General features: G+C 43.1%; 3 protein-coding genes across 3 annotated transcripts in view; 2 read left to right on the top strand and 1 right to left on the bottom strand.

The window, feature by feature from the left end:
• Window positions 1-23,394: 23,394 nt before the first annotated feature.
• On the top strand, window positions 23,395-29,031 carry chrna2b (cholinergic receptor, nicotinic, alpha 2b (neuronal)). Its single transcript, XM_068753975.1, has 6 exons — window positions 23,395-23,455; window positions 25,309-25,460; window positions 25,771-25,815; window positions 25,952-26,061; window positions 26,914-28,069; window positions 28,906-29,031. The coding sequence occupies exons 1-6, from the start codon at window positions 23,395-23,397 to the stop codon at window positions 29,029-29,031; spliced, it is 1,650 nt and encodes a 549-aa protein (XP_068610076.1).
• Window positions 29,032-30,529: 1,498 nt separating this feature from the next.
• On the bottom strand, window positions 30,530-44,011 carry ptk2bb (protein tyrosine kinase 2 beta, b). Its single transcript, XM_068753635.1, is given in 30 exon segments — window positions 30,530-31,827; window positions 32,474-32,554; window positions 33,000-33,134; window positions 33,204-33,238; window positions 33,334-33,358; window positions 33,602-33,637; window positions 33,833-33,985; window positions 34,080-34,202; window positions 34,321-34,380; window positions 34,481-34,589; window positions 34,848-35,052; window positions 35,201-35,290; window positions 35,424-35,524; window positions 36,048-36,163; window positions 36,280-36,380; window positions 36,473-36,554; window positions 37,336-37,433; window positions 37,883-37,952; window positions 38,282-38,325; window positions 38,435-38,552; window positions 38,681-38,782; window positions 39,455-39,529; window positions 39,739-39,879; window positions 40,010-40,064; window positions 40,189-40,251; window positions 40,368-40,447; window positions 40,619-40,706; window positions 40,791-40,969; window positions 41,289-41,524; window positions 43,994-44,011. Coding segments are annotated over 29 exon segments (2,979 nt in total). The 5' UTR covers window positions 41,487-41,524; window positions 43,994-44,011; the 3' UTR covers window positions 30,530-31,611.
• Window positions 44,012-67,070: 23,059 nt separating this feature from the next.
• Window positions 67,071-72,089, top strand: part of bmf2 (BCL2 modifying factor 2) — a 6,840-nt gene continuing 1,821 nt past the window's right edge. Inside the window, exons 1-3 of the mRNA XM_068754166.1 lie at window positions 67,071-67,221; window positions 69,899-70,130; window positions 71,560-71,777. Coding sequence (XP_068610267.1) covers window positions 69,914-70,130; window positions 71,560-71,777 — 435 coding nt within the window. The 5' untranslated portion in view covers window positions 67,071-67,221; window positions 69,899-69,913. The remainder of the gene's footprint in view (window positions 67,222-69,898; window positions 70,131-71,559; window positions 71,778-72,089) is intronic.

The following is a 72,089-nucleotide window of genomic DNA, read 5'->3' as shown; positions in this document are numbered from 1 at the left end:
GCTCTTCTAGCTGGCATCTCGCTACGACGCCAAAGCCAAGAGCGGCCATTTTCAGTAATGAACAAAGGTGAGGCCGAAACGAGCTCCCTCCTCCCCGTGCCAAGATGCGTCGGCACATTTGTTTGCAGTTCTCATGGCACTACTTTAAATTAAACGCAGACAGCTGAGTCAAACAACAGCTCACAGAGCCTTCAGAAAAAGAAAACGATTATCTTGCTGCTTCTTATAGCACTCTTACAGTAATTGGAAATAATCCATAGAGCATTTCCATTCAATGGCCTGTATCTGATTCAGACAGTATTAGACATGGAGGTGTCAATATTACTAATGTATTACTAATTACTCAAGAGGAGACAGAACAACCAGCGCTCACTACTTTTCTCATTTTCTCCCTTTCTCTTGACACTACATTTTTTCCCATCATGCATGCTGCTCCCTTCCATGACACAATTTTCACCCATCACTGCACGCAGCAGTCCTAACCTCGACCCCTGCACACCAAGAGCCAGGTGACCGGCCAGCATCGGTCTGAGGCGCTGACAGAACCGGACTGGACGCGTTGCAGCAGCTTTCTGCCACGTCTTTAATCTTTTCTTCACATTCGGTTCAGCGTACAAAAGCCAAAAGGTAGCGAAAAGGTAAAGTGCAATGAGCCAAATGCAACTTCAAGACTACAAAAGCACTCAGAGAGCGCAGACCTCCGCCAAGCAGCTCATTCCCCTCCTAATTGGATTTTACACCATCCTCATGGTGATCTGGATCATCATCATCAAAAGGTTCCAAGTTGTTATTGGTATTTTTATACACCAACCATATGAATCGGAGTTGTATATTTTGATCCAGAAATTGCTCCGTGTTATGTCTCTGAAATACTCAAATGTAAGCTGGAGAACGACAGATGGCACTAACATCTATAATAGCTAATTAGATAGCGAGCTATTCCTGATATTTAGCGTGAAAAAGCTGCAGTTTTTCAGCTGAAAATTAAAAAACCTGGTTGTGTCTGCTTCCAGATGAAATTTAGGACAAGCTGTCTCCAAACTTGCAGAGACATTTAGTCAGAAAATTGCAATCAGTAATACCAAAACAGTGTCCAAATGTTCTCAGAGGCCTGAGGCTGAACAAGCGTACATTTTCAGACGTCTTTCTGTTCGTTCTCTCAAAGAGACTAATTACATTATTTGTACGGGGCAGATACTTTATATTCAGTCCGGATAAATGCAGACAGAACTCAACTCAAATAAACTATTAGAATAATTGATATTGTCCAGCCAATGCTAATTAATTAAGCCGTCATGCTGTTTCTATAATTTAGTGCAGATACACAACACTGTTCTCCTTCTTATCAATACGTAAACGTAAGGTCTGCGTATATATCAGATCCACACCCACATCTACAACAACAATGTGTGTTTTTTTGCAGCACCATAATCCCCTTTGTGGGGAGTGCTGCTGTTTGCCCACATAGCTTTAAATCTCAGACACAGGCGGGTTTTACTCTGAGAAGGAAAGAATGATGTCTCATTCCCCCACGATTGCCTGGTGGGGCCAAACTAAAGCTGCACTGAAAGGGCACGGATCTAAAGAGCCTCTCTGATAAATACGCTCCGGCTTGTTTTCCGTCTGTCTTTACGCATCGATGCGGGTCTATGAGGAATTTTGTACACTGTCTGGGTTGATCCACCCTAACCCTGCACCCCAGATGGAAAAGATGGCGATGTCTTATTTGACCTTTTGAAAAGAGCACTGGAAATTCATAACTATAGAAGAGATTATTATTCATCAAATATAACCAAACAATACTATTTTAACATGCTTCCTCTTCTCATTCATATAGGCAGTATTCAGCCCCCCCCCCCCCCCCCCCCATTTGCTGGTTTCCTTCCACCAATTCAATCATAGCACTGACAGGGTCTTTTATGTCACGTCTATAAATCCGAGCAGCATTCAGATTAAACCACATCAACGCTGATGTATTGTGAGTGGAATCAATGGCAACACAATTGGTTTGATGGATTTCCTTGTGATGAAGTGTCCAGCACCTTATGCCCAGGAAGAGCTACGCTGCTTTAAAGAGATGACGGCACATACTTTGAGAAGATGATTATGCTAAGAGTTAGCCTTAATTTTTCACATTCCCTTCCTCCCCTTGAAACGTCACCATACGCTTCAGAGATTAAAAAGCCTCAATCATTGACTTTCATACAGAACAAACTCTGTGCTTGATTATAGCGTTGCTTTGTAATCATTTCAGTGGTTGGATGGGAAGTCACTACCGTCCTTCCCAAAACGCACGCACCACCAAAATAAACATGCACGACCTTTACATAAAGCTTATTGTAAAGAGAGAAACTGAAATGCAAATCTAGATAATGAATATTAATGAGGATAGCAAAAATACAGCAGGGTGTGTGTTGTGGTTTCAGTAGATCCTGTATTCTGTTTTCCTTATTATTATCATGATTCTGTCATTGTCTCCTGTTGGCCGTGTGTGTGTGTGTGTAACATGTACTCCACTCAAAAGTCCAGCGCTATGGCATGGACTTCCAGCAGGATTGTGCTGCACTGTGTTCATTTCTACACAGGGATTCGCTTTTATTGCAACCAATATGTTGCTAGATTAACTGACAAATAAGTACAAATAAATAAATAAATAATAAAATAAAATAAAACAAAATGTATTGCTTTGCTTTCCTTTGCTTCCCTTTCCTTTTAGCGGTTACCTGTCTGTACATCACACAGTACATAACAGCTGAATTGCATTATTCATCGCTGTATTTGTTCCTCTCTTACAAATATCCGCCTCCCAAAAAAACATTGTTGTTTGTGCTGTGTTTAATGAAGTTCTCCTTTTGTACATGCATTATTTAACAAATACCTTGTCTGTTTTGCATCCCTCTAGTTCACATCCTAGCAGTAGAAGCTAGAAAGAAACACAAAATCATTACCGGTAACTGAAAGGAAGGTTCAGGTGTCTGTTGAGGTTCTGGTCAATTTATGGGATTAGTGGAGCAGGTTGTAGGTTTCCTTATTAAGCAAGACATAATAATTGTCCGTCCATCCATCCATCCATTCATGTTCTTGTAGACAAGACGAGCTCAATCATTTACAGCCGCTTTATCCGACTTGCAGGTCACATTAATTACTGGAGCCTATCCCAGGCGACTACGGGCGAGAGACCGGGTACACCCCGGACGCATTGCCAGCGTATATCAGGGCCACACGGAGACAGACAACCATTCATGCACACACTCATACAAGTACGGACAATTTGGAGGAACCAAATCCCCTAAACTGCATGTTTCTTGGAGGTGGGAGGAAACCGGAGAGCACCAACGGGGAGAAAATACAAACTCTGCACAGAAAGGATTCAAACCTGGAACCTTGCTGTGAGGCAACAACACAACCCACCGAGCCAATTACAATTACAAAATCTGAAATGGGACTCAGATCCCAAAGCTCAAGTGATGGCATAAATCTCAAAATAGCTGTCAATGAAAAAGGGATTCAACCTTTCGACTGATCCTCCATTCATCATGCAGAATCTCAGCGTCCAGGCCAGCCCACTGCTCCATTCACCCCTAGACACTCAATGTGTCCGGGGGCGGGACAAAAGATTGCACTTTATTCAATAGCCACTGAGTTGCGAGGCAATAAAATAAAAAATAACTGTTCCATACAGTCCCTTTGAAGTGACAGGACGCTCGGCTTCTACGGGGAAATGCATGGAAGCCATGGAAATGTATGAGAAAACTAAATCGAGTCTGTCGACTTGTAGCTGATTCAGAACAAACCCTAACCCTCTTCAAGATGAAAATGTTCCAATGAAATGCTAACGCAACAGTACATATTTGAAAGAAATCACCTCTGATGAAGAGTGTCTCTTTCTTACTTTAGGACAGACATTGATGTTACTATGATAATGTTACAAAATCAATATTTCCTTCCTCCACAAAAACACTTGGTCACAGTGGAAATGTTGATAATGACAATCTGGCTTTCTAAATCAACATGCTGGTATAATTCTCAGCAGATGGTAATGCCGAACGTAGAGGCTGGTCTGTGGCACAACTGAGCTGCACTTTAAATTAACGTCTGGCTCCACCAGATGTCTGTGTCGGTTCTCATTCCTCCAGGTCATGGTAAATCACAGAGAGCAAAAAAAAAAAAAAGAAGAGTCAACTGGACTTCTTTAAGTTTAGTTGAAGACGTTTCACCGTTCAGCTCTTGAAAGGATTAGAAAAGCATCTCAAATTAATCCTTCATTTAAAACGCCTTTTTTTTTTTTTTTTTAAATCTTCAACGTTCTGCACGACAGTATTTAAAATGACAAATCCATGCGTATAAAATGTAATATTGTAACGGTATTTATGTCAAGGCAGTTGTTAGCGGTGCAACAGCAAATGAGGAGCTTCCAGAGCGGAGAGATGTCAAAGAGAGAGCTCTAGTGACCCTGCTCCCTAAAATAGCTGCAGAATGGGAAGCTCAGCCAACCCGTTCGGTACGCTGTGATAACCACGGCGGACGGGCGACACGCCGAATCGAGTTAATCTCTTTTGTTCATACTCGTGTCAATCTCCAAAGGCCTCCCCTCAAATAGACACACATTGGCATCGTCATTTTGGCAAATCTGTTAATTCCACACTGGATAATTCCCACTTCACAAAACATTCCCTTCATGGAACCCAATGTAAACTTAAATTTGTAATAATTAGATTGATCAGAATCATCGTAGTGTCATTCGCTCAAAGTCTGCTCGTTTGATTTATTTCCTCAGCTCAGATAAATTGCAGCATCAAACCTCGATCCAGCGGGTCCATCACACGACACAGAAACGACAACTTCAGTCTTTTTCCAGTTCTAACAACCGATTCAGTAAATGAACGACACGTTGTTGGAGTCGCTTAGCCGAATGTCATTATTGACCTTCAACAACGATGTATAAGCTTACAACATTCATTAAGTAGCATAGAGATCAATGGCTAGATCCCCGCCAGAGACGCTAACCTGCAAGGTCAAGCTATTAGAAGACAAACAGGAATAACCCAAAAGAGGATTTGAATGACTTAACTATCTATAAAGGTTTATCATACACACACGGTCTGTTTATTACGACCGTAATTACAGCTGAAGTGTTTATTCTATTTTATCTGAATATAAAATAGAAATGAACTGTAAATGGAAGTTAAGAAAATATGCTTAGAGGAAGAGAAGAGGAGGGGAAAAAAAATACAAAAATAGGCATCATTTTTAAACTCTTGTCCAATCAGGGGCCTCGGCTGCTTGAGTGCCAGTCTCATTTGCCAGTCGCCAAAATTCAATCCAAGCATGTCCGCTGGCTTCTGACACCGGCAAACAGGCTGTCACTTTAAATATGTTTATTTATTCACAGTCGAGGGAGTCGGCTGCAACATGCAGACAGCTGGTTCAAATTGATTCTCCCGTGAAAATAAGTTGGGGGGGGGGGGGGGGGGTGGCGACACACAGAAGGGATGAACCGTTGAGAATAAGCATGGCGGCTGTGTTCGCTGAACCGTCTGTGCGGCTACATAAAAAAAATGAACCTCTGTAATGTAAAACAGTTCAGCTTGTGAGGGTTTATGTTCCCAAATTTAGTAGGAAGAAAGATGCCAAGTAGGAAAGCATGACCAAGAGTGGATTTTTGAGGTTGATTCTGATTTCTGTTATTGACAATATATATTGGCTTTGAATTTAAAACATTTTGAGGTGGATTTATTAAATTAGCTGATGCTCTGAATGTACATAATAATAATCCCAGACAACATACGGAGACATGACAGCCATCAGCCAGTTTGCATGGTGTGTATGTGAATAGAGCGATGTTTATATTTATTATATGTGCTGATTTTCTTCTCATTGCACGTTTGGGGTTAACAGACAGGAGGGCATTTCATTTGTGAAATAACCTTCTCCGGTGTGTGTCTGTGTATTGACGACTGGCAACATGACCACAACCTTACTGACACCAGCAATTGATAATATTGACTCTGAGTCTGAATCAATCGTCAGTGCTGTGGTTTTTATTACTGAACAGTTTTCAGCAGAGATTAATGAGACATTATTTCTTTGAAATTGACATTTTAGGTTACTTTTTGCAGTCAATGGAACTTTAAAATCTGTTCCTCAATATCTCGGTTGGTTATTGACCAATGTTTCTGGAGTTTGACACAGTCATGTAGGTTGAAGACCTCTATCTCACCACCGAATTTCAGACGCACCTGTTGCACAGCTCACCTAATCAGCACCTGCCTCTCTGGACAGTTCTCTGTTAGAACATCCTCTCTGTTTCCTCTGTGTTTTCAGGCTCTCCCGTTCTGTGCCTTATTCCATAGTTCTATCTTTAATATCTGAGGAAACAGATACAGTTGAAATCGGGATACATTTTCACAACATAACGATTTTGTTTTTGGAAACATTCCCTAATATCTCTCTTATTTCGTCCACAAATGAGGTTCTGTTTTTTGCTGGCCTTTACTAAGACACTGTGGGCAAACTGATTTGTTATATCTTCAAAAGCTACGGATCTATGGATCCAGAAGAATCCAACATTACTGAAAGTGATGCTTTTTGTGAATAACTTCAAAACTAATAATGATATAAATGTGAATCCAATTGCTAAAGTTTTGTTTTCATGGTTAATGAATCTAAAAATAGAAATAAAATGTAGGGCCATTATTTTTGGTGTAAATCACAATATAGGGAGACTGACCAGGACCGAGTGCTTTTGTAGTTTGTATATGCATTAATCCTCCTCAAATTTTCACATTTAATTTGAGCATTTTACAATTAGTTAATGTTAAAATTACTATTTATTTGTAGGCATTCTATTTATACATCATATTCAGGAAGCATTTTGCGTTCAAATTATTTTACTGTATTCTTTGTTGTTGTTTTTTCATGCCGCTGACTGTAATACTGTGTTTGCCAATCAGGGATAATTAATTACTGAACTGGACTAAACCAATCACTTTGAAGAGGATGTAAATCAATTATAGTTATTGATGCAAAGCTCTGACATCAACCTTCAAATCTTCTTCCGTTACACTCCTTGTGCTCAGGAGGAGCTCCTGCAGCTGATCAATGATTGGAAAAGCCAAATCAGAGCCTGTCAATCAATCCAAACTAGCAAAGGGTGATGTGAGGGGTAAATCTGTGATGATATTGATTTTGATACTTAATCTTCTGCAAATTACCGTACATGCAAGGTACACACGGTGGATTTATAAGAAAATCCATATTTCTTATATTCATGTTTCCTGATATATAAACCAGAATATATGTTTTTTAGCAAATGCAGAATACTTAAGGCAAATATCGTGTTCCATGTCCTTCATGTTTTTCAAAATGAATTTGTGTTAAACTGAAATGTACAACTCTATGACCACACACTGTCTCTCCCTGTTCGGTATAATGTTAATTGATCTCCATAAATCTCCTCGGGCATTCGGGAATCCAACACACATCATCATCTTAGCTCAGTCCAGCACTAAGTTTGGCAATATACAGATTTTTGCACCTTGTTTACAACCTCTGAGCAAGTGTTGAGCAGGGTCATAACCACTTCCTGAATTGCAGTGACAGTCTGATCTAAAATCATGCCCCCTGGCAGTTGAATTATAAGTGTGTGTGTGTGTGTGGGGGGGGGGGGGGGCTCTGCAGAGATGAGGTGAGTCAAGGCTGAGAGCTGACCTTGGGACTAAGCAGCACTCTTGTGTTCGCGTCACCTCGACATTACTGATGAAGTGGCTTGTTGGGGGCGCTGGGTATGATGAGAGAAGACAGGTCATGACACCCATTTTTTAGCCTGGAATTCTTTAACTGTTTGCGATGCAGACTGTGCACGTAAAATGTAAAAAAAAAGTCATCCAAATTAGAAAAAACAAAACAAAAAGAAGATTTTTTTCCCCCTTCACAAAAGACACTCTTTTGAGAATGCATGAGATCAGAGAGATCTAACAAAAATCTGTTCCACTGAAAGAGACTTTTAAACTAGACAATATTGACTTTATTTTCCCATGTCCTGTTATTTGATTTGACATCATTCTGGAAACGTTCATAGCATAGTTCTATGCCCGTGGCCCCCGTGGCAAGGTTAGAGCTGCTCCATTGTCCCTGTACTAAATTACATACTGAGCAATGCTCCTGAAAGGGAAGTTGGGAAGACAGACGGCTACAGACGACGTCTCGCTCAGTCTACCCAGGCCTCTTTATACGTCGTATTTATTCTTGACTATTGCGACATTTAAAAAAAAAAATCCAATGATCTGCCGCTCTCCAAACCCCGAATACTGCCACAAATGTTAGCTCAGGCATCTGAGAGTTTAATAGATTTTGTTTATGCAGATTTATTTATTTGTGCTGATCTCATATTTTATCAGTTAGAAACAGAGCCCTGCTGTTTTCCAAGCACCATAATCACACTTGGGTTTTTACAGGTAGCCAATTATCAGCAGGTAGCCTCAAACACATCCATAACATAAGGTTAAACAGAGCCAGTGGTGCACATGCAATGAATATCAGTGGTCTGGCTTCTGCATTCATTTCCGAACTCATTGATTATGCCGTAATCTATGACTCCTCTGGTTAAGCCATTGATTACTGTCTCAGCAGCTCTGTGGGCGGAGGGGGGAAAAATGCAGTTATCAACATATTAATTAACCTAATCTCATAAACGCTCTCCATTTACTCAAGCAGTAAGTCACATTACAACCGTTTGGAATCACAAGATGGCAAACAGCATCTTCAGAGGTGAGGTAAAAACAAATTACAAATATGATCAAGGGGAGTTTTTCTATAGCGGTGAAAATAATTCTGGATTATACTACATACATTTCCTTTTTTGTGTGCGTGTGTAAAAGTCATTTCCTCTGAGCAACGATGACTTCAGTAGAAAAGAAAAATTATTAAGAGAGTCCAGAATGCGCTTCTCATCAGCAGCTTCGATAGCACAGCTTAAATTTATGTTGTAATTGCATTACAGTCGAATAAACGTCATGAGTCTTGTTTGGCAAGGCTGCGCGTGTGAAGGATTAAGTCATTCAATTTCTCCTTGCTGAATTCCATTACCCTCGTCAGCATTGAAAGCACAATAGCAGCTGAGCGTGACACAGAGCACCGGAAAACTGCAAATGGCAGCAACCTTTTTTTAAACGGCCTTCAGGAGCGGTTTTGATGTCGTGTGTTGCTATGGCACTGGGAACCTCATTGACTGTGATGAAACAGCTGCTGGTCATTATATTGACAGCCTCCCACATCCTTCTGAAGAAAAATACCTGTAATTGTAATCTCAGCTGACTGTAGGCATTTCGGTTTCGCTGCCAACGGAGCCTCAAAGCGAGGAAGAGTACAAACAGGTTTGGGTGCATTATTTAGATCAAGAGCAATTCCAGCCACAGGTGATGAGGAAAGGTGGACAAAGCATCAATCATGAGTCTCCCCAGTGATGAGTGATGCGCTTGGGTTGAGATTAAAGATGTCAGACATCACTGGTGGTTGGAGGTGTTTTTACATCAAGTATATCCACATATAAAATGGGTGGTGGTGGGAGGGAGGAATAATTGGCGTGTCACCCATGAGGTAGTGCCTCATTCTGCTTCTGCGCCCGAAGTTGAAAGATTTACGATGCAGAGGCTCACAGACGTTTACCGGTCTGCTCTCACCCACTTATCTTGCAGGAGGTAGCCTCAGTATTTGCAAGTTCAGAGAAGATAAAAAAAATAACCTGGTATTTAGGTGGGATGAAAACCCACATATGAAAAATAAATACAAATCAACATCAACAGCCAGTCACGTTCCTACCTCGGCCACAGCTCAAATCCCAATCCTGCAATGTGCAAGGACGTGAAAGAATAAATAGATCCAGCACTATTCAGATTCACTCGACTGATCTTCCTCAGTCAATAATAGAAAACACTTCCAAACATGAGACACAGAGAAGAGGATCAAACCAAGATTCTGGAAATAAAAATAAATTAAAAACACAGTGAAGAAGAACAAAGACTATTTCCCCTGAATTATTATTATTATGGTGGTTTTCCTGCATTTCCTTCCATCCCCCACCCCATTTACAGCGGGTCTTCCTGCATTACAATTTAGCATGCATCCTCACTGCAGCATTTGCATTACCCTGCATCATAAGAGGCCTTTCTCTGCATTTATTGATCCATTTATTAGCATTTTACCTACATTATCTGGACTGCTTCCCTGCATTTGATGCCCATAATTGGTCTTATGTGACTGCATAGTAATATTAAACTTCATAATGGTCAATGCACTAATAATGGAAAAAAAGAAATGTAAGCGCAAATATCACATATATATTAAAAAAAAACATCTCAACAACACATCTAAGACCTGTCTGTTTGTCTGTTATTTTGATCTGTGTGAAGATTTGTAATTTCCTTTGGGATTAATAAATTATCCATCCAGTTCTCTGTTTTTGTTACTCTGCACAAGCTCCTCCCATCCTAGCGGCAAAAGTTACTTTTAGCCGCGATAAAATCCCAACTTTTTGTATGCTCATGATGCACAGAAGATCTTAATTAATTCGCATTATAAAAAGTTTAATATGAAATAACTGAACAGGCTATTTTGATGTGAGACACACTTACCCTTTTTTTTTTTACTCCTAATTTAGCTTAGATTTCACGTGGTCGCTTTGAGCTCCAGCAGTGTGGTTAAATGATATTTCCTGTCTCTGTATCTGTGCCAAATGTGCGTTTTTTTTTTCTTCTTCCTTTCATAAATACTCCTGCTGCAGCTGCGTGCGCAGTGATGAGGCTCGCCCATCAGTGATTCTGCCTGCAGGAATTCATTATCTTGAAAGCAGGCATGGCAAAGATCCATGAGCAGGTGGTAAGGGCAATTTGACATTTCTCTTGTGCCCCATGAATGAAGGTGCCACTCCGTATTGCATCTCCGTGGTGGACGAGCATGCGACCTTCCCATTGAAAGGAGCCTGTTTGCACTGCATGATTGTGTTAGTTTTACTGGTGCTAATACACATCTGTGCCTGAAGCTGCCGTTTTTGTGATGTGTTCTGTACTTATGCTTTTTTGTAACTTAGTCTATTCTAGGGCGTACGCTACAGCGTAGAACTGTGGCTTGCATTTAATATTGTCATTACTGTTACATGTTGTACAACTTCACTGAGAAAAATTCCTCGTCTGTGAACCCTCATTGACAATAAACTGATTCTGATGAGAAATAATTTCTCTGGGGCTTTATGAAATGCCTCCACTGACGGGAAACTCAGCAGGCAATCAGAACTGTCAAATCACGAGTGAGACTTAAGGGCTAAAACCATTATTGGTCATGCCCCCCGTTTCTCCTCACAGTTGAAGTGCTCTGCCGTTGGTTTCCATCACTCTAATCTGGGCCTAATTACTAATGATGAGTATGATGAAATGATTCATGTTTTATGTGCCAGAATCTTCCAAAAAATATATCAATCAATCTACATACAGGAGGCTGAGCCACTACTTGGAGCTCCTGAATTCTGTCTCACAACGTACATTTTCCGGGTACAAGGACTCAGTTAAAAAGAACATTAAAAAAAAACAGCTTTCAAACAACGATCACTGCAGTTTCGGATGTTGCATTTCACATGTGTTGTCCACCTGCACAATGGGAGCTAAATTATACTTCTCTGCAGTCCACATGGAACTTGATATAATGAAATGCGTGCTTGACCCTCGCTTAAAGCCATGCCATCAGCTTGTTTTGTAACCAAGCAGAGTAATGTGAGAGGAGCAAGGCTGCGTTGTCCTCAACTGAGCCCTTGACCAAGAACAGACGGACGGGCAGTTGACCCCACAGTTCAGAAAACACACTGTATACTCTGCACTCTAGAGGCTTCTGTATGGACCGAACACCTTTTATCATGACAACAGGACAAAATATGGGAACTGTTGTTGTCCAAAGGATTTGTACAAGGCCAGTAGAGGTGCCTATTGCTTTGTCAATATTTGACAAGATTTTCATATGAATAATACATAAAATAATAATAATAAAATGCTCCACTGCAACATATTTACAATGAGCAGATCATCCAAAACCAGAGCTAATATTTAAATGGTCCAATCTGTTTATAGTGGCAGATCCACACTATTTAATCCTCTTCCCAGCTGGTCGGTGACAGAAGTATTTTTTTCTTCCCGTCAGTTTTCAAACGTGACCCAGACCCGTTTTCGGATCTCTGTAAATTGTGAAATTCAATTATGGCCTCAAAAGCACCTTTTCATGGAAATGTTATTCTCCCATATTTAGCATTCACCGAGTTTGCATTTAATGTAGGGAAATCTCATACTGAAGGACAGCCCAATTCCCCCACAGCTATCCTGAGGGCACTTATCACTGGCGTGATCTGACTGCCAATAGTAGGAAGCAGTTCACCTGTCTGAAAACCAACATCGAGACAGGATGAAGGAAGACAAGATTTCCCAATTGAAGGGACAAAAACAAATACTGCTATACTGAGGGCAATAAAAAAAATTAAGATAAAAAAAAGGCACAAACATTTTTTAAACCAATTTAATAACTTATTTTTTCTGACACATGAAACCAAATATTTTCAAGCTACAAGTAAAAAAAAAATGAAATGGATTTTATCCACTGGCTCTTGCACTGGCAGGTCAGTCCCCAAAGACCATCTGGAATCCCAATGTCCAATTTAGCACACAAGACTGACTTCCTATCTGTGACCTTGACCCTCACTATTTCTGCCTTCTTTGGCTGCCCGCTATTGATTAAGAGTTCGCGCATGAATGCGGACACACCTGGGGTCCCGATTCTCACTTTCCTCTCATTGGTTGATGCTGGGTGACAGAAGGAGGAGGGGGGGGTATAGACACCATTCACCTGCAGCTGACCTGTTAAATCGGCAGTTTTAGGATAATTAGAATTTTAATCAAATTATTTTTAATTAATTTTATTTTTCATCTGCCCTTCAACGACTAAAGATTTGACCTACACTGTTGTGAGAATAAGCTCTGTCTGTAATGACCTCAGAAAAGGAAATTATGTTAATATACAGCAGGATTAAGAAAGATCAAACATCTCCTGATCAATGAATCCATCCTTAATCAAACAATCTCTCACTGTGACTTCCATGGTATAACAGACTTTGGGTGTTTTTTAGGTCCTATAAGGAGTAAATTGTTGCCTGAGGACCTTTAGTGCTTTTATAACCATGGTCTTAACTTCATGGATATTTGAAAGGAAAGGGGGAGACAGTAAAATAAAAGGGTGATAAAAACTGGGGATTAGCATATCGGAGATGGCAGGAGAAGACAAAAAAAAAAAAAACAGTGGACAAAACTTTTAAGAACACTGCCTGCCGAAGATTTTTACTTTGCTGTTTGAGATTAGTTCTGTTCCACCGTGACAAATGGACACCAAAGAGTCTCCAGAGATTTTTTTTTTTTTTGTCCTTCTTTGATTTCTTCCATTTACTTTAAGGACAAAAGCAAGCCAAGTGACATGAAGAAATGCCAGACATCAAAGGTTAAGACATCAGGACTGTGCCCTCAACCTCTCCCAGCGGCTGGACTGGATGAGTTTCGATCTATAACGCTAATCTTTCTTTGTTAAAGGTGGAGGTTAGTTTAAAAGAAACATCTAACAGTAGCGCTTTGGGTCAGCAAACACGTAACACATCAGACGTTTGTTTACTTGGTTGAGCATGATCATTTAGACATCTTATTATCCTTGATCGGATTTTTTTGTTTGTTTCTTTCACCAAGAGACTATCTCTGAAGCTTGCTGGCGCGAGGTGACTTCTAGTTATATTTACAACATTATCATTTACTTCTAAATAAATTCAATAAAAACTCCATGGCATCTTACATGATCATCATTAAAAAAAGGAATGGCTGCCCAAACTATTATTCAGAATGTTCCTTTCCTCAGAACAATCCCTTTTAATGCCACAAACATACATGGTGTGTGTGTGTGTGTGTGTGTGTGTGTGTGTGTGTACGTGCTCAGTGTCTGACTTACAGCCGTACAGGGAGGTTTTTTTTTTTTTGCTGTACTTTTGGGTGTTGAACTACATTTATGTGGTGTGATTTTTGCTATATTTGGCTTCAGGCAACAATGAACATCCAAGCAGGACCAATATAACTGACACAGCAGGACAGTGAATGTTAGACGTTTTGGCAATATGGTCAGAGAGGACATACTTCGATGGTTTGGACATGTCCAGAGGAAAGACATTGACTAGAGCGGTAGAATGATGCTGGTGTTGGTGGGGGACGATGCGAAGGACAGGGTGAAGTGGAGAAGGTTGATTTGCTGTGGCGACCCCTCACGGGACAAGCCGAAAGAAAGCGAAGGGCAGTGCAAGCAATCTGACCAAATGCACACAATTGAGTGACGTTATGCAAACTGGAAAGTCATCGTCATCTGAGCGTGCTTCGTTGCACTTGCAGTGTGTTCTTTCATTTCCAACCGCTTTGTCCGTTATCGGGTCGCGGGCCAATCTGGAACCTATCCCAGCAATCAATGGGCAAGAGGCGGGGTACACCCTGGACAAGCCGGCAGTTCATCGCAGTGCAACACAGACACACACACACACGCAACAGCGCTTACCACTGCGCCACCGGCCCGCCCCAGTGTGGTCTTGTGTTTGGATAAATCACCAGAACATTCAGCCAACATGGCAGGAAAACCTGAAACTGAGACCACGATACGGTGGACACGAAACTACTCCATCTGTCAGACACTTACGACTAAACCCAGTTTATACTTCCTGACATGAACAGAGTAGATCCTTTTGAAATTAGTAACCTGTAACATCTGATGCGCCGTTTACTTTACAGCTCTCAGATTGTGGAGGTGATCAACGCTTCTCTTGGGGTCTAACCAGCGGCGTATTCCCCTCCTGCTGAAGCAACACTTCTATGCTAAGCTGCATAAATCAATAAAAGAGCCACAGCGAAACAGCGAGTGAAGACTTAACAGTGCGGCATCCCCCTTAAATTGAATGATCACGGTGGAAGACGGCCAAGCTTTTAGTGATGCTGCAGTCAGTCAACACCACTTCAGAATGTGAAACGATGTCCTGAAAAGGGGATCAAGTCCAATATTTAGAATATTGCTGCTAAATATGTAATAAATACATTTTAATACACTAAGAGCTTACATCTTTTATTATTCAATATCCATGTAAGTTCATTCGGTAGCCTTTTGTACCGAGTGAGATAACTGTAACAGGATGGAGTCGTGCAATTTCGTGGTCACCGTCTCTGTTTTCGTGGTCTCCGGGAAGCACACAGGCCAGCTAATTGTATTTGCCTGATTACATTTTGGCTCGCCATCCAGCCATATATCCGAGGACACCTGATTGCATTAAAACATAAGCCAACAGAACTGGGATGTAACACTCTGATAGGTGCAGACACTTGCATTTCCATTGGTCCAAATCAGTGCTGGTTCTGATGGATCAGCGCTCACAACATCCTCCGGCTGTCTCGCTTCCTGCTGGTAGATGCATATAATAACGTCTGGATGGAGGTCTGGGGTTTCCATTGTGAGGGTGGGGTCTGTCCTGGAACACAGAGCATAGCCCTGGAAGCCTGTGCAGAAGCCAAAGTGTACTTTGATTGCACCTTCAGCGCAGCTTTAATACCAATGAAGAGGTCCGTGTGAGGGTTGTTCTGTGTTGATTTCCTGATTCTGCACAGCTGCAGGAGGACTGATTGAACAGAACGAGGCCCACCGGTTCCACGTTCCTAATCACTGCCGGTTGTGTTTGGCTGTGATTTTTGTTTGTTTGTTATATTTTCCGGTCAATCCGCCAGTTTCTGTGTTTTATCTTTTGGATGCCTGCCCCATCGTAAGATCGGCGGGACGTCAGTGCTTTTGCTGAGTGTTTTGTGTTTGACTTTATTAAAGACTTTGAACTCTTTCCCGTCTCCGCATTTTGGGGTCCTCTTGCCTGCCAGTCCCTGTTTGAAAGCTGATAGCATGGATAAAGGCACGCTGGATCTGAGAACTGCGTGAAGAAGCCCGAATTGTTTTGTGCTCCCAAAGTGGCTTAGCAGAGTTTATCAGCAGCAGCCCACTGTGGCACTCATTGCTGTGGGCGAGTGGCTGCAGAGATCACTGAGTCCTTGGCTTTGGTCAACAACAGCCTTCAAGGTACACTAGATGACGGTCAATATATTCATGGTCACAGACTGATCTCTTATGTATTTCGTAAACACTCCAGTGCATCAGCTGAGTGCGTTCACATTCAAATTAAAATCTCATTAAAGGGTTGTAAAATGGAAGCAGTTTGACAAAACAGGAGCAGGAAGGGAACAAGCGCGATACTTAGGCATAGAAAAACTATGATCTATGTGTCACAAATATGCAGGAAAAAAAGTCCTCCGGCTTCTTCAGCCTCTTGGCTGAGAGCTGAAACGTCTTCAACCATTTTTGAACAAGTCCAGTTGATACTTTGTTTTCGTTCTTTGTGATTTACCCTGACCTGGTTGACTGAGAACCTGCACAGACTTCACCCTAGAGAAAATTAATATCAAATGATTAAAATATTAGAATTGTATCTCAATTAGAATGCTTTAGGTGTCAGAATGAATCATGTAACAAAATGCTGTATGCCTCAAACACTGCTGGGATGTGAAGCTCTTCATAAAACTGTCCACTGAGCGTCAGTCCATCCCAATGCAAGTAAAAACACCCTAATACTTTAAAATACCCAAGCAATCAGTCAATAAAGCAACAAACTCAACTTTAAATTATTAAACCCATCTCTAGTGTTTTTTGGAAGTCACGCTTTGGACATTTTAAAAAGACCATGTTTAGATTAAAATGGAAACGTGTCTCCTGCTTTGCATTAAAATACATTTTCCACTACACTTATGAACCGTGATGCTTCCTCTGTACCCCGGCAGAACCCACAAATGTGCAGTAGATTACCCCCACCCCCACCCCTCCTTCTGCCAACCCCTCTTTCCACTGTAAAGAAAGAAATCACGGCGTCTCAGCTTTTTCTACAAACACCCCCCCTCCCCTTCCTTCCCCGTCCAGCGGCAGACAGGGGCAAAACAGACGGCTGCACTCTCCAACCGAACCCTCATTGTGTCTGTGTGTGCCGGCTTCTTTCTCTGACACATGAAGACAGAATCCAAGTGAGTACATTTGTTCTGTGCCTTTGAACTGAGCTCCTGAGTATTTCCAGTTGTTCTGTTTGACTGGGAGAGTTGTGGGGAAAAAAGTGACGGGAATTAGGTAAGTTGTTTGTTTTTTTGCATTTCTAAGTCTGGCTGATAAAAGAGAAGCACTTTAATGACATTCTATTTTTTACAGTGTTTTATGTCCTGGAAATGGAATTATGTTTGGTTTGCAAAGAAAGAAAAGCGATGGTGGTATGTACTATACAGTACATGTATAATACGTGTCTATGTGCAAACATATCTCCACCTATCACTCATTTAATGCCTCCCCCCCCATGGGTGTTTCCATTTGACTTGATTACCTGCAGAGCCCTGTTAGCCTGAGAGGCCAGCCTATGGCTTAGTGCCAAGGCCCCCTGTTGTCATGGCAACATTAAAGCGGTTGAGTTGTCTATGAAGCGCACCTGTGCAGGTTTCTGACTAAAGGCCGCAGCAACGACAGAGGCGGATTGATTCCGACCCACAGAAGCTGGAAGATTGCAGTGAAAGAACCTCGTGGACTTTTCTCATTCAATGTGTAACTTTGCTGCCTTGCTCATGAGAAATAAATCTGAGAATAAATCTGTTAGTTCTGGACAGCATTTATAGAAGAAAATAAATAAATAATAACAGTTAGATTTAGTCAAGATGAGGGAACTATTCAAACACTGCACACTGTAAAGTCATTATACTGTACAGTCTACACTGCGCATACTGACTGGCAGTAAATCAAAGAATCGATCAATACTATCAATACTTCTGCTGCTGTCACAAGAGCCACACACAGTAAGGATTAGTTGGTAGTTTTGTGCGAACAAGAACTGGAATCACCTTCATGGTGTGAGCTGTTGGCAGTGAGCCGCTCCCCTCCTGCTATGCTATTTTAATCCAGAATAAAAGTCAGCCTTTAAAAGCCACTTCAAAATGACAGTGTTCCAAAAAAATATTAAAAAAAGTCACTACAGACAGCAGAGTCGAACACGAACGTTTTTTCGGGTAAACTTTAAGACGTCTGCGTCTGAAATGTGCAGACATTTGTGACAGTCAGAGGACACTGCTCCTGCCATGTGCTTCTCGCAGCAGGCCTTCAGAGATTTCATTCACTAAGTGTCCTTTGACTCCTGGACGTTTCTGCTGTAAAGCAACACAGAGACAAGGTTCGATTTTCAGAGGATATTACATTTACATTTGGCTCTATCGACGCTGTCCTTAGGCTGCCATGAGGTTTAGATTATTATTGTCTCAACAAGCGCAGTAAAAGTTCAAAGCAGTAAACATTATAGGAAGTGATTTTACTTAGGTTTCCTTATCTTTAAAGATGGGGACACAATTCAGACTTATGACAAGTTTCACCTGGAGGTGTTTGTCAGACTTCTTAAGCCATGTCGTAATCACTCTAGGTGTTCTTAAAGTGTGTTTCACACTGGACACGCTACACGAAGATGCCTTCCTAATAACAGATTTAATTCATTGTGACATGTGCCACATCTGGAAAAAGCACAATCAAATCAGTGCAATCCTGGCGGGTGTTAGCAGCCTGTCTGGCACAAAGCACGTGTCAATGAACAGAAATGTGTTTCTACTTGCAGTCCGGGCAGGTTTTGGGTCACACCACAGTCCATCTTCAAATAAAGAAGACCAATCACAACGTCTATACTCGAAGGCAAGAGCGTATCAGAGTCTGCGTTTCTTGCCAAAACTCACAACTCAAAGTTTTGCTGAAACAGTTTCAAAAGTCGCTGAAGTGAACTGGAGCTGAAAGCAACTGTGCTCACGTGCCTGCTTCGGGGATTTAGACATATTTCCATATGCCGGAATGGAAAGCATGCCAGTTTTCTTTTTTCTTTTTTTGCAAAAGCAGCTCAAGTGTTGGAATAATTTTTGAGGTGAATAGTAGCTATGAAAGATCTCCAGAAAACAGCTCACTACCAAACAACACAAACGCTGCTGGAAAGGGCCATGTCAGCCCTTATATGATTCTGTAGAGCGGTAAGCCACGGCCGACCAGACCGCTGCTCCAGTTTAACGATGAAGCACAATCAGCACATGGCCCCTCACAACACGTTTACAGGAAGCACGCTCAGATTGATACCTGGATTTCTATTTGTCATCTTGCAAGAAACCAAATAACTGTCTGCTTTGACCTTGCAAGATCTTTTTTTTTTTTACATTATCTAAACTATTCTGTTCAAAATATTTTCAAATATTTAGGCACCAATTACAGAAGAAGCAATCTCAATATTCTAGAACATTATAAAAATGTAAGTTGCTTAGTAGCCTGACGCTCAATTTCCATCTATATTAAAACATTTGCCGTATTCAGCCTGAGCGACTGATTTCAGATGTGAACTGAACTAAATGAATCTCAATTTTATTTCTAAGCACAAACATGTATTTGAAATCAGACATCAAAGCATGATTTAAAAAACGTTTTTTTTCTTAGAAAGACACCAGAAATGTCCTGTAAATTCCAGAGGTAAAATTTCAGATATATTGAGATTGGTCGATTACAAAGACAATACCTCAAAATTCTAATGTTATTATCACATAAGCATGTTCATCGTATTTCTAATGAGGTTTTTGGAAGAAAATAAAGTCAAACTCGTGTCTCCTGCGTGGCTGATAAAGTTCACCTTGATGCGAAGTGTCCCAGAACAATGACTGGGAAATGTACATAATTAATGTCTAAAGGTCAGGAGACAGATTAAGGTCCCCATTCTATGATTTAGCCTTTAAAGCCACCAGAGGCCCCGCCTTATGGCGTGATTACTCTTCATAATGTTTTTTTGTGATTTGAATAAAGCTTTATGCCTTATTGCCAACAGTTCCATGAGGAAGTGTGAGATTATGGCTTCAAGCCGTGTTAAGGTACCAAACAAACAGCTGGTGGGTCTGACTCGAGGTCAGGCAACAGTTTGGAGCAGGAAGAGGAGCTGATTAATCGACTGATCCCTCCTCAGAACAAATGAGAGGAAGACGAAGTTGGCTTCAATTAGAGACTGGACATCTGATGAGATGGATGCTCTAAACTCACCTGAGAGCTGTGTCATTTTTTTTTATTGTTTCATTGTTTTTGATTTATTCTTTTGTGTGGCTATTTATTTATTTACATAAAATACTCCTTTCATTCTATGCTATTCTGCTGTGAACTGGACATGACAGTGTAACCTAATGTAAAGCAGGGCATTTTAAGCTCTTTTTTTATGTGGGCTCTAAAAGGCACATCTTAATGAAATTAAAGCATAATTTTGACATTTTGGGAAATAACCTTTAGAGTTATACAGTACATGAAGATTCTGTTAAATATGACGCAGTCAGCAGCCAGTAAGGTCAGCACAGCATAAACAGTTAAACTGGCTGTAACTCAACCTGCCAAACACTCACTGATTGAAAATGTTTTAGATTTACTGTTTCATCTGCGCAGAAACAGATCCATTAAATGTCACGCAGCTTTTTCATTGCAGTCGGAACATGAAAAAGGACTCAGAATGTTGGACAGCTCCTTAAAGATGCCTCTTCCTCTGTCGGTCGAGTGAGTTGCCTCTGCCTTTTCTACCCAGGTTAAAATGTGGAGTTGGCTGCCATTCATCTGGGCCTGGATATCCATGGCAACCCCAACACTGGGTCAAAGTGGAGACTGGGGTTCAGGCTTTGACATCTACTCCAGCAACACAACACAGGCAGCGGGAGACGAGCCGGAGAGGACGGACTGGATCGCATCGACTGCACCATCGTTCTCACCAAAGCTGCAACATGAGCCTGAGCCGGACGAATGCTCCGTCCGTTTCAACACCAATGCGCTCGCAGCCCGAAGGCTGAAGGCCCAGAAAGAAGAGCTGGCCTATCTGCAAGCCATCCAGAGTGGAAACCTGGCAGTCATGGCGAACTTGGAACAGTTTGTGGGAGCAGAGCTGGGAGATCAGAGTTACAAAGATGTGATTAATGAAAATATCATTGGCATTCAGGAGGATCAGAAGAGTTGCCATGAAGTGGTGGAGAAAGCAGAAGCACATCTAGAAAAGCAGCTGGAGGGGGGAGCGTCAGACAGCCTCGCTGTGATGCAGAAGTGAGTGCAGCGTTTAATGGTGGAGACAGATACACAAATAAGAGTTCTGTGTCGCTTCTCAGAGGTGACGGCTTGTTTCATCCTGTCAATCAAAGGGAATGAGAAAACACATGACCTCCCTGCATCGTGCATCTTTAGACCTCGAAACTGACTATTTCCTATTATTATTATGCCTTCAAAATTGTTTTCTTGTTGTCTTTGTAATGCTTTGGTTGTAATTTTATTTGCACTTTATATGATTGCACGATATTGCCCATGAAACAATTAGCTTTAGCCGAAGCTGCATGCGGTACTTTATGTTTTCAGATCCTCTCTTACTTATCTCTCTATCCCCTCCACCCTTCCCTTCACTTGGTGACCTGGATCATCGGTCTTCCGGAGCAGAATCCAAAAGGAGTCCATGGCCTTTGAAGACATGCTCCGTGCTGCGGCAGACATCGCCAACAGGCTGGAGATCTCGTCGCAGGTCCTGCGTGCCTCATTCTCCAAGCAGCTGAAAGACAAAATTCATTGTTGAGGAGGTTTTGAAAATACTTTTTACACCGTTCATATCTTCTCTCATTGCGTTATTGATGTGTGCTATCCAGAGTGAGAAAGAGAGAGTCAAATGTTGTGTTTCGTATTTGCATAATTAATGTTACTGCTGTTTTTGATGATGCCTTTATCCTGTATCTCTGTTTATGTTACTGAGTGAGCAGACATAAGCATCGAGAGTTAATCAGGAGCACAATCCAGGTTGTTATTTTCATACGACACAAAATCACCACAGCAAATTTGCGGGTAACAGAGTGATATTTTTAAATAGCTTAAATCTAAAACAGGGTTGGGAATTAAGTAGAAATAAGACAATTAATGAATAAATTATAGAACAGAAATTGGGGCGCATTTTCATGAGATAAATATATCCAGGCTCCTGCCACAGCTGTACTCTGAATGTGTTCACTCATCATGTTGTTGAAGCAGCATCATAAATGAGCCATTCCTACCTGAGAGGAAAACTGATATCAATACTAAATCTAATATTAATTCACCTTTTCTATCCTCGAGCTGTTTATCCATTGGACATTTAATCACGAGTCCACTTTCATCTCACTTCCTGTAATGCTTTAAAAAATAACTAAAAAAACAAAACTAAACTTTGAAGTTATTGGTCAATAATTTCCCATGAATGACACTTACACCACATTTCTGGCAAATCCCAGAAGTGCGTGTGTGTGTGTGTGTGTGTGTGTGTGTGTGTGTGTGTGTGTGTGTGTGAGTGTGAAGAAAGAACTTCCCAGAGAGAGGAGGGGGGACAGTTGTTTCCACCAGAGCTCAGATGTAGCTGTTTGATCTCAGTGAATGACGCTGTTTGTGGATCAAATAGAGCAAAGTGGACATTATACCGGTAATCTGCTTCTGATCAATTTAAATAGATATAAAAGCACTCAGAGAGCGCAGACCTCCGCCAAGCAGCTCATTCCCCTCATAATTAAATTTACAGCATCCACAATATGATCTGGATCATCACCAAAAGGTTATAAACTGTTCTTGGTATCTTTATGCACCAGCCATGTGAAGTGACAGTGAATCTGAGTTGATGTGTATATTTGTAACTGATTTTTGAATCTGTAAATGGAGTTTTCAAAGTTACAATTAAATATTTTTTCCTGACTCGCATTGTGGATCCGATCCGGATGAAATTCGGCGGAGATGTAACTATACAATGAAACAGAAAACTCATATTAAAGCATCGCTTTCATCTGAGGCGTACATTTCTTGTTGAAGTTGAAACGCACTTGGGAATACATTTCCAGGCTTCTTCAAAGCCGTGAATTTCTTTTGTAAGCATCTTTGCGCATGAACACCTCCGTTCCAGACACAGTCAGGAGGACCATCACTCTCCTCCGGTCCAAACCGCGCTCAAGCGAGGCGAAGCGGAATATTCACCGGCGCTAATAATATTCTGGAGAAGTTCTCCAGTCCGGATGACGTCACGCCGAGTCCCCGCCCACTGAGAGATGCGCAGCTGTCGTGATTGTGGCGGAGAAGTTCTCCCGATATGCGTCCCAGCTGCGAAGATGACCGTCGTTGCGCCCGCATCCCGGTTTCAGGTTAACGCGTTCACGGAGCTCTCCGGAGAAGCCGGACTTCCTTTGAACAGAGCGCGCCATGGGCTCCAGCCTCCCCGTCAGCGCGGCTGCGATCTGCGCGCTCCTCTTGTTCCACTCAGGTAAGTGTCTAACAAATCATTTTTAAACGTAAAGCGCTCATTCTTTAAAACCCGACAACGTTTACTAAAATTATTTTCTTATTTATTTTTATTTTTAAAAAGTGATAAACTGCGGTAACTCGTTGTTTACTGAAATGGCATGCCACTATTCTTAAAAGTGCAAAAAAAAAAAACAAAAAAAAAAAACGACTTTATCTTTACCTGCGTGTGTTCACCCGGATCCCCCATAATGCATTTCTCACAAGAATCGTCTCAGGTATATAATTAAATAGTTATAAACGTGAACAGAAACACGGGTCGTAACTGCTTCACGGTGTTACAACATTAGGTCATAACATACAATCTAGAGTGAATAAAAATAAAATAATTACTGTCACAACAACGTCTATCATGAAATGATGAGATGTTATTTTGTTTTGACAAAATATCTTGTTTTAATACTTTTCATGCTATATTATATTATGTTTTTTTTTTGTTTTTTTAGCTTAAGAAAACAAATACTTATCATCTATTGTACATCTTAAGGTGGTGGGAATATGTTTGGAAACTAAGAGAGTTCATTTTGGACATTACATCCATCAAGCTTGGCAGTAATGTTTGACGTCCCAGTGTCCCGAGTGCCGTTGAGCCAATCCGCTCAGTTCACATCCACCTTCCTCTCTCTCTGCGGGGGATCGGCTTCCACTGTGCTGAATCACGTTCGGAGTGTCATCTGATTCAGCCCTGTGGTACCCATGAGCCTTTTTTTTTGTTCTCCTTCACGTGGTCCTTTCCTGATGCCACAGACAGATGAACGTGCACCACCCTGTGTGTCAGAAGAATAGATAAAGAGTCTATCAAGCCTGCTTGTTTGCCAGAATTACATGTGTAATGTCAGGAGTGTGGATTGCAAGAGATCCCCCCAGGAGTAAACTCTGAATTTGCTTCTATTCCCTCATCCCTCTTTTTGCTGCCGTTACCTGATATCGCCACTTTTGTGAGACAGTTGTGTTACACAGAGGCTTGTTGAGCATTGCAGGGTTACCTGTGTTTTCAGGTTAGCTCTGTGCAAAATGCCCCCTGTTCTGCAGACATGGGAGGGTTATCAGAATCACAACTCACCCTGGCACTAAATGACCGTGACTGCTGCTGCCCGATGCCCATCGGCCAAGGTTTCGGCTCCATGGCTGGAATCATACTTTACCTGGTTGTGCTATATGCTCCGCATGCAGAGAGGCGACGTTAAAGGATGAAAACTTCAGCAGATAGATAGTAAATAGTTTGCCAACCAAAGGGTTTACTTATTTTAACTTAAATACGTCTTTTTTTTTTCTATCAAGTCCTTGCTTAGCTCCATTTCAGCTAAATATCAAATTTAATCTGCTCCTCTTTGTTATCGCATCACTCTCTGTCTCTAACGTCAGTAAGACAGCCTGGTGGATCGGAACCCTTCAGGACTCAGTCTGCGCTTCTACGCCGATCTGTCCGGACGCCATGTTAATCAGCTTGATTAAGCCGCCTCTCATTGGGCAAGCGCATACATTATACAGTGATTAGTGATAAAGTGGCTGTCCAGACGAGGGTGTCCCTTTGATATGGATATGATTCCATCTCTTCTCGTGGGATTCCGACTGTCCACGGGAGCTTTACGTTAAAATAAGACATCAGTCACATTTGTATTAATGGCATAACAGAATATTCAGTTGCTGTTAAAGTATTTAATGCAGCTTGAAGATCAATAAATATTTCATGTTGCATATTTAAATGAAACGGTTAATTTAATCTGGATTTTTGCTTGTTCAATCTGGAGCAAAGCAGAACTTATTTAGCATTTATGGACCCGTTTACTAAAAACACGAATGATTGATTTCCAGTCCTCTGTCATGAGACGGCCCACTCGCACGCCGAGGAGGATCTCTTTAGAACGCTGTTTCATGGTTACAACAAGTGGTCCAGGCCCGTGCCCAACATTTCTGACGTGGTCATTGTCAAGTTTGGACTGTCCATCGCGCAGCTCATTGATGTGGTGAGTCCAAAGATATGAATGCACCTTTTTTGAAGTCAGACTAACAGACACATTGTTTACTTCCCACACTATCGAGGGTGTCGTTGGGTATCGTGTTCAGCTGCAGAAATGATTTTAGAAACTCTATCTCATGCTTCCTTTGCCCTGTTACTGAGGAAAGCTGTGGCAGAAAACTTTCACAGCCGTAAAGTCGCTGCTATATTTGGCACTGCTCTGACACGACCTCGAGACCCTTTCAGAGGGATGCCTCTGGCCTGAACCCGGAGCTGACAGCCTCATCTCAGTCGCTCTCCATCTGTCTTTCTGCTAGGATGAGAAGAACCAAATGATGACAACCAACGTGTGGCTTAAACAGGTCAGACGCGTCTCGGACCTATTGGGGATAAATGTTTGTTTATCCATGTTGCTGCAGTGCAGTGGCAAGAATATGTAAATGTCTTCATGACAATAAAGCACAGAATTAGGAACCGAAACATCTCCATTTTGTTTAGGAGTGGAACGACTACAAACTACGCTGGAGGCCATCTGACTATGACAATGTGACGTCCATAAGAGTGCCCTCAGAGCTCATATGGGTACCAGACATTGTCCTCTACAACAAGTAAGAGTGGTAATAAACAGTTATTAGTTTATTATTATTAGTTATGGACAGTGAAAATAACAATTTCCATGAGGCGAAGCTGATTTGTTCAAACTGTTTTAGTTTAGTGTCATAAAGATTACAGGAAATCATGACGTTTGAATTTTCAAGGTTGGCCAACAGACATTTAAGACATATTTACTCAAGAAAAAACATTTAAAAGATGAAATCAACTAACTGGATAGTAGCTAATAGGTGAGTCCTTTCATATGTACTGCTGTGGCTGTGGAGCAGAACACGGGAAGGTTCAAACTGAAACCCCCTTATTCAACGTTGTGAGAATACCGCCATCCAGTGGACGTAATAAAACATCTCCACTAGATGGATATAAAGTATTCAACCAAATCAGTGATATGACGCATTGACCAGTTCTTCCTTTCACTAACTGTAATCTATACTAAAGCTTTGTATGAACTTTGTTTTGGGAACATGCGTGATACAGATTTATGTATTTGAAAATCCTCAGAATATTGCTTTTGTGTGAATTTATTGTAAAAATTAAAACGTCTCCGTTCTCAAAGTCACCTCATGTAGCTTAAGCCGAGAAGGCTGACGGAGTTCTGCTCCATCGAGTCACTGTAATCACAATGCCTAAGTGAAATTAAAAGGTGTGAACTTGATGAAATGATAAAGGACTCATTATTTTCAGCAGATGCTATTAGACGTTACGTTAGAGCGTAGAATGGGAGGGGAGATTACCAGCAAAGATTGTTACTGGGGTGCACCCTTAATCAATTTGCTCAGCAAAAGAGAGCAATTAAAGTTCTCACAGTGCAGTAGATGTTTTCAGAGCGCTTCCTTCTGCTTTCCCAGCGCTGATGGCGAGTTCGCCGTGACCCACATGACGAAGGCTCACCTTTTCCACACCGGCAAAATCCGCTGGGTTCCTCCTGCCATTTACAAGAGCTCCTGCAGCATCGATGTCACCTTCTTCCCCTTTGACCAACAGAACTGCAAAATGAAATTTGGCTCTTGGACATATGACAAGGCTAAGATTGACTTGGAGCGATTTGAAAACACCGTGGACCTGAACAACTACTGGGAGAGCGGCGAATGGGCCATCGTCAATGCGGTGGGGACGTACAATACGAAGAAATACGACTGCTGCCATGAGATCTACCCGGACATCACCTACGTCTTCATCATCCGCAGGCTCCCCTTGTTTTACACCATCAACCTCATCATCCCCTGCTTGCTGATCTCGTGCCTCACTGTTTTGGTGTTCTACCTACCTTCAGACTGTGGTGAGAAGATCACCCTGTGCATTTCAGTGCTGCTGTCCCTCACTGTCTTCCTCCTCCTCATCACTGAGATCATACCGTCCACTTCACTTGTTATCCCGCTCATCGGTGAGTACCTCCTCTTCACCATGATTTTCGTCACCCTCTCCATTGTCATCACCGTGTTTGTGCTCAATGTGCACCATCGCTCTCCCAGCACTCACAAGATGCCCCGATGGGTCCACACCATGTTCCTGGATCTCATCCCACGGTGGCTGTTCATGCGCCGGCCTGCGCCCGATGGCCGCCGTCGGAGACTGTTGCTTCTCCAACAAGAAGCGGCTGCGATGCGGCGCCGGGCCCGGGTGGCCGGGTTCAGGCCGAGCAGCTGCCTCAGCACCTCGGCTAACTGGCTGATCGATGGGACCGTGTTGGAAGAGCCAGAGAAACGTTATGAGGATTTAGAGTTGGGAACGCTGACGTCGTATTTCTCTTTCCGGCCCCCCTCACCCAGACCTCCAGGATTGACCCCTCCACCCACGCAAAAGAACTGCCAGAACCGACAGGAGAGGGCGTCGGGGGCTACCAGGCAGTTAGCGGGGTCCGGAGTCAATCTCACTCAGAGGCCAACTAAAGTAGAAAACGCAGTATCGGACTCGACGTTCCCACTCTCACCGAGTGTGATGCGTGCGCTGGAAGGCGTGCACTACATAGCGGACCACCTGAGGGCTGAGGACGCCGACTTCAGCGTGAGTTATGAGTGAAATGCCACTTTAACTGTCCCATAATCATCCTCTGTGAGGATTTACTAAATACAACTCCCTCACAATATTTGAATTATGCGGCCATGTGAATATAACACGTGCTAATTCATATTGTATTCCATCCCGGCTTAATCTCAGATGCCATTGGCTGTTTTCAGATGAAGATCTGCTGTCTGAATGCAGTGTTTCATATTTCATACTCAGTTTTATTTTCCCCACACCACATTTTTGTGTGGAAAAAAAAAAATACATCCCATTTTTCCATCAGGATTTGTTTGAGAATAAAAAAAAAAGATTTGATAGCGAATATTTGGATGATATTTGTCGGGTAAACAAGAACTTTAAATGAATTTTGCTGCTGCTCCCCATCTGATGGATGTCGTATTGACTTTAACAGTTTGCTATTGATATCGTCTAATCTGCTTTAGATTTCAATAGTTCCCCAATATATCAGAAATGCCAGTTGTTGCATGATGTTTGAGAGGTTTTTCTGGAGGTGATGATAAACTCAGGGCTCTGACCCTGGAGCATTTTGAATCCGGAGCTGAGGAACTTTTGATTTAGCATTTCGGTTTTCTAAGCAGCTGTTTTATTTGTATTTTTTTTCTGACAGAGAACATAATAAAATTATACTGGTTTAGTTTAATGGTGGAAAAATAACAGCCAATTGACGCCAATATGAATGATCAGAAAAAGATCATTCATGAAAGTCACTTTTCAATTTAAACAAAACTGGATATTAAGAGTTTAACACTGATGAATTATATTTTCTTAATTGTATATCTTAAATCCATATCTGTTCCTCTTCTCTTTCTGCACAGGTCAAAGAGGATTGGAAGTACGTCGCCATGGTGATTGACCGCATTTTCCTGTGGATGTTCATTATTGTGTGTCTGCTGGGGACCATCGGCCTCTTCCTACCTCCTTGGCTCGCTGGCATGATCTAGCTTTTCACGAGGACGAGTACAGGAGGCGTCGTCACTAACAGTTAGTGATGTTTGACATTCTCATTGTAGCCGAGCTCCACTTGAAGGCTGGGAATGCGACTGTTTATGCAACATGCCGTGCTATTCTCATGAGGCTGTGACGCCCTTTACCGACCACCTAACCAAATGTCCTCTATTTTTGATCCTTGTAACTGGTGGGGTAAAAATCTTAAGGGTTTATCCTCCGTACGCTTTTATCTCGGATACCTCAGACTGTTTGTTCGGCGAGCTATCCTCTCTTCTCAGCCTCCTCATCCTCAGGTGTACTTCCTTGTGTTATAGTTCATTTAAATGCTCAAGTTAGCATGTTAACATGCTTAGTGCAGGCAGGTGTTATCATAACTGTTGGATTTCAAGATGCTCATGTTAGCACAAGAGATTTTTCATGTTGGCATGCTGATGTTGGTGTTAACCCTTGCGTGACCACATTTATTTACTTGTCCTCCTCTTCCTCTCCCCTGTCGTACGTACTCAGCCCCTTCCCACACCACTGGGTCCTTGGCCCGGGACCCACTCCTGACGCAGCGCATCATCCTAACACTTTCTTCCTCCTCCTCGTCATCATGCTGTATCTCCTCCATGCCTTCATAGCTGTAGTTCTCATCTTCATCCAGCCTTCTCCCCCTCTGATTCACTTTCTGTGTCTTCCATTAATTTTTTTGTTTTTCCACAGCGTTATTCAGGAACTCCTCTCCGATCTCGGAAGTGCCCATAGTTCTGAGAATGGCTGTCCCCCGTTTCTCTTCGTCTGCTCCTCATGTGTGGTAAAATGGCTGGATGATCAGCAAATGAGAGTAAATCTGACCCAAATCAGTACAAAAAGTAGTCCAGTGGCTACATGACAGATGGACACTTTTGTCCACTCGAAGGGTCATGGATGTAACTGATGTGAAAGGTTAAAAAGCTGATGTGTAGAATGTTGTCTCTTTAGCCTTTTTGTTAGCGATTAACATTCCAGGCATACAGCATGGTGCCAACGGCAGTCAGCTAAGGTGTTAAGTAATGTGATTACTTTATCTGCGGTTAAAAAGACTTGCATTATTGAAAATAAAAATGATCAACATAATTGCATTGTGTTTTCTACAGAGGGTGGATTGGGCCACATTGGACACTGGATATAGCCGGCAGAAAAAAATATTCTGGTAACTCCAAATGAGTCTGGTCACGTTTCTTTCTAGCTGTCGTTGCCAGAGAGTTGAGGGCTGTGTAGGATATACAGTTACACATCCACTTTTTATACAGTAAATCCTTTGAGGACCCAATTAACGGATGGTAAAAATGACTCGGATATTAAAGTTTAAGTGAAGACATAAACCAGGATGAAAGAAATGAACTAAATACCATTTAGTATTTGGTTACTTTTCCAAACACCAGTAAAAAAATAAGTTGTACTATTTTTTTACAAGTAACTTCGCATCTCATGGGCAAAATTTCCGGTAGTGCAATGAGTTTAATGGAAGTTAAGTGTTCAATGTCATTCAAATGACACTTTTTTTTTTACATATTTACACGATGCACATTTATTACATAGTATGTATAACTTAAGAGAAGCCGCATATTGTGAAATTCTTTTAGCTGTTAAATACAAACAAAACTGTACACGAGGAAAGTGTTTCACATCATTGTTCTATAGTTGGGGATGTTTCATCTCTCGTTTCACTGGAGGCAGCCTTTATCATTAACAGTGGAAAAACCAAGTCAATTGAACTCTGTTGCTAAATCGTTCAACGCGTTTGTTGAAAACAACACTCCAGGGATGGAAAAAAAATGAATAAATCACCGCAAACAAACCAATTCAAGAGCCATGCAACCTTTACACACAGTACAGTGACTTTTAATGAGACGTAGGTGTCACTTTAACTGTAGTCATTTCTAAGACTACAGACTTATTGCATAGGATTGTTTTATTGTATAAATGTTTTCATGTCTTGCAAAACCTGTTTCGAAGTGAGTACAAAAATATAATTATCAGTAACTGAGAGAACACGAACTGATCAGAACTTTCAAACTGAGGAAATGGAACAGATTTAAATACTCAAAATCAAGCAATGCATTTGAATGAGTGTGTGTGTGGTTATATCACATGATTTACATCAGAAGAAAACACAAAAAGCAGACATTGGCCTAACTTTGTTTTGGTCCACTTCAGGGAAGTTATGAATGACATTTAAAAGAGTGAACATTTGATCAAATTTGCCCTTTTTTTATTTTTCTTTACTCTTGGATAAAGTACACAACTTAAACATACTTTTTAGATTTTACAAGGATAATTCAATTTCTGAGCAGATAAGTCAATGACAAGTGAAAATGCCTATCCTGATGCCCAACAATCAATTTCCTTATACATACCTCCTAGTTAAAGCGGAATACACTTATTTCTAAGCATGAGAATAAAACTTGTTCCACCAGAACTGCTACAAACTTAATTTAAGTAGTACGATTACCGCTACAAAACATGACTGTGCAAATATTATTTGTGACAAGACTGGTTGAACAAGTCTGATTGACGCTTGGCGTGTAAAATTGAGGGTGTCCAGTCGTCTACGGCGCCACTGGCTTCGCCAAGTTGGCCCTGACTCTGGCCTGGTCCACAGCGTCCAACAGGTTCTTGCTGTCCACAGCCAGAGTGTGTGCTGCTGCCAGCATCTGCTTCTTACACTCCTCCTTCAAAGACGTGATGGCATTCTGCTGGGCGAGCCGCATTTTGCTGATCAGTTCTGCCATGTCGTTGTTCAGGAGCTTCTGCGTTCCCTCGATCTGCGGTGGAGGAAAACAAACATGGCTGGTTTGCTTCAGTTTCATAGTCTGAACCTACGCATGCAGGCGTGTCGTCATATTCTACTATCGATTGTCAATAGAAGAGAGTTGTTTCTTCCTTATTTATGTACCCAAGGTCATAATAATATCTGCTTTGCAGAAGGCCTGTAAAAAACATGTTCATACAGTAGAACATAAATTTCATTGACCCCTGTTGGAAAATGTCTTTGCGACCAATTTGATGAATATGCTCTAATCAAATCTTTGGGTTTTTGAATGACGCTAGTCAGAGGAGTGAAAGTGAAATGTTCCGTTTGCTTTTCTTCTGTATGAAGCGATGTTGCTTTTAAAAATAGGATTTTTATTCGTTAGTTTAACGACATGCAGGATTAGAATATTGCAACACTAACAGGTACACTTTTTTAAAGTATTGATTAGTACAGAATGGATCTGTCCTGTTGTGTGTATTACAGGTGCATATGTTTGATGATTCTTGTCCAAATGTTTCTTATACTTCTGACCTGGGGAGGCACTTAGAGCATTTTTCAGGCTAAATGTAAAAGCAATAAGTAAATAATGATCGATGAAAGAAGCGAGTAAAGAGAGGAGAAAACACAGCAAACTAGCTGCATGCAACATACTGTACCTCAGTCCTGACAGACTCGTGCAAGGTGGGAAGTATGTCGTCCACATTTCGAATCAAATCTCGTAAAGCCATCCCAACAGACTGTAGCCAGAGATCAGAGCAGAAAATGAATCAGCTGTATTACTCTAGAAGTTTGTCTTTAAATCAAGGCCGCTTCCTAAAACGGTGGGCAACATGTTACCAAATTACCACCAACTGCTGCTGGAATATAGCTACCATCGGCTGAATTAGAGACTAGGAGTGTACAGACTGGGCTATAAGCAGACATAAATCAAAGTAGGAGGCAACCAGACTGGGACCAGAACGAGCATCTCAGCAGGGCGTAGAGACAACATAGAGGTGGAGTAACGTCAGAGGGCAAAAACGTAGGATGCTAACTGGATAACTTGTTATCTCTTCAAAGCAAGATGTTGGTGAGGAAACATTATTCTATTGATAATATTCATTTTTTAAATCTGTTTTAGTTTGCCCTCATCTCACAAATTTCAAACCTTAACTGAAGTAGGAAACAGATTTGACTCTCTACCTGGACGATAGTGATGTATTCGTCCGGTTTCAACTCTGTGACGTCATTCTTGAGTTTGACAACAACTTTGACGAGTCCCATGACAGAGTGGTACACGTCGTCTTCAGTGCGGTCCAGCTCAGCTGTGGGTGCCGGCTAAAGACAGAGAATAATGGCATCAAAGCATGATTTTAACTAAATGGTGACATATTAACTGATAAGTACCTGTGCTGTGAGTCGTGGGGGTTTCTCTGGAGGAGCTGCAGGCAGACGAACCACAGGTAAAAGAGAGAGAGTAAAAGCGGACGAGAGGATTGAGAGAATTTGTGCATGTGTCTGTTTCTTAAGCGCTCACCATTCTCCGTTTCTGCTTCAGGAAACTGAAAAAAAAAATGGAAGAGAAAATGTACAGAAATGCACAAATGCAAATTTCAGACCAAACTTTTTTTGTAGATATAATTTTGATTCTTGCTGGATATTTTATGTCTTCATTACATGCTGGAAGAAATGTTTATACAACATACAAATTCCCCTGATTCAGACGGGCTAAAACGCTTAAACCATTTCAAAATCCTTGCAGCTGAATTTGGAAATCATATATATATTTTTTAGTTGGCACCTACCACTGGGTTGGACATGTGCTCTGTTCCCATGGGGTCCTGCAAAGGAACAGGCAGGTTTATTTTATATAACATGGACGTGGACCTCCTCTTTGGAACTGTCATGGGGGGGATATTCAATTTAAGACTGGTGGGGCATTGGGAGCGATACTGTTTACGGAAGTCCCGTCCTCCAGGGCCACAAAGAGAGACAGAGAGGCGGCTGACAAAAGCTAATGATGCTCTGCTTCCCACCAGGAGTCTCTCCTCCTTCTCCAGCCACTTTTTATCCTCCATCATCTGATGCTTCTGCCGCCGGAGAGTGTCCTGCCTTTGCTGCCTCTCCCTCTGCCACATGCGCTGGGCATCCTCCCTGCCGTTGGCTTCTACGTGGAGGAACTCGCCTTCCTGAGGGGACGGTATTACAACACACGATTAGGTTCAACAGTGCATGAAATCTCTAACACGTCTGCAGACATGCACGCCGCAGAGTCTTTCTTACGCCCATGCTTCGACGCCGGGGAGATCTGTTTGGCAGCGTAAGAGCATTCATGGAGTCGACAGGGGACTGATATTCACATGGGCTGGCCAGGTCAGGAGAGCTGGCGCACAAAGCCTCGTTCAGCTGCAAAGACACACACACACACACACACACACACACACACACACACTATAGCATTAAATCTAATTTCAATAAGGGGAACAGGGGACAGATTAGTGAGTACCCGAATCCACTACCGTACCTGAATATGCAGGCCGATGCTGAGCGTGTTTCCAAACCGCCCTGGTTTCATTCTTGAAGGCTACACGTAGAAAAAAGGTAGCTCATAATCTTAAGGCGTGCTAACTTTTACTTACATTTGTTCATTTGCATAAAATAATCGTGGCTGAAGGGTTCGATACCTTTGGAGGAGGCTCATTAAAGTTGAACTTGGAGTCAAAGAATTTTGTGGAGCGTGCCCGGTCCCTTTCTCTCTCCATTTCCTGTTCTTTCTCCATCATATGGACGTCACTGACAGAGGAGAAAAGTTAGTCAAAGAGGCGGTTGAAGTTCTGAGCTTAAATATTTGTTCCCCATTCTTCATACAACTAAAGAAAACATGCAGTAATTGATATATTTGACTTGGTCTCACTCCTAGAATCTGGATGCCTTTCTGCATTAATTTAAAGGTTAGAAAACAGTGTTTATATTGGCGATCATAAATATGCATCGACTAAAGCATCGCACTTTATTTCTGTGCCTCGATCCGTCATGCTGGTAAAGACATACCTGATCTTGACGACCAGCTCAGTGAAGTTGGGTCTCTCTCTCGGGTCGTAGGACCAGCAGCGGGTCATGAGAGAGTAGAGGGCAGGAGGGCTGGTGTCTGGTTTGGGCAACCTGATTCCCTGCTCCAGCTGATTGATTACGTCTCTGTTCTCAAGCCAGAAAAAAGGCTGCTGGCCAAAACTCATGATCTCCCACATGCATACAGCTGTGAGGCGACGCAGACACAGAGGAACACGTGCAAAGTGAAACAGTAAGTTCATTAGCAGAACATGTGCATGGCTTCTAAAACTTGGTCCCCGAAAGCCCACAGAGAACAACACAAGGCTACGATCCTTCCTGAGTCACAAGCTCACCAAACATCCAGACATCACTGGCTGTGGTGAAGCGTCTGAAGTTGATGGATTCTGGGGCCATCCACTTAATCGGCAACCGAGTGATGGACGCTGCAAAGAAATGACAAAGCATCTTAAAGGTAAACACAGGAGGAGTACAAAGAACCAGATATATTCATTTCATTTAAACAATTAAAAGTACTATGGTTAAATTAGGATGTATTTTCCCGCATGCTTTCCTTACCTTTGTAGTATTCTTCATCCTCAATATACCTCGACAGACCAAAATCTCCGAGTTTCACACAGTCTGGACTGGCGACTAACACGTTCCGAACAGCAATGTCTCTGACAAAACAGGAATTACACACATGGGAGAATCAGAACCAGAATCAGAAAAAACTTTATTATCCCCGTGAGGGGCAATTTGTTTCACAGCCAGCAGAGAGACACCGCAATTCATTCATCGCACAATCAAAACATAAAAAGTACACAAGTGAAATATAGAAGCTGTTGATAAAACCAATGGATGCAGGAAGACATGACTTTTGTAATCAAATTTTTTTATTGGAAAATCAAATTTCAAACTGAATATGTTAGCAGGGCCTGGATTGTTGTGATAGCAGCAGCAGCGCGGTGATGATCCATCAGCGATTCAGGCTCTAGGCTGGAAGTCAAAAACGTGATTTTACCATGAATCTATAGATTGTTCATCTGCGTGATCCCAGATGTTGCTCCGATCCTCCATGTTTGACTTTATCCACCGTTGTTGATGAAACACCGATGCGATGTGTGCTCAGCTCAGAAATGCCACATGAATTCTGATCCATCTGTTTGCATTCCATAGAATATGAAAAGCGGAATCTCTCACCTGTGCACCATGTTGACCCCTTCGAGGTAGACGAGAGCTTTGCAGATCTGCAGGCTGAACAGCACCAGGGTTATATTTGTCAGCTCCTTCTTGTTCTGAGTTAGATAGTTCCCAAGCTGCAAGGATGTCCACATTTAAAAGAGACAAAAAAAGCATGCTGAGATACACGAGTCTGAGTCTGTAATATGACGGATCTGAGTGAAAAGTGAATGAAGTTAAGCTTTGCGCCGACCTCGCCGTACTGGTACAGCTCCATGACGATCCAAACAGGATCTTCCTCTATGATTCCGATCAGTTTGACGATGTGCTGATGATTGAGGTTCTTCATGATTACTGGTTAAAAATCAAAATGCAAAGTTGACAGTATCTCCGTCAAAGTCATTGCCTTGCTCACTTGTTCATGTCTGACACATCTGTGCCCTTACCTGCTTCACTCATGAACTTCTCCATCACGTCAGGTGAGCAGTCTTTGCAGGTCTTCACTGCCACGTTAACTCTTTCGCCATCCTGTTCAATCAAACACCGAAATAGTCAAATCATTTAAGTCTGTGCATGCGGGCCTCTTTGTGAACAGACAATACAAAACGCTAGCACTACAGATGTTGACCGACATGCAACATCTTTGTAAATGAATCCTTTGGCATCATCTTGACACTTGGACACAGTTGGAGCAGGTTGTGTGATCAGTGGCATTTTGACTGTAAGCAGGGTAATCCTAAAGGCCTTGAACTGATTTTAATGAAATTCTGTCGAGGTCCTGGAGCGGTGATTTGATCTGGAAAAGCATTCTTCATTTCTGTCTTATGCACAAGTGACCAGAGAAGCTGTTCAATGTTGAATTGGATCCGGATAAAAGAGTCAGGAAGTTTTTAATTCTTTTTTTTTTTACTTGCATTCTACAATAAGGTTTTCTGTATCTTTTAATTAGTTACACATACAACTTTGAGAGAAATGATCATGAACATGGGTAGAAGGATAGGGCATGCAAAAAGGAAGAAATTGTCAAATCTTGTTGAAAGAGCTTAGAAACTAGTCAAAGTCATTCTTTTTCTATAAAATTGTAAATGATTTGAATGCAATTCCAAATTCTAGGGGAGGTTTTTATTTATGTTGTCACTTTATTAGGGTCAAACTATCATGGGACTATAATGTTTAGGTACATTGACATAATCAGGTGGAGTTCTGTTTAGTTTGTCTTAAGCGACAACAATCATTTGTGTTTTTGGAAAGTTTGTCAGAACAGTGAAGGTGAACTGAAACTTTCAGTGAACTACGGAAACACACTTACATCTTTTTTGTAAATTCCATCATAGACTTCCCCAAAAAAACCCTCACCAAGGATCTTTCCAAGAACAATGTCACTCCGGCTGATCCCATACTTGATAACTGAAAATGAAAATAAAGGCAATTCAAAAAAAGATTCAATTCATTTTCATCTTTATAGCATCAGATCATAGCAGAAAGTTATCTCAAGGCACTTTACACGTGTTGCAGGGAAAGACAGAACCCAATATGTCCCGCAAGAGCAAGAACTTTAGCGATGGAGGCAAGAAAACTTCACTTTAACAGGCAGAAACCTTGAACAGAACCTGCGGTTGCTTTCACACCAGAGCCTAAGACTCATAGTGGGCAGTTGGGTTGTGAAAGAGAAATATAGAGACAGAGGTAGAAAGAGAGCGAGACAACCACAGAGAGACAGGTAGGAGAAGAGTCAAAAACAGAGTGGGAGAGAGAGTGATGGAGAGACAGAGAGCAGGAACAGGCAGAAACATAATGTATTCATTTGAATGCTGCTGAGAAAAACCACTGAAAGGTGAGAAAAACCTTGAACAAACCTGATCTTGGCCTTTCATCCAGAATCTCACAATATATATCGGACCCTGAAATACAAAACAAGTTTTATTTCTTAACCATAACCTCGCTGCTGCTATTGGCTAACATAATATTATATATTCGTGTAAGAGGCTGTGTGAAGCATCTGAAAACAGCTCACCCATACTGTGTCTGATTGAACCGGAGTGTCTGCTGCTTCGGACAAAAGACAGGATACATTTTCCAAATCGTAAAATTATTAAATAAATTGCGGCTGCTCAAAAGCATTGACAGAACGATTCAACGAAACGTCTGATTTCACATCTTCTTTTACAACCAGAGATGAGATGGGTGCGCCGCGTGAACTCCTGCATGGAAACCGAGGAGTCGCAAATCATTGTTGTAAAACAGCCAAAACTCACTCACCTCGAAGGAATGTCTGGTAGGCTGTTCCGTGTAGCAGCATCTAGAAAAGAAATGACGTTTTGGAATTCAAATGCATTCAAATTCTAGCCATTCTTAGAAGCAACATATTTTTACTCTTGTTTTTTACTAAGCGTATGCGTCATGCACACCTTTATTTGGTTGGTAGATAACCGAGGCATCTGTGTCAGTTTCTAAGCGACAGTAACCATCGATGAGATCCATCATGTTCTCCGCTAAAGGAACCGTGGCAACGTTGATCGACAGTCGCTGCGAGGAGACAAAATGTAAGACCTCCTGTGCCAACAATATTGATTTTGACATACTTCAAGGTAACCGTAATTCCAACTGTGCCGAATGTACAAAGTAAAGCTGCACAGTACTGCTGTGGTACTCACTTGACTGACGCCCTCTATATCGAGGTGAAGGAGAGCCTTGCCATCACTTTGAGAGAAACAGTGTATTTTCTTGACCTGTTTGAAGTTGGCTAGAAAAACCGGCTGAAACAGAAGAGATCAAATGAATTAAGCTCCATGATGATGGCACAATATGCCTAGAATTCAAAAATAACTTATGATATAATTTAACGACGAGCAAAAAAGAGGCATCAACTGGACTTGTTCAAGTTAGACCGAAGACGTTTCACCTCTAATCCAAGAGGCTTCTTCCGTTCTGAGGGACTGATAGAGAGTTTAGATACTTATACTCTTGTTGGGGCAGAAAACAAAGAAACAAAGAAGGGACCGAAATCACAAAGGCAATCAGACTCCCCCGGAGTATTAGCATTTCCTTTATGCTCCCCGGCAGTCATGAAAGAATCACATGGAGTCATAAGTGAAGGATTGTCGCCCCCCCCTCAACCTCAGGTGAGCTGTTGTGCAGAGACGCATCCAGGTCTGGTTGGGGGGGTCGTGAATTTTGGGGACAGAGGTCAATACTGCATTGTATGTTGCTGATAGACGTCTTAATCCTCCTCCTCTGTTCAAGGATGGTTTCTCCGGTTTGACAAAAAAGGGCTCTTGATCTTCTCATTAACTCTTAAGCAAGGCAGTGAAGATATTTCCTAAAATGTCCAACTATCCTATGAACAAAGAGCCACGACACGCACAACATGCAACACAATGTGCCGTAACACATGCAAGGCTCGGGCTGCGACTCTTCAACGTGCTTACAGCTGCGTTCTCCTGCGTGCGCTGGCGGATCCCCCGTCCGCCGATGACCAGCTCCACCGACAGACTCCAGCCTTGCTGTTTGAGAGGGGTTCGATGTTTGTGAGCGCAATAACAGATCAGAAGAAAACTTCAAGACAGTCATGTTAGCATCAAACCTTCTTCATTGTGGTCTAGAAACCCAATGAGTGCAGGAAGCAATCCTACCTCGCTCAAGTTCAGAGCGCCTGATCTTGAGCTCCAACGATCGTAAGATTAGTTTAGTTTGACCATAGCGCTGTGCTCACCACGAGTTCACAGGGGAAAACCTCTTCATCATAATTCGTGAAATCTTTGAGGGTCTCAAAAAACTTGACCATGCAGTCGTCCTCCTTGAGGGTCGCGTACTGTTGAAATGTTTGCTGGATCAGCTTCCGTAGCTGCTTTGACTGAATCACACACACATACAGACACACACACGGACATTTAGAATAGTTTTTAAACATCTGATTGTTTTTTCTTTCTATTCAAATATGGCAGATAAATGTGGGATTGTCTGGTAATTAATCCGGCGGTTACCTTCATGCTGCTAATCAACTCTTGAGGAAAGAAAAGGTCCAGACCCACTTCTTTTCTGCATTTGTACAACAGAATTCGGAAAAGAAAGATGGAAAACCAGGTTGGATGATGAAAATATTTATATCAGAGTGAAGTTTGTTGAAAGCATTCTAAATACAAGACCAAGAAAGGAAACGCACTCCAGCAGCTCAAAGTTGGACTTCTTCTCTAGACCTTTAGCGTTCATGTCTTTATAGAACCTCCTGTAAAAAAAAAAAAAAAAAAAGAAACCGTGCAAAAAACCATCACAACCTCACAGATAGCGTTTCCAGTTTGACCTGCAAAAAAACGGCAATGAGAAGAGTGCAGGCGACGGTACCTGATCTCCAAACAGCCGAGCTGCAGCGACATCCCGTCACTGACTTTACTCGCGTGATACTGCATGTAATCGCTACGTACCTGTCGGCAAGCGGAACAGCAATTCAATTAGAATTGGATTCGCTTCTACCGTGTGACAAATATATGAGGGTCGTTTCTGGTACTGCGTTATAACAAGTGTAGAGCGATTTGCAACTCTACTACCTACATGAAATCAGTTAGGAAAAAGCCAAGCATGCAAGAGTTTGTTACCTGTTGGTAAAAATACAGTAATGTGGACCTGTCATCGTTGAACTTTTCCAGGAAGTTGACAGGGATGTATCTGATGCGAAGGTCATACCTGCATTACAAGGAAAATCCTGCTAGTTTATCCAATGCCAGACGCTACCATGAGCTAAGAGCGCCCTGGTGACGGGATCTGCACCTCCACTCGGCTTCCACGTGGTGGCTCTCGTAGCGCTGCTCCACCTCCCCCACAGTCAGGTCCGGATGCAGCCAGTGAAGCTCCTCCGACTTGAGGTGCTTCAGCAGGAGGCCGTAGCAGCCGGTGTGTATGATGTTCGGCCCGAGTCGACCGCTGACCAGGATCGAATGGATGATGGCCTGAAGGACACAGAATCAAGGTCATTTGTTATTAGATTTACTAGTTTATTCCCATTTATTATACTCTTTGTTCATATTTCTAAACACTGTTGTGAGGACACGCATTTATTTTACACATCTGTTGTACAATCAGAGAGAATAAGATAATTCAAGCCCTTATAAAAATCTCTCTTTCCTGCATTTTAAGGCCATTTCTGTCTCAAATGCACATAAACCACCTTCAGCTCCACAGGTCATCTTCAAATCTGCAATATTAACTGTGAAACAAACTGAGATCTCCCTCTTTATCGCAATCTGCTGGCACATGATGGACTCTCACCCTTATTTGCCAGGAGCTGTCACATTTAACCAGCTTGAAGTTCTTGCCCAGGTTGTTGTTGGTGCAGAAGCACACTTTGAGGATCTTGACGGCCGCTCCATCCACACCGAACTGCAATTCTGGGCTCGACTCTGAGACGCTTTGTGTTGGACTGGGCACCTTCCAAGACAAGGTGTCGCCGGACATCTCCTCATACATCGTCAAGAATGGGTTGGCGCCATCATATCCACATGGTCCTTCGGACAGACAGAAAAAGGGAATGAAGATTTTACTGAATACGAAGAAATTAGGTTAAAAAAAAAAACCTTATTTGCATAAAGTCATATCATGATCATACCCTTGTGTGTGCGCGTGTGTGTGTACGGTGGCCCCGAGGTGCAACAATTATAAATTTGTTCTGAAATGTGTTGTTATTTTTCATTTAGACTGAAGTTCTGGGCCGCCGTGCAATGCTTGACACAAGAGGCCTGATCTCGTGCTCTTTAGTGTTTATAACGCATCGCTCGTCTCCAAGATCGGCTAAACACATTTCTTCCCGTCTGTCATTTCTCTTAATGGCTTATAACTCACGAAACAAGCGTGCAACAATGCGGAAACTTGTGTCTTCTGCACCACAAGAGAAATGTCCTCGACTTTGATGCAGATGCTGTTGAAAATGCTGAAACTTACCTCCAGGCAAACAACAGCGATGAGGAACCAAACCGTGGTCTCCTCTAAACTGCTGTGAAACATCCTACATGTAAAATTACAAAACTGATACCACGCTCTCGTCCATTTGATACTGAGCTTCAGAATAGGTTAGCTTAGCTAAGATATTTTTCACTGGCAGAAGAAGCTGAAAACCTGCACACACACTTTGAATAAACTTTCAGGCTGCGTGTGACTCTGAGAACGGCAAAAAACTACCGATGCATTAAATCAAAAACATCAACATGAATATCCTGCCCCGTCATTAAAACCTGAGCTCTCAGCAAACAAAGCAAGTCGAGTACTTTAACGCCACCTTGACAAACACCTCCAGCTGTGATGAGATCCGGATCCGACCCGTTTCCCACCTCACTGTCAGAACAGTGTCTTTTAGCTGTCACGGGTTGTTTTTATCGTAAACGAATCTCGGCCGCCGTTCCCCTTCTGTGAGCTGCGTTCGCTTTCGTTCGGGCCTTTCTGCCGCTGTTGGACGGGGTTGTGTGTTTTTGTTAGCCCGAGGCCATGAATTCCCCAGCAGGGCTGTGTGGGTGTGTGTTTGTGTATATTATAAGCTCGAGTGTGTGGAGGGAAGGAGAGGAGGGAGGGGGAGATGAGTGTGCAAAGCGTGCACGGCATGTTTCACCATCATTAAGGAGGATGAAGGTACAGGGTGAACCTTAGGAGTACCCTACTTCTAAGAAACACACACACATATGAAAAATGATTGCATACATGCATAGAGAGTTCTGTAACCAAAATAGCAGGCATTTATATAACCTTTTATTTAATGTTAATTCTTCAGACACTAAAACCCACAACGGCAGTAGAGGAATGCTGGAAGCGGAACGCAACCCGTGTGGAAGTTATTTAGTGAACTTGTGCGTTTCCTGCTTGGACATGTTAACATATCTGTTGAATAAAGACATTAACATGCTACGATGACTCGGCACCGACAGTCAAATCCATTCCTGAATATTGGCATCCAGTTAGACGTTTAAAAAAAATGTGGGTTCTACAAGAGCAGGTCTGTCCCTGCTCTGCCTGGAAAGTACGAGATGACTTTTTTGTTACGATCTGGTGCTGTAGAAATAAAACGGAATGGTGTTGGTTTGTTGGAGGCAGCCGTAGAACCCGGAGTGAACCCATGCAGATGAGGCAACAGCGCAACCGACTGTGCCGCCATGTTGCCCCACAACAAATACCAATCAAATAAAATCATTTTCAGGAATAATTACAGCTGCAGAACAACACTGAACGCCTGGCCGCTTCCTTGGTTTGGACACTTCCAGATATAAACACGCCGTCTACGGAACTTCTTACTAACTAATTAAACACACAAACAATTGTTCAAATTAAAGCAGCACTGGTGACATGAATAACTGAACTGAATAACTTTTTTTATATATAACTTGCATCTCTATCAATTTTAACCACATCATCTGGAACTCGGGTAAATGCAGCGTTATCTGTTCCCTTGTGGCCCAGCCCTGCTATAGATGGTGCAGGGCCTCCCGGCCGGAGCGTGCTGAGATCCGGGCCTGGCCTCTCAACACAGAGGGTCTGCATATCGCAGCGGCGTGACCCCCCCCCCCCCCCCCCCCCCCGGCGCTGGAATGTGGGCAGGCTGCGTCTCCACCTGCACAGACTTGCTGCGATCACGAGCAAAACGCTTGTCTCTGGGAGAAAATACCGCAGCCGTGCGCGCAACGTCTTATTACAACCTATTTATTCCCTTTAAAGTACAAAAAAATATATAAATCAAGCAAATTTATCTTATTGCGCAATCCCAGCTAAAACACAGTTATTTTAAGGATCGCCTTAAATATCACCTTATTTACAATTCAACGCAAATCTCTACTTCCCAGTCCTCCTAATCAGGCTTGTGTGCGTGTTTTATATGCCCTCCATAAAACGGGCCTGTCCCGGGCCCTGCTGGAATGACGCAGGTTCTCGCCTACACAAAAGATTGAATCCCTGGAGATGAAATAAATACACAAACGGTGAAGATCCTGCCTTACCTGACTCTGGCTGTTTCTTCTCGGAATGAAAGTCGGGTTAAAAGCGTTAGTCCCGTGAGGAGAGCTCAGATCTGACAGTTCGGACGAGCGAGCAGGAGGCGGCAGGTGGGGCCACGCCCTCACCTGGGGAGTGGGGAGGGCCCACTTCCTCATTTCTCGGGTGTTTTCCGCTCTCTGACGCCAGTATATTGTAAATAGTCAAATATGTCCGTCATAATACGTCTTCGACCATGTCTGCGATATATTTAAGGGTTACTTCATTGTTTTTTAACCCCTTTTTACACTTTTAATACCAATTAGTGTCTCTAATTTGCACGTGTTCCGTGTATTTTCAGTCGTAAAAGAAAACACAAACTAAAACAGTTATAATACGTAATTACACCCTGTGAACAACAGATGGCGCTGCAAGCTAACATAATTAATCACGACTTCAGATTATAGTTAAAATCAGATGGATGGATTAAACAATTCAACGGTTTTATGAGTTTTGAATGGCAAACTTTATTCAAAGATTTTACAGCAAAATACAAAAAATATTTATAAAATGCATCCAATATAGGAATAAATGACAAAAAAAAACATAAATTTAAAAACGTATTGAATAACCAGAGAACAAAATGAAAAAAATAAGAGGCAATGTGAGGAAAAAGTTCATGGAAGCATCAAAACTACAGGATGTGTCAGAAAGTTGAAATTAATTCAGCAACACAAACAACATATTTGCTTCTTCATGAAAAAGGGGAAATGTGGTTCTCATTCTCCATGAGTTAATCTACGAGAGAAAACTCTGGTAGCACATTTAGCTCGTGTTTGAAAGCGCTTTTTTCACTTTTAATCTTACGACAGTCCTTCTCATCTTCAGTTGTCAAACATGTCACAAAAAGGTTCTAGAATGATTAATGCTTTTCCAATGCTAGCAGAGAAATATGTTCATATAAATATAAATATGCATATATGCTCTTCATTAAACAGCATTTGACTATTTTATAAATTAATTTATAGACTTCCTCTGATATATTTCTAAAGGAGAATCTTAAAACAGACCATGAATACACTCATTCACAAATATTAATGTTGTAAACGTCTCCACCATCAGGGTAACTCAACCCTTGATGCCGTTCTTATGTGTACTATTTATTAAAACGCATCTATCGAGATCTCTCGAAAGAAGTTTGCTATGCAGGGCTCTCATTACATTTTTTGCCATCTTTGCATCAGAATCACTTCCTGTGATTTTCAATTTTCATTTGAATGGTTGTAAAACAGGACAGCAAAGTAAAAGCATTTAAAATAAAACAATAAAAGCCCGCCCTCCAGTGATCGTGATGTCACTTTTTCTAATGAGCCAATAGCTGAAACACTAATTGCATGAACATCTATATTTGTCAATGCCATCTTTTCCTAGCGCTGCCTGCCCGTCCCTCGCTGCTGCATCCAGTGCTGCTTTCTTTGGAGGGGATTGAATAGCTGAGTGGAACAGTGACAGCTGTAAGGGAGTTCAAGTCTGGGTCAGAACCAAACCGCACCCTCCAGCCGGCCAGCAGAGACCTGTCAAGGACAAGAATCTGCAACAGGTGCCCAACAAGCTGGGATTTGTAGACAGTAGCAGACCCTGGGTCAGCTTTAGCAGTGACAATTATTTCACTGTATGCCGGGCTCAATCAGATCATTAGCACATAGTTTTGAAACTGAACTGAAACTCCTAAATCAACACCCCTCCCCCTTGTCCTCCTCCCAGTCTAGAAACATGTAGTCAGAGCACACAGGTGTCTGTGTGACATGTTCCTGCAGCGTCTGTCCTCCGGGGAGCCTGGGGTGCTGAAGGAAGGGGCAGAAAAGCAGCTAAAAATAATATCATTTCGTGTTTTACACGTGGTGATTATGCAGTATACGGTAAAAAAAAAAAAAAAAAAAAGTGTGAAATCTCAGCCAATAGTACTTTAGTAACATATTTTCTAATCTGATCATGTGATTTGTCAAATCCTTAACTGTAAAATAAGTCACGCTGTTACACATATTTACAGTACAGAACATCAAAAACCTGACAAAAATACTGTAAATTTAAATACTGAGTTGGCGTGCTTGTTCACCGCTGCTCACATATGTGTTGACAGAGCAGTGGTTGTCTTTGCATTAATGTCCTCGCAATGTCATTACAGTAAGTCCTTTAATGTCTGTGGTCTTGCAGCAGTTCTGTCTCTGTCCACAAGAGGATTCACAACACAAGTGATCGGCTGATGCGCAAAATATATACTGTATCATCACCTTTAAAAATTGTAGAGTCCTCTCATTCTACCCACATGACACACACAGAGCCAGACCCATTTCAAAGTGTTCGACTCCCCAGGAGGACAAATATTGTTGTTTAACATGCCAGGAACGTAATTTTGACTTCTATTTCCAGAGTGTTTTAAAAGCTCTGGTGATTCCCACCCAAATGACTGAAATCCCCACCCTAAAGCTTAGCTGTGCAAATGGGTGACATGGAATGCTTTGATCTTATTGGTGAACCCGTCCCCCCCCCACCCCACCCTCCTTATACTTACTCATATCTTTGCTGCACCTCCTGTTGTTGGAATAATGTCTGGAATATTTATCTTTCCCCTGATGGTCATTAAGTCTGCATTCTTACGGTGATGACCTCTGGGGTCAAAGTGCTGTTGACATCGCTTCTATGAGTAATAGTTCGCTGGGGCCGGCCTCTGTTTCGCTATTTGCTCACCTTTTTCACTCAGAGGAACAGACACCTGCAAGACAAAGAGCAGGGAGACAGAGCGCTGACGGAGAAACAGAACTTAGCAGCAGGTGTGTCATTCTCTAGTGCGTGTGTGTGTGTGCGCGTGTGTGTGCGTGCATGTGTGTGTGAACCCCTCTTCTGAAAAGAGGCGGTCATTGATTCCCATCCAAACTCAGCGGGGGTCCGCAGTGCTCACCGAGGTGTGAAGTGGCCTCGGCCAGGAAGGGTTTATAAACCCTGCATTACAATAGAGGTGGGACACAGGAGGGGGCCCACATGAGAGTTCAGCAATAGGACTAAATGCACAAGCATGTCCTCATATATTTGTTAAAGAAGGACTTTGAATGGAAACCTGCTTTGTAAAATAATATACAATCTGAAGCTGCTGCAGGAAAGAGTAGAGGTCACAGTTGAATGACCTCTGGCTGAATGGGTTAACGGCAGCAGGTCACCGAAGACAGGTTAGACTAGTAAACACAACGCCTTCAATAGCATCGCAAAGACTATTAAGTGTTTACGCATTCATAACGTTGCATAAAATATGGACTGTTTTCTTCTAGTTCTTTTTTTTCAACTTTGTCAATTTTGGAAAATGTCTGACTTAAAATACCAGAAGTGATTTATTTTATGTATTTATTTTTAAATTGAGGATACTTTTCAGTGAAACAAAACCTCTTATCGATTTAGATCCACTGTACTGATCCCCAGCATGACAATTCAGAGATTTAAAAAATGAATTGTGATTGATTATAAAAAAAAACGGAACAAAAACAAAAGTACTACATATTGCAGATATTGCAATATCCAAGTACAAAGTGATTATTCCCCATGTTTTTATAACTTGCCAAAAAAGTATTGTTGAAAAAAGCAGAAAACCTTAGTCATTTTATGAATATGACGTATCTAATATATATATATATATATATATTTTACAACAAATTAGAAAATAACAAAGACTTTAGCAAAGAGCTGAGAGGACACCCATACATTCTTCTATCCACAATACACACGTGTCTCGAGGTTTAAGTTAGAACTGCCCACTGCTTCTAGTACAGTGGGTTATAATAAACCTATAGACGTGACAGACCTGGGATGCAGATTTCGTTGACTCAGGAGATTTTCGTGGGCTGACCTTAAATGAGGTTTAAATTCCAGGTCGCACACCTGCTAAAAATGCCTGAGTACAAAGTTATTTTTGCAGCTGTAACTTAAAACCCTGTGTTTGCACAAAGTCACCGCCCTTCCACCGATCTTTATTTTACTTTCCAACTGGGCCACAAAGCCCGAGGCCTCCAAGGCTTTCCCCGGAGGGATGCGAGTTCACAAACTAACCACCAATTCCTATTGACGGTGATAAAAAGTCTTAAAGTATAAAGGCTCTTACAGCAGAGCCTCTTTTACTTCCAGTTGGACTTGAGTCGTGATAAAATGTGACGATACATTTACCTGTCACTCCTACTCTCCTTCGACGCGACGTAAAAGAGGCATCTGAGGGCCGTCATCCAGATTATATTCGGGGAGTGTTGGGACACGTATTATGGGCAGCGATGGCATGGCTGGCATGCTTCAGTGGATTTAACTAGCGTCAGCTGTGGAGGGTGGGCATCAGATAGTGTAATAACATGACAGAGGTCAATCTCCAGAAGCTCTGACCCGATGGGCGATGGGTTGTTAGGCAGACCGTTGTGTGCCTGTGCGCCGCCGTCACTCAACTCGGGTTTGTCCGGCATTATTGTGAGGAACTTGTTTTATTAAATCCTTGCCTCTTTGAGGGGAATAGTCCTTTAATCAACAGGAGAGAGATGCAGCGGCTCGTTGTTGGCACACTAAGCCCATAATAAGATCATATAGGTTGCATGGGCCAAAGGTACTGCACAAAAAGTACAGGTTCGGTTCACACAAATCAGAAACTAATTTGTATGGTTAAATATCTTTCAGATGCAGCAAGCAGCAAACTTCTGGAATGCTGCACTCAGTGAGGCTTTCAGAGAGCGTCTGGTTTGGGGCGTCCATGCTCGCCTATCTGTATCGTGTAAGACTGCATGTTTGCACCTTGATAATCAGAGTCTGAGTCTTGTTGGACTTTCAGGTGAGAAGCAGGTGTTCCGCTAACCTTAGCGCCGTTCGCTAAACCGTTTGGAATGTCTCCTGCATCATAGATAAAGAAGAGAAACTAACAAGCCGGACGTGAAAGAGGAGTTATTGTTTTTCATCTGGATGATCTGCCTCTTTAAGCATTTGGTTTAATTATTTAACAGTCTGACTTCCTAAATCGGTCACATCTATTGTTTATTCAGATTTGACCGAATATACACAAAGCAAAGCGCTACTCACGATGAAGCACATTTTAATCAGCATGAAACTCTCCTTGACAGATCAGAGGGTGAAAGACAAACATCCACTCACGCTTTCCTTCAAACTGTTGTCTTGCACACACGCGTGCGTGCCTGTGTGCACACGCACGCACACAAACATCCTCCCTCGCCAAGTACGAGAACAGAGGGGGGAGGGGCAAGCAGAGGATGATGTCACCCCTGTAGACGGCTAAGCTGAGGCTTGAGATAATGGTGACATTTCAGGGAAGGTGATGTCATTCTTCTACTGCTACCGCCCCTCCTCCCTTTCTTTCTCCTCCTGTCCTCCCTCCCTCCCTCCCGTGATCCTCCTCGTCCTCCTCTTCCTCAGTGCAGGTGGCTGGTCAGGCTCTTTCAATCACAGCAGAGAAGAATTAGCTTTTGAATAGGCTCTGAACATGCAGGCAATGCGAACACCCCCCCCCCCCCCCCATGTTGTGCTCATAGCTGTGATGCGTGAGACTCCTACTGTGTGTGGGTGTTTGCATGTGGGTGTTATGTGTTATAATATGTGTGTGTGTGTGTGTTTGGACATGGTTCTTCTTTGTGCTGCTTTCCTTTTTAAAGATGTCCACTTGTTGTTAAAGCATTTGTTGACATCATTGAGTCTTCATGCCCCCCCCCCCCCCCCCCCTCGCCAGCGTTGCCTGTGTGCATGCATGCATATGTAGATGGGATTTCTGCCCTTCATCCCAGTTGCCCACTGAGACCAATCAAGCTGCGCTGCCAGGCTGCAGGGCTGGCTGGCTGGCTGGCACCGAATCCCTCGCTGAGTTTCTCATTCAAGGTTTCCCTGACTTCACACAAGCCCTACGTCTCTCTACAAATGCATTAGAATCTGTTTTACAGGCAGCTTTTTGGGGCATAAGCATTTCTATCCGTCCGTCATCGTCAGATGTGCTTAAAAATCACGCATCCCGTGGTGCAGTTTTATCCAAAGGGGATCCAGAAACAAGACGAGTGCATGCATGCCTGCGAAAAAACACCTGACTCTAATGGAAGGTAACTATGCCATTCCATAAAGTTTAACCCAGAGCTTTACCATGCATTTGCATATTATGGAGATGAGGTTTAACCTGCTGCAGCGCAGTGGGCCTGATTGGTGATAGTGATGCTTCAAAGCCCAGAGGCTGTTGTACGCCTCGTCTCACTGCTGAGATCCAGGCTGCTCACCGGCAGTATTTTTATCCCTGAAACTCACCGCTGCACTTTCACTCAGCCAACTTCTCGTAGGCTGCCTTTCTTCCCCTGTCGAGAAGACTCAAAGCAGTATGTATGAGCCGTAAACAAGTTCCCACCCCCCACCCACACCGCACACACACACACACACACACACATACACACACACATAAGAACATGCACAGAGGCTGTATCTGGGCAAAAAGAGCTTTCAGAAACCATAAGCGTCTGTCTTATCATATGATTGCTTTCCATCTGTCACGCACTTGACTCACTCGGGCACAGAAAGGCTTCCCTTTCACGCCTCGAGGAAGTCGACCAGACACTAGAGCACATGTTACAACTGCAGAAAGAACAACTGGCCATGAATGTCATGCAGAATGCCAACACGAGCAACAAGGCAGCATGGCCGCTAAAAGCGTGGAGGAAACGTAACACACGGCTCGCAGTTATTTACTTATTCAACACGCAGACTGAAGCTGTTGAAATGCTCGTTTTTTTGTTTGTTTTTTGCATTATTCCTCTGTTACAAACAGTTGAATTTCATATTGATATCTCTGTGGAAATGTTACAATTACGAGGCGCTTTTAGCGATGATAGCTTTTATAAATATGATGTTGCATAAAAAGGACATAGTGTTGTTGTTGTTGGGTTTGAGTAATGCTAAATGATGCAGGATTAGCTTTCCTTATAGTTCCTTGTTATGTATATGCTTCAGATTTGTAGTGTCAAAGAGCTCAAGTGCACTCAGGAAAATCAAACACACCCAGTCTCACATGTACGCATTTTGACCTGGTTTTCTGATTTTTCGCTGCTGCAGAAAGCTGCACCTGCTCACAGAGCGAGATAAAAGCTAATTACCGAATGATGACATGTGATGTGATGTGATGTTTACATGCTGGCAGTCATGGCGATGGATGAAAAGCTCTGCGTCTTCAGGTGGAGGATGCGTTGCGTAAAAAAAACAAAAAACAAAAAACAAAGATGGTGAAAATATTCATTTTATATGAGTGATTTTACCACACGAGCGTCTCCCATACTGACCTTTTCAACCCTGAAATGTGCATTTCAGTTGACATACATCAGGTTTGCTTTAATTATCTCACCTGACGTGTGAGAGACTGTGCCGCTGACTAACATGATGTAGCATCAGTCATTAAAATCTTAATGCAGTGCAAAGATGGGGAAGTTGCCTTTTCCGAAACAGCAAGCAGGTGATCTTGCTCATGAATGAAACCTTGCTTCCCTGTTTGGTAAACAAACGCTTTGCATGAGGTGACAGATGGCATTCTCAACCCAGAGACATTCCTCTGTGGTACCCTGGTAATCGTGATGGCATGGTCCTCCCCCAGGATGCTTTGCTGTCAGTCTGATGGACTCATTAAACACGCGTTAGAATCGGTACAGGAGCGGGACAGCTCCTGTCACCTCAGGGCTGTTTGTAACGCGATTTCCCCCAGACTGAATGGATATCAGGAGCACTAATTAAGATGTAAAAAAAATATATTATCTGGCACCTGTGCTTCCACTTGGTGCTTAATCCTATTCTCAGGGTTCTTGTACTCAGTTCCTTTTTACCCAAAGTGAACCAGGTGCTGGTTCCAGGTTGGAGGAACCCCTCTGAGAACACTAGGCAGAATCCACCTACTTTGATTTGGACTTCATTCGTGGAAAAGAGTGCAAAAAGGCTGCAGCTGTTTTGCTCGTCCATTGTTGTAATTCAGTTGTTCATTCTAGACTGCATTGTGTGTAAAAACAGCGGTCACAAAGATTTGGCTGGCTAGAGGAATCCTACTCCCTCGACCAGCTCCGGATCTAACGGGTCGGTGTTCCGAGAACATTAAGATGTTAGCTGAAGTCTGGTATAACAGATTTCCACACTGAGAGGCCGTTCTTTCTTTGGAAATGCAAAGATGTTGTTCCTGGAATGGACCTTGGTGGGGAAAAACGGAGTAACTGCAGCACAGCGTAAGAACTACTCTTGATTTATGATAGACCTTAAATTACATTTAAAAATAAAAACTACACCATTAAAAATACATTAATTACTGATTTAGGTTGAGGAACGTCTGAATGAATAGTGCGTCTCCTCTTTTATTGGTCCTCTTATTCATCTTGATGGACTTTTTCTTTAAAGAGCCATTAAAATTATTACCTGCAGACACGATGTGAAGATGTCATCAACCAATGTTTTGGAATTTATCACACTGTAATAACACACCCCACCCATTTAGAACCATGTAGTTGTGCGATTGGCTGGATTCTGTTAATTTATGCAAGCTTAACACGTGATAAATGAACATCTGGTGTCCTCAGATAAGTTCATCTTCATACTTCTCTGGACCTCATAATTCACTTAATGAATTTAATGAATGAATTTATTGCTCTTATTTGTAGAAACGTTTTTTTTTGTTCTATCTTGTTGTAAAAATTCACGGTACTCAAATCAGTCCTCATATGAAGACATGGGGACAGCCTTGGGGACAGCCATGTCTTCATATGAGGAAAATTGCTTTCTACTTTGTTCCTCACTGGAGAATTTAAGTTTCAAATTGTCATATTTTGCCTAAAACTGCTTCATTCTCATTTCATTGTTTAGTAATTGTTTAGTTTTAAATACTAATTCACTAAAATAAAAAATGAATGAATAATAATAATACAGTAATACATTTTTATAAATTCTAAGCAACTGAGATACGAATAAAAAAATTAATAGAACTTGGGTCTTGGCAGGCTGCAGAGCTAAAGAGACGACTCGTGTTTTGCTGTCAAACCGAAATTTTGAATGCTGAAAACGTTTTTCTTTCAACTAGTTCCTGGTGTCGTAATTTTGATAATGATTGCAAAAAGATGAGCGATATTAGGGGGCAGAAATGGGTTGTTGTCATTTTAATTTTTTTTATAAAACATGTTTGAATACGTTAAAAGCAAAATATTTACCCAAAGAATTTTAATACAAATTTCGGTTTGACAGAATAATCAAGATTCTAAACAAACTTTGGAGAGAATTCTAAAATTCTAAACAAACTTTGGAGAGAATAAATAGCCTATCCCAGAAGTCTACAGGTGAGAGGCAGGGCACACCCTGGACAAGCCGCCACATATAGACAGACAATCCTTCCTGCACACGCCTGTAGTCAATTTAGCGTAATCAATTCACCTAATTTTGCATGTTTTGGTGGTGGGAGGAAGCCAGAGAACCCAGAGAGAAGACACAAAGACACAGGGAGAACATGCAACGCCTCACAGAAAGGCCTCAATTTTGATTTGAACCAGCAACCTACTTGCTGTGATGCAACAGCGCGAACCACTGCTCCACCTGCACCCAAAATTCAGGAATAACCTTGAATACATTTCCGGCTGGTAATTTATAAACTTGAAAAAAAAACTTAGCTCAAACTACAATCAGTTTTAAAGAGTAACTATTTCTGCCAGCCCTGATATGTAACGAATAAGTTGTGTTGTCTATGCACCAGTTTAACATTAAATATAAAACTAGCAAGGCTGCACAGCCATCAATTGTCCCATTCGTCATCGACGGCCTCATCGTTGGTGAACAAAGCACCTGACAACCCTGGAGGGGATTTCCCCGGCTCAGCCTGACAACATGCAGCAGGAATGCTGCGACGCGTTGGCTTAACCTCTCTGCACCTCTGACTCCCATTGTCGGCCATCTGGGCTGCAGCCTTGCGTGAACTCCCTTAATACGTGACCCTGAAGGGTCGCAAGGGTCCCAGAAGGGGAACCACAGAAGAGCTCCTTAAAGGATGACATCATTTAATCTTGATGCGTCAATGCCACGGGGGTGGGGGGTGGGGGGGGGTGGGGGTCGCCTGTGTACAAAAATGTGTGCTTGATCCTGATGTCATTGGTTGCCTCTGTTGTTGCCCTAATGTCACACCCTCCCACCTAAAAAGGAGAGAATGTTTTTGCAGCTATTTCTGTCCACCCACATGCCGCTCTCCGTGAGCCTTCTCCCGAGCAAACATTGACTTCCTCTGCTAAATCCAAGCGAGGACTTCAAAGAAAATTCTGTGGAAAAAATGTCAGCGCTCATAACCCAGTGGGATTTTAAGGGGGAAAGACTTTTATGTCCAGTATGGACAGATGACATTCACTTCTGGGAATGTAGCTGCCCTATAAGAAGACCAAAGGGAGGACGGGGGGGGGCTAAAATATTAAACCAAATCAAAGAAAGAAAACGCACCACCAACGCCATCATCACCGAAACGGGAACGATTGCACAATTATTTTCAGGTTTCCTTTCAAAGATACATGAAATGCGTTTGAGTGACCCTGATCTGCAGTGCCACGTTTCCTTTTTGTCATCAATATTTATATATATATATCACTTCCCTCCCAATAGACAGTTTATGTCATATAGAAAGGCTTTCTGAGATATCTTGCAAGACAAACAAACAAATACAGACGAGTAGCTCCTCCTCCTCCTCCTGTCGCTGGAAGACGTATTGAAAGAACGACTATTTTGGGCGGGTTGCTGTTGGACACTGGTTGTTGGTTGAACTTTCTGAATAACCCATTAACAAGTAAAAAACACACTGAACATGTTCTAGTTCGTACTTTTCACTGTGGATTCTGCAATAACGCACGTTTCCTCGTGACAATCTGGGACGGCTGGGTGAAGAGAGCAGCTGGATGACGGTTTGCTGTAACATCGTTTGAACCGTTCACTAAAAGGCTAAATTTAGTGTGGCTTCTTTGATCGTGCTGGCAAAGGTCAAAGGTCATGTAATGCACGTGGCCTGCTGTGAGCTCTCAGTCCTCCAAGCACAGAAATTCCTCTTAAGACCTTTCGGTTGTGTCATTAACAACAAAAGAGGCTCAATGATTTTCAGTCTTTCAGCTTTCAGGAAGTGGCAAATGCCATGTTTATTTAATATTCTATTTAATGGTTTTTAACTATAAAAATAAGCGCAGCTTGGTGACAAGCCTGCATCGCTGACTGACGGTCACTCTGTGGTGAAATCTAGCGAGGCCAGCTTTGCGTGAAAGAAGCTGTAATTAACCGAGGGTGTCATCCGTAACGCAACCCTTTTCATGGCTTTGTTTACAAGGCAGCTTTTGATCCCTCGTCAGTGGTAGTACCAGACGCGGCGGTGGTGCTCGCCAAGGAAGGGTGGGGCACATGTTTGTTCAGAGACGCCGCAGACAAACAACGAGCGCAATCATTCAACATTATGCGGAATGAAGCGTGAAGGTTGCAGCGCGAAATGCTACTGAAAACAAGCACGCGTCTTTTCTTGGGTGATTGCTGGGATGTGTGGCATGAGCCAGATTGATGTGAATAATGATTCTAAAAAGAGACAAGATGACTCTTTGGTGTTGTTTTTCTGTGACAGGCATTCGAAACATCCAGTCTACTGATGTTCTCCTCTGCAGGATACGGCCCTATGTTAATAAAGATGTTTCCTGTATATACGGCAATGCGTCTTGCCGTGAAAGTTATTTTTCCACAACGGTAATACAAATTGTCCTCACTCTGTTTTGTTTTCTGATATGGAATCGAGCAAACATCATCTTGTAATGTGGATCTAACGTTTAGCCACGTCAAGGCATCCCGAGAAAGTCCCCAAAACTCCTTTGAATGCAAAAGGATATGAGGTCACCTCCTCGGCCGAGGCACTTCACCGGCCGCTGAACACACATGACATCATTGTGGGCTTGGTTACACGCTGGCTCGCCTCACAGTGTGCTGCATGTCTGAGATGATTGCGTGATTAAGATGTCACTGAGGTCAAGAAAGCACTGGAATATGGGACAAACTCTTCTTGAAGCATGCAACATAAAAGAGTTCGCTTAACTCCGGTCCTTAAAAACGTTCCTCAGTGATAATTCTCTACGGTCTCTATAGCTGCACTGTTTATTCTTTGCTGTCTCTGTCCCGTGGAAAAAGTTTGTTGTTCTTCTTATCTTCTGTCTGCCGCAAAAAAAGAATCCCCCCCCCCCCGCCCCCCCACCAGACACGCTGCTATCTATCACACATCGGTAGTACACAAGAAATAGAGAGAAATATTTCCAAAGGCTGCTCACTCTGTCCTCATTCCACCCAGATCTGTGTATTTCCGTTCCCTCACTACTAAAAAGCGGAGGCAGCCATGCTGACAGTCGTCTCTGTTCAAAGCATCTTTAATGGCACGCCAGTTCCCGTTTCCCCTGGGATGGTGACTGGTGGGGGGGGATAAAGAATGAAGCTGACTGTAGCTGCTGGCTGCAGAGGACCAGCCAGCTGCAGCTCATATTCCACCGTGCCAAAATCTATGCATCTTCTCCTCAAGTATGTGAGAGACATATCCGTCCCTGTGAGCTTCCGGATTGAAGGCATGGCTGTCACGATACAGTGTGAGGTACTCCTGGATGACGACCGTTTCATCTGCACAAAAACGATCTGAGCAGGAGACGATGTCTCCAGCCACTCCTGCTAGTTATTCGCCGACCTGGCACTTTCTATTATTAAATAGGGAAGAGGAGAAATCTCTTGCAATTAAACGGATCCGCCTCGAAAACTCCTCCATACATATTTCAAGCCATTTCTTGACAAATTTTACGACAGGTGTTGAACAAATCTCATTAAGGCATCCGGTGTGATGCTTAAGCCTGGAAAACAATGGCATTGTCTCCTGACTTGAGATTGATCTTCAGCTCTTATTTCCCTGTGTGTACTTATCACATGCATTACAGTCTGAGGTTAAGCGACATGCTATTAAATAGATAAGCATCACTTTGGTTTGAGTGGAATAGCTCATTTTAATTACAGGAAAGTTACAGGAAAGTTTGGCGCAATCATTTATTCACTCATGCCACAATGTATTGTGGGAACTTTTGTCACCTTTTTAAAAGCTATCTGAAATTCAATATCATTTTTTATTTAAATCTTTTTTTAACCTACTGCCTCATATGCAAATCGCATGTCGCGTGCTCTCCTTTGAGAAAACAAACAGCAAAAGAGAGAATTTAAATTTTCTACCCTGTGTTTGGTTTTTAAAAACAGTGACCCCTATTTCCACCTTAATTCATGCAAAATACCATTAGCTTTCCCTCGGGGCTTGTCGTGACGAGCAACAACTCGGTGCAAAATATAACTAGAAAAGAATAAAAGTCAAATGACGCACAAAACAGCCCTTTTTTTCACACCGAGCCGTGATGCAAAATGCCTGTCCTGGCTCATAGGCACAGCTGTGACACTCATTATCTCTAATAGTGGGAGGCTTTGTCTATTCACCTCCCGTAAAACTACAAACTGACTACAAATGTTCATTTTGCTGTGCAACCCAGCGTTTTATAAGGACAAATAATCCAACTTGTTCCTTGATTGCATTTGTGAGCACGTTAGCATTTTAGTAATGAGCATTTAGTTCAAACACGACCAGCCTTGTAAATATCGGGTCTTTTTTCAGACCCCCCCACACACACACACACATTAAAGCGATGTTTCCAGTGTGGCGTAGGTGTTCCTCCAAACAGGCGGTGAATTCGGGCCAGCCCGTTAATTCCACTGACTGGAACCTGCAGGTATGTGCCGGCCGTTCAGAAGCAGGTGGTCCCGACCACAGGTGTGTTGTGTAAAACGATTTGCCCTTGAATGTAGCCACATCTGTCCAAACAGCCCATTGGGGTCTCTGGTGACGTTACCAACCTGGCACACAGCCCTGCAGACATCGTGTGCCCATGTGTTGGAAGCAGCCGTGACAAAGAGCTGCGTAAGGCTCAGTCACCCAAAAACTGAAGCTCCTGGGAAAAGAAGGAAGGAAGCCAGCGTAGAGAGAGTCAAATCAATTAACAAGCACGGTCATGCAGCCGCCTCCTCACATGCATCCACCAGAAAATACCATTTCACAAGCATAATGTCTCTCTGTGGTAAGTGGATCATTTTTCTTCTTCTTTTTTTTAACACCGATTGTCACATTTCTGTAAAGCTGTTGCTGAGGGCTACAAATATATGTTTAGGATTTTGAACATCTGAGGTGTGAAGCATGGTGGGTGTTCGGGTGTTTTGAGCGACTTAATGGGCTCCGACTCAGCTCGATAATGGCTGTCTAATTAGGATGGCGTTAGAGTCAAAGCATGACTTGGTTGCAGTATAGCCGCCGTTTCCTCCTAGATTTCCTCATCTCTTTATTTACAGGAAAAATTGTGAGAATCTGGGCTCGTGCTGTGCGTCTGCATGGCCTGTTCAAGGGCCGCTGCTTTAATGTGAGGAGTGCTTGCTGCTAACGACACTGTCCTCAGATCTTCAGAGGCACCGATAGATCAGAGGGTGGCTGTCAGGCTCCAGGCAATCTTCGGCAGCACAGTGGAGATCCTTTCTAGCCGCTGACCCCCCCCCCCGCCCACCACCCAACCCCACCCCGGGATACAATGTGAAATTTGTGCACATTTCTAATCCAAGACAGAATGATCGATCTCGCTGATAGGCGGTTTTTGGAAAGGTTGCTTAGAGCTGAAGGAATAAATGATGTGCAATTAAAGTTCAATCCCTCATTCATATTTTAAAATTCCACTCTCAAAAAAGCAGCATATTTATACACAATAACATACAAGCAGTTTGTAAAGATGACAAGAACCAGGCTGAGCATTGTCAGGAGGGCTACTTTACATTACGGTGCGAATGAATACTGCTGAGGTCGATCCGTTATTTAGTATTTCCTGATAAAGTATTTGTTTGGATGACAAGTGCATCCTGTGGAATCAGAACTATGTTTGTGTCGATGCTCAGAAGAAAAGGATTTGAATGCCGTTTAAGGCACACGTCCAACACCTTCCATTATTTTCCGCCCCCCCCCCCCCCCTTTGCCAGTCCCTTTCCGGCTATGGTGATGAGTGTAAGGTGTTCAATGCACGCTGGCTTTATGGAAACAATACCTTTAAGCTTTATTTCCTGGAATTATTCCCCTTGGCTTTGAAGCCTGGTTTGGCAGTCTGCTGTATCCAATTAGCATCAAACAGGCAGCAGAGGTGATCCTCTATACAGCCCAAACAAAAATGTTGAATAGGTCATTTCACGGTAGCCCCCACCCCCGCACCCCCCAGAAAGCAACAAATATGTAAATCCTTGCAGCTTGCTTTAAGGGGTGACGTAATACAAAACATAAAACTTCAAAATCACGACACATAACGGCTTCTGGGATCTGACTGGTGAAAGATGGGGCCATGCATTGACAGAAAGTAGGTGAGTCATTCGATGCTCCGGGCTATTCGAAAAGGCCCTCAGGGGTTGTTTGTCTTGATGTCATCCCCTTTGACATTAATAAGGCCTTGGAAAGAGAGAAGCAAAGATTGCGGCCTTCTAACAAGCTTGATAAAGGTCTTCCTCTGTTCCAGCAAAGTCTGCAGAACATGCAACTTGTTGTGCCGACAGTTCACCGTTCAACATTGAAGATAACTTGTTTTTTATTTCATCACTCGAGGCTTCCCGAGCTTCCTTTAATTCCAACTGCACACACACCATTTGTGCTTTGCTATCACGTGAGTTAATATTCATCTTGACATTAAGCATATGTTTGAAAGTTACATCTAAGGTTTTGCAAAAGCTCCGGTCCCTATGAAAAATCCCCCTGTGATGACTGTTAAATGGAACATGATCTTTTAAACCATAATTCCTCAGGCTACCAGGGCCCCTGGGGACTAATAGCTCTGCATTTGGGGAACAAAGTCAGTCTCTATCTCATGCAACACAGCATTGCATACATAATGATTCAAATCCTTATGAAAATGCATATGCACATGAAAATCCAGACAGGCAGGACTTACAACAAAAGGTAAAAGACCAGGGACTGTTGACACTCCTCATTGAGGAGTCCATCTTCTAAACCAGCAGCCTGGCAGCTTAAAACGACGTCTGAAATCTGGATCAAATAGAGGGTTCGATTCCGTGGAAAGGTAACAGAATGTGCCGCTCTGGATCATTACGGATTTAAACTGACAACTTAAAGTTATTAATTGATAATTTAAAGATTGAAACTTTACTGACAGTAGCTATAATCCAGCTAACAGACATCAGAGTGGACTTGTGTTCAGTTCAGTCTCCAACTAAACTCCTCAGAAACTCTAGTCCACCTATTTTTGACTTTTACATTTATATATATATATATATATATATATATATATATATTAATTTTTTTGGCTTTTGCATCATGACATGACATAATGTCAGTGCATGAAAAACACGCTTTAAAAACATGTTTCATAAAGTACAGAGATTCTACTGTCGCATTAATAAAGCCCATTGCAAATAAAGGTTAACTCCAAATCCCAATTTAAAATGAAACATTCTACAAAAAAATAAAATAGAGAAAACAGTTATTGTTGAGAAAGAAACTGCTAATATAGATTAATCCTTCACCTCAACTAAACTAATTTGTTGGGGGTGCTATAGACTGTGTTGAATGGTGATGTTGTTTTTGCTAATCACGGTGGTATAATGTTCCTGCCTGAGTGAATATCTCGCCTGCAGTTGTGTTAAATTAGGCAAGTGTGCATGGCATGCTCGATTCAAATTATTTGAGCCCCCCCCCCCAACTCATTAACAATGCAATGTGAACTCCTGATCCTGCAGGGTATTGACATTAATTCCCCACACGCAGCGGTTTGGAATGCTTAAAAAGACTCTATGAAGCTTGCCCAGGCTGCTCTCAGAAGGAAGGTTTTTCAAAACAAACCAACCATTTGCTAATTTGGGTCTTGCAACTTGCCTGAAGAAGAGGCCTGCATAATTAAATGAAGGGCAAATCATTGGCTCTGTGTGCATTGCATGCAACACATTCACAAGCTCATCAGCCGCGATAAGACGAAGAGCGCCCGTGTTGTTGTACAAGTTGTCGATTTAGCTTTAATCCCGCTTGATGAGGTAGACTTGTTACTAGGATCTTGTTCTGCTCCTCCTCGTCCAATCCCGTCCCAGCAGCTCGGTCTTTGCCTCGACCTTGGCCAGTGGATTTCCTTGAGGGCAGGGTGGCCACTCTGGAAGTTGAGCCGACTTGCTGGGGGTTGGAGGAAACAGAGCGGCGAGTGCTGAGGCAGGCAAAGAAATGTATGAATGACTGTGAAGTGGAGAGCATGGAACCAATCAGAACCAAGAGGAAATCTGCTAGCCAATCACAGCGAGCTTCTCTTCTCTGCCTTGAGCATCTCCCTGACTTCTTCTCCTGACTGTTACCAGGTCACTGTGCCTGCCTGTGCCTCTGAATAATCTGTTTCATTGGGTCAGTGTGCCTCTCACAAAGCGCCTGACTGGCTGGTTGGGCATACGCGGTTGCTAGGGAGCGGAGCCAATCCCAGCAAGGCGGAAGTTTCTCCTCGGTTTCTAGGCAGGTTTCACGTGCTGTAGATGAGATGTTTTTGGCGGGAGAGTGAGGGAGAGAGAGCAGGAATGGTGGCTTCAGGGTGAAGTGGAGCATGTGATTATATCTCAGTGCATGTGTGTGTGTGTGTCAGAGAAAGAGAGAGAGAGAGAGAGAGAGAGCATTAATATGTGCATGTGCAAGTGGAGTGTGCATGTTTACGAGCACGTGTTCATTATGCCCTGCCTCTTGCTTTCTGATGCAACATCGAACTTTGTCTCCTGGGCTACTAGGGGACCGTGTTATGTTTTTTTTTTTTCTTCCTGTCCTCACAGGAAACGAGAACCAATTGCTGCGCTGTTGCCATCGGAGTGGGGAGGTTTGTTTTCCCTCCACTTTCATCCCTGGTACCTCCCCATCGACAGTTACCGTAGAAACAAGAGCAACTCCAACTCTATTTCCATCCATGTCTCCTTCCTTCAATGATTTATCATTGCTTTCTTTCTTTCTTTTTTTTTAATCCACCGCACAGTGCCGACTTACCAACACTTAAGCAGCCAATGAAGTATTTAGAAAATTGTGTGACATCCTTGAAGAAGATTTGTATAAAAGCAGAGATGAAGAACAGCAGAATCACATTCTGAGGGGCATTTTGTACAGCGGCACCTGAACTCCTCAGAGCTAAAAACAGGTCAAGATTGCGATGTAACAAGATGAACTGTGCTTCTTTCATAGAATAGCTTGGTCTCCCCGCCCAAATGAAAATATCTCAGGAATATCTTTCACCAAAATATAATCTGCTCCATATTCTTGAACCCTCCGTTAACAGAGGGCGGCAGTTCATGACATGTGACGTGAACTTCCTAAAATCCCATCATTGCCACTTGAGTGCTCAGTGAGGTGCAAGAATTACACTGAGACCAGAGCGTCAGTGGACAGCCAACCACTGGCGTCGACTAAATGGTCAATTATAGCTCAAAAATCACTAATTTAGGCTTTTTTTATTTATTGAAAAAACACAAAATTAAATGGGATTTAAAGACCTTGGTCAGAAGAATTGGGCCAATTTGATTCCATGTAAATTTTAGATTTGGCTGATCACCCCACCTTTTTTTCATATTTCTTTAACGTTACATGGCTTTCGGGTTGGTATCTATGACTGTGTGTATTATGGTGCCGATCCTAATAAAAATCCAGATTCATTCATTCTCCTGACCACTTCTTCTGAAATCCGGCTCACAGGTATTCCGGGAGAGAGGCTAGAAACGCTGCTAGCTCGCCGCAGGGCCTCACACAGACAAACAATTGATATGGACAATTTTAGGGTAACAAATTCACCTCAGCTGCATGTTTTTGGAGAACCTGAGGAGAACCCACGCATACACGGGGAGAACATGCAAACTCCTCACAGAAAGGCCCCAAGCTGGATTTGAACCCGTGACCTTCTTGCCGAAAGGATAAAACAAAAACCGTTTTTAATGAACAGGGCTCAGAGCATCCTAGACAGGTTTTGGACAAAGTGGTGATGCGTTAAGAATATTTTGTGGCTGGTTGTTCAGAATAATGTCCGTTCAGGTGAGTATTCTAACTGGAAGCCGAACTAAATTGTTGAGAATGGTTTCAGAGCAATAATTAACATATCTGCGAGGCGTCTTAGTTATCTTAGATTTACTTTTTGGAGCTGTGGGCCAGTTTTTCTAAATTTTAACTGCCAACTCCTAAATAAATTGCTCAGACACGTGCAAGGACAGATGGAAATTGGATTTTGCATGTTGCACAGGTGTCTTAAGGCAGACGGTTGTTTACCACCCGAGCTGCTGCCACTACTGCTCAGTAATCATTAGCTGTTCTTTTACATCAACATGTCATTGCTGCTGGAAGTAGGTGAAGAAAAGCTACGAGAGCGATTTCCAGACAACGCTTCATCCGAAAACACACCCAGTGTCACTCCTGCATTTAATTTGTGACATTAAAGGGGTGTCAAAATACGTATAATCATATGGAAGACCCCCCCCCCCCCCCCCCCCCCCCGGGGCAGTTCTGGGCTTCAAATGTGTTACCTTTGGATGAACTCCGGGAGAGCTGCGCTCATTGGCTGAGCCCCTGCTGTACCTGTGGTTAAAATCAAGAGACTTTGGCAGGAAGAGGAGGAAGAGGATAACCCATGATATTGTGTCACGTCTGTCATGAAATTTCACAATCAATTGCCGTGAAAAGCAGGCTCCTAAAACAGGGATTCAGCGAGATAATTAAATGGCAAGGGCAGCACAACCGTAAAATCGTGGCGGTAAAGTAAATGCAGAACAAGCACAAATGCGAGCAGACTTGTTTGGGTGTGGAACGGATTGAAGACTGAAGACAAAGCGTCTGGACGTCAAGCACCATTAGGGATAAAGACACAAAGCAAATTGCGTGATTATGCAGTGAACTTTGAAACATTTCAACATCCAGAGCCTTGTCACCTCTACTGGCGGCAGAGACTCAGAAATAACTCACTGTGGATCATCTCTGACTGCCTCGCTGGGGAAAATTGCAGGAATAAAGATGAGCCGGGACACACTGTCTGCCACGACAACTGACACATTAGAGGTACTGGAAGTTTCAGCTTAGATGACAAGTTCTGAGTTCAGCGCAAACACAAAGGCTGTTTTGCTGCTTCAAAGCGGGCTGGAGCGGTGCGCTTGAAAGCAAAAGACAGCAAATGACTTAAAACGGAGGATGAGCTTGCACAATGCACGACGTTTGTGCTTCAGAATGCTTTGCATTGACAGCGCGTCGTGTTATGTTCTCTGCCAAAAACAGAGAACAAATCCTATTTGCAAGACAAATGTGGCAAACAGTTTCCAAAAACACAGATTAACTATTGAAAAACGACTGTATTCCCCAGAGTCCACTGGCGACGAGCTAACCGACTTTGATTGGAATAGACTATTCTTGGAGCTGTTGTTTGCAACATTAATTAGTTATTGATAGAGGGAACTCGGGGGGGGGGGAGCATTTTGTATAGCGTTTTGCATGCAAGTCGATTTATTGCACATCTTTATTTTTCCAGTGCAGCACTGTATTGCGCTACTAATTTTTTTTAAAGTTTTCGCCTATGAAAGGTAACTTTCATTTATGAAAACCACATCAAACTATTCCAAAGTGGATGCTATCAATGATTTAAATACACTTTTTCACTTAAAAGCCGTGCCCTCGATATTAAACAGACCTAAAAATAAGTTAGCTATTCTGCTAAGGACATAACATCCAATAGTTCATTTCAAATGAATTGTTTAGTGCAGTGCAGCATGTAAACTGGAACCTCCACAAATCTTAATGGCTCAAGTATAGAATAGAAATCCATTATAAGCTTGTTAATAGGTTCAGTTGGGTCAGAAATGTACTGGAATAGATTACCTGTTTGAGCAGTGTCTTGGTAGAATTTTTTTTTTAATGCAAAATATGCAAACAGGGCTACACATCAATAAGTGTAAAATACATTTTAGTGTCTCACATGTATGCAACCTGATGGAATGCCCAATGACTGACGAATGGCCACGAAAAGGGACGTAAAATGAGTCACACAAAAACAACGACCATCTCATGTATTCTTTGAAATGTTGGGTGGGGTCGGTCTCTCTGCAGCATTGGAGGTGGAGGGGGTTGGTGTTGACGGGGTGAGGGGGGAGGCATCAGGGGGCATCTTAAACATAGCTGAACAGGGTTTTTTTGTTGTTGTTGTTGCTGTTGTGAACACAAATTTCATGGGAGCATTGCGACCAGCTGAGAAAAGCATGCTTCAAAAGTTAACACCGGCGTACAATAATGAAGCGGGACAGTGTGAAATCAGAAAATCCTGCAGGAGATGTCCGATGCGCCATGCAAGAGAAAAGAAAACACATCCGCTTTCAACCAGAAACTATCTCCTGGGAAAATCTGACTCACACGATGGGATCACAAAGTCTCACTTCTCTTGCCTGTCAGTTTTAAACTTACTAACCCCCCCTTGGTATTTAAGGCTTGGTTTCACTTTACTGGTTTTTCTTCCTCTTTTGAGTAATGTCAAGGCATGCTGCCACCCTGCAGTGAGTGTCACCACCCATGACTGATGTCGACTCCGATGTTGCCGTGCATTCATCTGATGAGGGCAGCATGCTGGCTGCCCTGAAGGGATGAAATAAAATTGGCTCCCTGTTGCTATCAATAAAATGCTGTCAAATCACTAGGATGCATTCAAGGACGTTTGAGCAGTGTTATGTTATGCTATGCGTTTTCTTTAATCCAATGATGCCTTATCCGAGATCAAATCCATAACCATAATTCAAGGTCACTGCATTTGCTATCGCAAACCATTTACATCTGGACTTTTAATTAAATGTGCACCAAAGTGCACACACTCGTGGATAACAACCCCTCAACATGAATATAAAATAATAATAAAAATTATATCCATGAATTATTCCCTCTGAAATTTAAGAAAATGTTGTATCTTGCCATGATAAAGGATGTGAATACTGTACATTCCTTTGCCCAGATCCATACCATAATGTAATGGGGACTATTCTGGCCACAGACTCATCCTCACACCATCAAGGTGAAAACTTTAAACATAATGGTAAAAGAAAAGTTGCATCATATTATCAGGAAAATCATCAAAGGTAAAAAAAAAAAAATCATTTAACAGAATGTGTAATGTTATTATTACAATTATATCACAGTAATAGTATTACAGTGTATTGATTTCGAGGTTGAGGAAGTGCACAAACTGCACATCCTCTGCAGGTACGATAGCTGTACGAAAATAGTAGTGAAGGTACAATATAAATATAATATAATAAAACTGAGAGTGTACTCATATGATAAAACTAGGTAGGATACATGACTAATTGATCGGGTTAGCCTTCATGTGTTTATGCTATGCCTCCTTTATAACGTTTGCAAGACACGCATTCACACAATGAAACATTAACAAGCATGTGTGGCAACTCCATTGGATAATGTCATTGTTTTTTTCCTTGACTGTACTCAACCCATCATCACAAATCGTGCTGTTGAGCATTTTTAATCATCAGTAATTGGATGGGCTCAAGACTCTATCTAGCAGCCACTCCCAATCAGCTGAGATGAGCTAAAAACAGTCACATGTTGTATCTGGGTTTCTGTTTTTCCCTTCCACGTGTCAAGATACTCGGAGCTGAAGGCGGGATCAAAACAAACCATCTGATTGGTCCACTGCGTGTCACCAGCTTCAAGTGGGGCTGCTCTCTTAAAGGGCCAGACACTGTTTGTGTCCGCGCTGACAGATAACAGACACGTTTTTATCGCGTTTACGTTTCCTCGCCACCGCATTTGTGCCAAAACCGTCCAGCAGTGTAAACGGTAAACGGTTTCGGTGTGCGGTGTTTGCTTGAACACGAGCTGACGACTCGGTTTTCTTTCACATCATTAACGAGGGGCGGGTCCCTCCGGTCGAGGCGGGTCGTCGGGACACCAACGAAGAAGAAGGAGAAGAAGAAGAAGAAGAAGAAGAAGAAGAAGAAGGAAAACACAGGAGCCTTTTCCGAGGCAGCGAACGTCCGCCGGTGATTGTTGATGCAAAGAGGAGTACGAGACGCGTCGCCGCGGTAGGAGACGAGCGAACGGGGAGACACGGAGAAACGGAAAACGTGTTTTCTGGCGGTGAGTGAGACGCGCGTCACATTTTTAAAACGCGCCATTCCGACCGACGTCGCGCTCGGCGAGTTTGTCAACAAATGTGCGGGCATGCCCGGGCAGGGATGGAGTGAGCGCTGCGCGGACGTAGCGGGGGGTCGGTGCGTGCTAGGCGGCGTCTGGAGACGTCGTTCCGCCGCGTTTCTGTTTTCCGACCCGCCTGAGACTTTCTTCTGTTGTTTCACCGGACGAAGAGAACAATAACCGGCGTCGTCCATCCTGGACCGCGGACGCCCCGCTGTCCGTCGGACACATCTGGCGTGTTTTTGTAGTGTTTTTGTTTTTGTTTTGCTATTCCGCAATATTAAAAGCAAGAAAGTGTAATATTACTATAAAAAATATAGTCAAAAAAAAGTGAAATTAGCCATGCCCCGTTTTAAATGTTAGGGTTTACTGCCTCGGGTTGTGGAGAGAAATGTCCGCGGAGGATAATGACTCCCGCCTCGGAGGCTCCGTCCGAGATGCTGGAACGTTCATCGAGTTTGTTGTTGTTGTTGTTGTTGTTGTTTTAACGCTGGCGGAAGTTCTGCATACTTTTTTAATCAAGTAAAAGTGAACTTTAGCGGTGTGTGTGTGTGTGTTTCTGTTCAGACTCGCCTTTTGCTGGAGGTTCGGCTGTTATTAGAGATTGTTCTGTGGACAGAACCGAGCCGACCCGACCCGGCGCCGGGACGGTGCGCGCCTGAGACGCGACCCATTCCGGCTGATGCTCCGGAGCTCCCATCAACAGTCTGAACGATCATAATGAAAACGGTGTAAAAAAAACCTTTTCATAATTTCTGTACAAAGTAACGTAATACACAAAGTAACGCACACACAAAGTACAGGACGGGAACTCGTCACCAGTTTAACCCTGCATTTGCCCCACCAATCGCAGGATGCGTTCACGGGCAGAAGGAGAAGTCGCTGCAGGGCTCACCTTGTTGTGCTCTCCGCCCAGAGCCGTGCACGGAGGAAAACCACGTGCACGGATGGTGCAGCAGAGGGAGCCACTTTCTGTGCAGCTTTGAGCGGCTTGCAGCCAGGCCTCCTCCCCCCCAGCGGTGTTGTGTGTGCGTGTGCGTGTGTGTGTGTGTGCGTGTGCGTGTGCGTGCGCGCGGGTGCGTTGTGTCTATCTGTAGGGTTCTCTGGCTGTGTTTGTGTGCTTCCACGCAGTCCAGTCCTCTGCTGTCCTCTTGGCACAGAGGACAGCTTTCGATGCTGGAAGCGAGGTTAGCGCAGAGCGAGGCTAAAACACGGAGGCATGCTTCTGTTTGGCGTAAAGCAAATACTCAGACTGACAAATCTTCGACTGAATATACTCGTGGCCTGCCTGATCATTCCGGATCTTCCACCGCTGTTTTAGGTTTTGTACTTTGACATGATGTGATATGACATCATGCAAAGGGACACTTTCACAAAGAGATCTACGACTGGGGGGGGGGGGGCACAGTCAGCAAACACTATACCAGTATATCCAGTTTCAACCCAGCCCGCCTGTCTCCGCTTACACAAGAAAGGGACAAGATGGGTACCTTGGCAAAAAAGAAGAAGACGAAACAGTCGTTCAGACTGTGGCATGTGGCCAAGATGGAGGAGGGCGTGCCTGTTTGCGTTCGGCAGGCACGATGAGGATGGAGTGCGACTTTGTTATCGCCCTCACGGAGCGGCTATCGAGCTGAACTTTGGCTTGGCTCGGGTTTCACTCGCGCTCCACCTGCTGCCGAGCGTGTTGGTAGTGGAAACATGGAGCAACAATAAGCACAGCCCTAAATCTTAATCTCCGGAGCGTTCCGGGCTCTGTGCTGCACGGGGGGGGGGGGGGGGGGGGCTCATACGGAGTTAGCCGCCCGCTGGGCCCGCTGGGTCTTCCTGTTCATTTTGCTCCTGTTGCTGTAAGAGTTCAGCTGCTCGGGGCCTTTTACATGTTTGTTGCATTACCAGAAGGGAGACTATCCACCTCCGACTGCTTGTTTTCAATATTACAGCATCACACGAGTTTAGCCTGTCACTGCGCATTATAATGAGTCATTATTCAACGTTAACAGACGCGGTTAGATCACTTTCTATTTGCCAGATGTCTAAAGTTCCCACTGATGCTGAGTCAGCATAAACGCCGTGTTATAATAGGTGCGTTTACATGGACAAAATGTCTTTATTCCGATCAGAGTTCAGAGTAAAATTGTGATCCGATGCGCCGTGTTCATGGACCCTAAAAATCCGATCCGATTAGGATTTGCGTGTTCATGCATCACACTTTTGATCGGAACAGAATATTCTGACATGCGCAGTTTGACCACCGGAAATGGTAGAAGAAGAAGCGTAGCGTAGCAACTTCCGCTGTAAACAAATCATCGCTCGGCGCTATTCTGCCTGAAACGTCAGCGTTATTTCGCTCGTTTTCCCCGTTTGCGCTTTTACTTTCCTCCTTTAATGTCTCCGGCAACATGTTTGTTTCAGATATTGCCCAGTTCTGTCTTCCGCCCGCCGTGCTTTTCGCTCGCTCTGCTTCAACTAGCTTCCGGCAATAGCAGCAGCGCGGTCAGAATTTTAACCGGGTTAAATGTGTCCGTGTAAACGCACCTAGTGTTAAGCGTGCACCACAGGCCTGCAGACAACTCTCACCTAAAGTTTGCCTCTGGTGTCCGCTCTCTCGTCTTTCCAGGTGCTGAGGCGTCGGATGGATGATGAGGAGGAGGACATGTCACGGCCTATCTCGCAGCTCTGGGGAACGCCCTTTAGGGACATCAAATACGAAGAGCGAGCCACACAGATCACGGCTGGGCAGGCCCTCGCGGCCGCCGCGGCGCCCTCGTCGCGGAGCCACGGCGACGGCAGCATCGGCATCAGCACGCTGGCGTGTGGCTTGTTCCGGCAGCCTCGCATGCCCTTTCACGGTAAGAGAGGGGCGCGGTGATTTAAGCCTGCCGGACGTCGAGGTGGCCTCTCGGTTTTAGAATTTGAGCGTGTGTGGAGAATCTAGCGATTAAAACCTGCTGCTCCGATTTGGTGAGTGTCAGATCAGGAGATTTCTAGGGCAGCGGTTCTTAACTTGGGTTTGCTCGAACCCCGGGGGTTCGGCGGAGGCCAAGACACAACGGTGTGCGCATCGTTCACGCTGCGTACGCGCGTATGATTCGTCACAGCTGATCACGCCGCATCGCGTTGGCCTCAATGTCAGGGCCGCAGAGAATTCGGTGCGCTCAGTCGTCGACCTCTGACCCGTGGCTGCACTTAATTTGGTCATTTCCATTTTAATCTCTTCGTACTATGTCGAGCAAGAAAAAAAGAAAGCGGTTGGACGAATACTCGTATGTCGAGGTATTACTGTACTGGCCTGTCCTGTATTACTGTAAGTTTTATTTTTCCAATTATGAAGGGTTCAGTGAATGCGTGTGTGAAAACTGCGGGGCTTAAGAACCGCTGTTTTCCCACAAAGTCAAACCTGTTCCTAACCAAACAGGAAAAACAGACATTAAGTTCAAAAAGCCGCTTTTATATAATTTAATAACCAGATTGTTTGCCGTACCCTGTAATTGCCTTTATTATGTCATTACTCCGAGCAAACTAAATCTTAATAACTGTCATATTCCAGCCGGTTTCTTTAACATGCATTTTAAAGCAACATTAAACGAAGCACTTCAAATAACCTATCCTCCACACACACACACACACATAAAGGCAACGTGTCTACACGAAGTCCAATAGCGTTTGGCCTTTTTGTTAATCAAATCAGCGTGGCGCCCGCCGCCGTAATGAATGTCGAGGAAGAATGTTGTTTGTTTGCTGAACTCAGGATCAGCATGTGAGACGCACGTCGTCCCGTGCTTAAGTGGATAAACGCTGTCCTGCGATCACCTTGTCCCTCATTGTCCTCTCTCCGGTAATGGGCGCCGTGCGCTCGGGCCGTCGCCACGTCTCGTCCCGAGCACGCAGTTTCTGAGAGATGCTGTAGGCGGGATAGAAAGCCATTCTTCACACATGATAACTTTAAAAAAAAAAACATATTTCACTACGAGCGGCATGAATGCAAAGCAAGCGCTGAGACGACGGGTAAACTGACCGCCACGCCTGCCGAGTTTTTCAGCGGCGTCTTTGTGGATTTTACGAGTTGAACTCCTTCTTATTTATCCATCAGAATATCTGCTGCTATAAAAAAAAAAAACCTGTTCGTGTTTCACAAAGCAATGTAGCACCAGTGCTAAGTGCTGCAGCGTTTATTCACTTAACTAGTCACTGAACAAATTATACCAGGCATGACCTGAAGCCGGTGTATTTAACACAAATTTAAACGAGCTTTAAGAGGCTGGGATGTTTTCTTTTCAGGCAATGCTGGATTGCGTTCACATTTCCCTGCTCATTTTGAGCCGATGGAGGACCAGGGAGAGAGGCCGATTGAAGAGGAGGCGGAAGAGGGCCCAGGGGAGGAAGGCGGCGGCGTGGCGGCGAGGCCGGAGGAGCAGGCAGGAGTGAGCGCCGAGGCACAAGTCGGGCGCAAACTTCGGGAGATCGGAGACAAGTTCCAGCAGGATCACATCGAACTGGTAAGCCTCGCCGCCAAGCAGCAGAGTGGCGCCTTCCCACCCGAAACGGCCTGCTGGAGGGGGGGGGGGTTGCGTGGGCTGTGAGGTCTTCAACTGGACTTTGTTGCTGTGTTTACTTCATGCATGTCACACCTTGGGCCAATTTGTTTGGGGTGAAGTATTTTGGCAGCTGGACTGGCTGCAACCCGCCGGGGCTTAACTCCAGCCGCGCTGTGATTCCTCTGATCCCCCCCCCCCCAACTTCCTTTCGTTGCATGCGTCTCGCTAACTTGAGGGTAGACCGACCTCCACTTCCTCAAAGATGCCCTGAGA

The sequence above is a fragment of the Brachionichthys hirsutus genome, chromosome 20 (genome assembly GCF_040956055.1).
Source record: "Brachionichthys hirsutus isolate HB-005 chromosome 20, CSIRO-AGI_Bhir_v1, whole genome shotgun sequence".
In the NCBI taxonomy this organism is placed as follows: domain Eukaryota; kingdom Metazoa; phylum Chordata; class Actinopteri; order Lophiiformes; family Brachionichthyidae; genus Brachionichthys; species Brachionichthys hirsutus.
This window is presented reverse-complemented; position numbering and strand designations above follow the sequence as displayed.

Coding starts and splice junctions, on each gene's coding strand:
- chrna2b (XM_068753975.1), top strand. CDS start 23,395: ATGGGCTCCAGCCTCCCCGTCAGCGCGGCTGCGATCTGCGCGCTCCTC. Junction 23,456..25,308: donor GCTCCTCTTGTTCCACTCAG/GTAAGTGTCTAA, acceptor ATTGATTTCCAG/TCCTCTGTCATGAGACGGCC. Junction 25,816..25,951: donor CCAACGTGTGGCTTAAACAG/GTCAGACGCGTC, acceptor CATTTTGTTTAG/GAGTGGAACGACTACAAACT.